This window comes from Spermophilus citellus (genome assembly GCF_964194105.1).
Source record: "Spermophilus citellus genome assembly, chromosome: X".
In the NCBI taxonomy this organism is placed as follows: domain Eukaryota; kingdom Metazoa; phylum Chordata; class Mammalia; order Rodentia; family Sciuridae; genus Spermophilus; species Spermophilus citellus.
The window spans coordinates 69052781-69115461 of NC_138190.1; the positions used below are offsets into that span (position 1 = coordinate 69052781).

At 47.4% G+C, this 62681-nt stretch overlaps 2 protein-coding genes across 2 annotated transcripts; one reads left to right on the forward strand and one right to left on the reverse strand.

The window, feature by feature from the left end:
• Window positions 1-12897: 12897 nt before the first annotated feature.
• On the forward strand, window positions 12898-16989 carry LOC308639437 (uncharacterized protein CXorf49-like; the record flags this gene model as incomplete). Its single annotated transcript, XM_081277686.1, has 6 exons — window positions 12898-14187; window positions 14759-14900; window positions 15441-15517; window positions 15792-15837; window positions 16399-16440; window positions 16546-16989. 6 exons carry the CDS (start codon window positions 12898-12900, stop codon window positions 16548-16550), a joined length of 1602 nt encoding a protein of 533 aa, XP_081133812.1. The 3' UTR covers window positions 16551-16989.
• Window positions 16990-55922: 38933 nt separating this feature from the next.
• LOC308639438 (uncharacterized protein CXorf49-like) lies at window positions 55923-59494 on the reverse strand (the record flags this gene model as incomplete). Its single annotated transcript, XM_081277687.1, has 4 exons — window positions 55923-55964; window positions 57032-57108; window positions 57477-57633; window positions 58214-59494. 4 exons carry the CDS (start codon window positions 59492-59494, stop codon window positions 55923-55925), a joined length of 1557 nt encoding a protein of 518 aa, XP_081133813.1.
• Between the last annotated feature and the right edge of the window lie 3187 nt (window positions 59495-62681).

Sequence of the window (62681 nt, forward strand, 5' to 3'; positions counted from 1 at the left end):
GGACTTGAGCCTGGGAGGCCTCAGTTGCAGAGGCCCAGCCCCCCTCTGGTGAGTCTTGTGGGTTTGGTAGCAGTGGAGAAGTGCAGAATTTGGAAACCTCTGGCTCTGTCGGTTCTGTGGACCCAGGCTTGGTCCCAGGGTTTCCTGCTTTGCCCAGACAGTTCTCATATAAGAAACTGGGCATGATCCTAGCAGCTTGGGAGGCTGAGGCAGAAGGATCCTGAGTTCAAAGCCAGCTTCAGCAACCCAGTAAGACCCTAACCAAAGCATGTCTCTAAATAAAACACAAAAAGGGGCTGGGGATGTGGCTCAGTGGTTAAGTGCCCCTGAGTTTAATCCCTGGTACCAACAACAACAACAACAACAACAACAACAAAGCAGAAAGAAAGAAAAAGAGAGAAGAAAAAAAAAAGAAACTGGGTGTGGTCAAGCAAGAGTGGCTTTACGCAATTTGGGACCCTGTGTGGGTTTCATGTGGTGTGGGTGATTTGCAGCAGTGCCCCAAACACCAGCTCCACAAGTCGACTTTTGGCAGAATTGAGCCTTTCAATTGGATCCTGTTCAGCCACATGGCTCCTCCACAGCCTGGTTGTGGGTGGAGCCCTGCTGGTGTCCAACCCAGAGCCACAGTGCTAGGGGGCCACAGTGACAGCTGGGGCCAAAATTGGGCAGCAGGGAAGACAGGCCCAGAGAGGGGGTGGAGCTGCAGGTCAGAGCAGGTGCAATCTGCTGCCCACAGAGGGAGATGCTGCCTCACTTGAGACCCAGCCAGGCCCTTTCCATTTCCCAGGGAGGGCAAGGGAGCTGGATTTGGTGTTCTCTTTCAGGAGACCAGGAACCTCCTGTGCATCCCCTGGTTCCCAAAAGGCGGCAGCAGCCACCTGGAGCACAGGGTTGTTTCCTGGTACTTCTTTCTCTAGCCCCTAGAAATGCCCACCAAGCTAGAGGGTGTGCTCCCTGCCCGGGATGAGCTGACTTAAGTGCCCCCTCCCATCCCACACCATAGGGATGAGAGGGTGGAGGGAGGCCTCCTCCTTTCCTCTATGGATTCCAGGTTGTGCTGCAGCTGGGCTTTTGGATATGGGGAATGTGAGAGGTGGGGGTGAGCAGGAGGATGAGGAGAGAGGAGACCAGAATCCCATTCTCATTTCTCTTTGGTGTCTGCTGGCTTAGTGTGTGGCGCCACAGAAAGAAAGAAGAGACCTCAAAGAGCAGCTAGGCATGAGGACTCCCAGGTGGGGCAGGGGCGTGACAGAGGGAGACCTTGGTGTCTCTGAGTGGATGAGCCTGTGGTGGGCTGGGCCTGCAGATACAGGCAGCACCACAAACATGGACTTTCTTGCAGCTGGCCTGGGAGTCCTCTGGGTGTTGACTGCTGAGGCTGTGTACAAAGAGCCGTGCATCAGGTGAACTCCATGTACTCTGCCATTGAGTCCCAGATGACTCCTTTACTCAAGACCTTTGCTTTTCCTTTAAGGGTCGGTTTCTGTGTTTTCTTTGAGTTTTTACTTACTTGTTGGATTGAACTCGTTTCTGTGTGTTTCCACCGTGCCCCAGTGTTTGAGCACTATTGGTACAGGTTTTTCCTCTTACAGAAACCATGTGGATGCGAGAGTCATTCCCAGGGCTGCTTGGGTGGGGCCTGGAGGGAAGTCAGGTTCCCAGGCTGGTGGATCCCTACCTGGAAGTGTGAAAGTGAGGTCGGGGGACAGTGCCCTGTGGTCCATATTTTAAAAGTACTCAAGCCTGCAAGGGTGGGGGCCATGAAAATTGCCAAAAGCAAGGGCTGTCAGTACTTGTACAGACAAGAGTTTGCTGGGTCTCCCTCTTTCACCTTTACTCCTGCCATGGGACACTCCGCCTACCCCAGCTGTGGAACCAGCAGGCAGGTGGTGGGATGTTTCATTTCTCCTGCTATACTGCTGTCCCATTTTACAAGTTTTTAATTTCTCTACTGTTGAATTCCAGTGTCCTCCCATGGTCACTTACCTCAACATGCCCCTGTTCACCTGTTGCCTTGGTTCTTTGTGGAGGAGCAGGTGAGTGCTAGGTACCTCTATTCAGACATCTTGCCTGCCTCGGTAGCATTTTCTTTTCTTTTCTTTTTTAGTGCCAGGGATTGAACCCAGGGCTGCTTTATCACTGAGCTACACCCCAAGCCCTTTTAACTTTTTATTTTGAGACAGGGTCTCCCTAAGTTGCTTAGGGCCTTGCTGAATTGCTGAGGCTGGCTTTGAACTTGTGATTATCCTGCCTCAGCCTCCCAAGCCACTGGGATTACAGGTGCCTGACCTCAGAAGCATTATTCTATACTAATTACAGATTTGTTGAGAAAGAAATCATGGAAGCATTTGAATTGCATATTGAAGAACACACAAAAAAATTGGAAGACCTCCCATGTTCCTGGATTGGAAGAAATAATATTGTCAAAATGTTCATAGTAAGCCACAAACAGTGAGGCGCACCTGTAGGTATTCAGAAGGCTGAGGCAGGAGGAAAGTGAATTTGAGGCCAGCCTGGGCAACATAGAGAGGCTGTGTGGAAGGAAGGAAGGAAGGAAGGAAGGAAGGAAGGAAGGAAGGAAGGAAGAAAATTGTCCACAGAAGTGATTTGCAAATTCAGTGCAATCCTCATCAAAATACCAGTGACACCTTCAAAGAAACAGAGAAAACAATCCTAAACTTCACATGGAAGCACAAAAGACCCTGAATAGCCAATGCAATATCGAGCAACAAGAACAATCACAAGTGTGATGCCTCCTCATACTACTTGATCTCAAGACATATTACATGAGTGTATTTACAAGACAGCCAAAATCCATAATATGCAGCCAACTGACTCTCAACAAAAACACCCAAAACGTACATTCGAGAACGGGCAGCTTTTTCAATAAATGGTGTTAAGAAAACTGGATATCCATGTGCAGACGATTGATTCTTGACCTCTGTCTCTCATCCTGTACAAAAACCAACACAAAATGGATCAAAGATTTTAACATAAGACCTAAAACTCCAAAACTTCTAGCAGAAAACCCAGGGGAAATACTTCAAGACATCGGTACACTCGATGATTTTCTGGATAGGATCCCCAAAGCACTGAAAAGTAAATCAAAACTAGACAAAAGGAATTACATGAAGCTAAAACGTTCCTGCATGGCAAAGGAAGCAGTCCACAGAGTGGTGACACAACCAAAAGTGTGGGAGAGAATATTTTATTTTCAAACAGTACATCTGATGAGATGGTACTTTGGGGCTGATATCTGGAATGTACAAGGAATATAAGAAAACTCACAAGCAACAACAAAAATAACCAAACTGAAAAATAGCCGATAGACCTAAAAAGACATTTTACAAAAGAAGGCACACAAGCAGCCAGCAGGCATATGAAAAAATGCTCCACATCACTAATCATCAGGGAAATGCAAATCAGAACCACAGTGAGATACCACCTCAGCCCAGTAAGAATGGATATTATGAAAAAGACTGACTGACGCTCACAAGTGCCTGCGAGGATGTGGTGGAAAAGGAACTCTCATATGCTCTTGATGGGAATGTAAATCACCACAGCCATTATGGAGAACTGTACTGAAGTTCCTTTAAAAACTAAAAACTAGAATAAGTGTTGCGAAGATGGCCGCTGCGTACGGGGGTTGCTGAAGTGCTGAGCCTGGTGCTCAGAGCAGCGGCTTTAATCGAGACTTCGCGCAGCTTGTTAGAGCTCCTTTCACCATTAATCTGTAGTGGACCACCCGGCCAAGCAGCAGAAAAAACAAAGAGATTGAAAAAGAGACGCTTGGCTCCCGGACGCTTTCCTGCTCAGAGCCGCGGGCGCTTTGCGCCCATCTGCTTCCTCTTTCACTTCGCTCCCGGCAGAGAAGCTGAATGGGTAATCAGCAGTGGACTGTAAGTACCTGAGGCAAAGAAAGCTCAGTACACCCCGCCCTTTTTTTTTTTTTTGAATATTGTCTATACAGGGAGAGTTAGTGGATTGGAATTGTTGGCGGGGCTGTGGTTTCGGGGCCGAAAATCCACTCCGCGGGAGCCGCCATTTGCTTTCTGCATGCTGTCTTGATGGCCCTGTCTACACGGTCCAGCTGCCACATCTAGAGACTGGAACTGGGCTGCGTGCCGAGCCCTGTCCTCCGAAGGCTGGACCACGGCCTCAAGTGCCTCGGTCGCCTGTTCCCTGCTGCACTTTGGGGCAGAGCCTGCTCTGGGGTCGTTCGGCATCCCCCTGCGAGGGGACCCGTGCTCCGGAGGAGGGGGCTGGAGAGGCGCGGCGGCAGCCGCTTGGGCCCTGGGTGCTAGGCACCGGGCCAAGGAGCAGCGGAGGCCGCGGCGGCGCTGCTAAGGTCGCGGACAAGCGCGGCGCCCAAGAGCGCGGCCCAGAGGTGGAGGCGACGGCAGCAGGGGTTCAGTTCTAGAAAACTGGACTGGAAACAGAAGCAGCAGTTTGTATAACCCCAAGATCTTGCTTATGCCAGGAAACTGTAAGGGTAACATGAATATCATTGAGGAGGTCTAACATGGCGGCAGGTGCGGAGAGATCAAGTCTCTGACCTCTTCAACTGCACGGGCACAGGGAGCTGTAAATTATCTAAAGCCTATTTGCTCAGGATCACTAGGCAATGCTGAGCTGACGTGGAGCTAGGGCGTACACTTTGGGCCCCTCAGAAAACACACACTGAGCATGAATCTGCTGCATTTAAGCCCCGGATCGCCTGCTTCTCGTGACTCAGCACTAACGATCCCGCTGAAATAACTAGTCGGCCCACCTGATCTCACAGAGGCAAAAGCCAACTGAGCACCATAGCCAGACCCAGGGAATCAGGAGTGACGTGGGACTAGCGGCGCAGAACCCCCGGCTATCGCTCCCACCAGGGCTGACAACAGAGGTCCCTTGCACCAACTACCAGGGGAGTTGCAACCTGAGGGCAAACAAATTCGCTGGGGGTCCTCAGCCCCAAGCCCTACAAACTTAGGGTCCGAGGGAGGCAAACAGAAAGGGTGTGCCCAGGCATCCATGAAAACAGGGCTCCCAGGAGCAGCAGACCCGGTGTGTAGCCAGTAATGTGGTAAGCATCACAGGTGAGTGGGGCCTGGATTGAGGGACCACAAGAGAAGGACCTAGGCACTCAGGACTGGAGACCCGCACAGTCTGGGAAGAAGAGCTGAGGCACAGTGATTGGTTCCCACCTATCAAGAGTTGAGAAGCCTGGCCCAGTGGGCATAGCTCCACCTACTGGAAGAGAAGTTAATAGAGCTCTATGACTGCATTTATTATTATTATTATTGTTATTTTTTAAATGATTATTATTAGTTTTTTAATTTTTTTTTTATTCTCACTTTTTGTAGTTGATGTTGTTGTTGTTCTTTAACTTTCTTATTAATGGTTTCAATTTTTGAAATTCTTTTTATTCTATTATTATTACTATTATTTTTTAAACTTCAATTTCCATTTTTTTATTATCATTATAATTTTTTTGTTTGTTTTACATTTTTATTTTTTCGTTTTTTCTTTCTTTCTTTTCACTTTTTTTTTCTTTTGTCTTTTCATTTCTTTTCAATTTTCTTATTCCCCCTCTCTTGAATTCCACCTGCCTACACTCACTCTCTTTAGTAACTTCTTCCCTTCCCTTCTAATACCTCTCTTCCCAAGCATCAAATAAATTTATAAGAGTAAACAGTAACTCAGCAGTCAAACAGAACAAGAAGTATCATGAGCATAAAAAAGCAAGGAAGAAAAGGAGTACAAACAATGAAAGACAGCCTAAATATTCAGGAGGACCTGGAGTCATCAGAAAAATGGCCATATAAAGAACTCAAGGAACACCTTAGACAGATGGAAAGGAACCTTAAAGATCACATTGAAAATGAATTACATAAACAGATAAAAGAAGAAGTTAAGCATCTTTATCAGGAGATAGAGATTATAAAAAAAATCAAACAATAATTCTAGAAATGAAGGAAACGATAAACCAAATTAAAAACTCAATCGAGAGTATCACTAACAGAGTGGAGCAAGTAGAAGCCAGAACGTCAGATAATGAAGACAAAATATATCATCTTGAAAAGAGTCTAGCCAACTCAGATAGGCTGGTAAAAAATCACGAGAAAAACATCCAAGAGATTTGGGATAACTTAAAAAAACCAAACTTACGAGTCATCGGGATAGAGGAAGGCACAGAGATTCATGCCAAGGGAATGAGTAACTTGCTGAAGGAAATAATTACAGAAAACTTTCCAGAAATAAAAAAGGAAACAGATATACAAATTGTAGATGCATACAGGACACCGAGCACACAAAATCACAGTAGACCAACGCCAAGACACATTGTTATGAAGCTATCCAATATACAGAACAAAGAGAAAATATTAAAAGCTACAAGAGAAAAGAGGCAGATTACATTTAGGGGTAAACCAATAAGGTTGACAACAGATTTTTCATCACAGACGCTGAAAGCGAGAAGATCCTGGAACAACGTATTTCAAACACTGAAAGACAATGGATGCCAACCAAGAATTCTGTATCCAGCAAAATTAAGCTTCAGATACGACAACGAAATAAAAATCTTTCATGATAAACAAAAGCTAAAAGAATTTGTAGCCAGAAAACCAGCATTGCAAAGCGTCTTGAGCAAAACTCTACACGAGGAAGAAATGGAAAACAATAACCAAAACCATCAGCGGGAAGTGCCTCGGTAAAGACAGAGGACGGGGGGGAAGCTAATCATGGAGAAACAAACTAAATTAGGAAAAAAAAAAGAGATAAATAATCAAACATGGCAGGAAGTCCAAACCATATATCAATAGTAACTCTAAACGTTAATGGCTTAAACTCTCCAATAAAGCGACATAGGCTGGTAACATGGATTAAAAAAACAAATCCAACAATATGCTGCCTCCAGGAGACACATCTGATTGGAAAAGACATACACAGGCTCAAGGTAAAAGGTTGGGAAAAAATATACCACGCACACGGTCCTCGTAAGCAAGCAGGGGTGGCCATTCTCATATCGAATAAAATCGACTTCAAGACTAAGTTAATCAAAAGGGATAAGGAAGGACATTATATACTGTTAAAGGGAACCATTCACCAACAAGACATAACAATTATCAATATTTATACACCAAATAATGGCGCTGCGACGTTCATAAAACAAACTCTCCTCAAGTTCAAGAATCAAATAGACCACAACACAATAATCATGGGTGACTTCAACACACCTCTCTCACCATTGGACACATCCTCCAAACAAATGTTGAATAAAGAAACTATTGACCTCAATATCACAATCAATAACCTAGACTTAACTGACATATATAGAATATATCAACCATCATCAAGTGGATATACTTTTTTCTCAGCAGCACATGGAACCTTCTCAAAAATAGATCATATATTATGCCATAGGGCAACCCTCAGTAAATATAAAGGGGTGGAGATAATACCATGCATTTTATCAGATCATAATGGAATGAAACTGGAAATCAATGATAAAAGAAGGAAGGAAAAATCCTACATCACATGGACAATGAACAATACGTTACTGAATGATCAATGGGTTACAGAAGACATAAAGGAGGAAATAAAAAAATTCTTAGAGATAAATGAAAATACAGACACAACATATCGGAATCTATGGGACACAATGAAAGCAGTTTTAAGAGGGAAATTCATCGCCTGGAGGTCATTCCTCAAAAAAAGGAAAAACCAACAAATAAATGAGCTCACACTTCATCTCAAAGCCCTAGAAAAGGAAGAGCAAAACAATAGCAAATGTAGCAGAAGGCAAGAATTAATTAAAATCAGAGCAGAAATCAATGAAATTGAAACAAAAGAAACTATTGAAAAAATTAACAAAACAAAAAGTTGGTTCTTTGAAAAAATAAATAAGATCGACAGACCCCTAGCCATACTAACGAAAAGAAGAAGAGAGAGAACTCAAATTACTAACATACGGGATGAAAAAGGCAATATTACAACAGACGCTTCAGAAATACAGAAAACAATTAGAAATTATTTTGAAAACCTATATTCCAATAAAATAGAAGATAGTGAAGACATTGATAAATTCCTTAAGTCATATGATTTGCCCAGACTGAGTCAGGAGGAAACTCACAACTTAAACAGACCAATATCAATAGATGAAATAGAAGAAGCAATCAAAAGACTTCCAACCAAGAAAAGCCCAGGACCGGTTGGGTATACAGCGGAGTTCTACAAAACCTTTAAAGAAGAATTAATACCAATACTTTTCAAGTTATTTCAGGAAATAGAAAAAGAGGGAGCTCTTCCAAATTCATTCTATGAGGCCAACATCACCCTGATTCCAAAACCAGACAAAGACACCTCAAAGAAAGAAAACTACAGACCAATATCTCTAATGAACCTAGATGCAAAAATCCTCAATAAAATTCTGGCGAATCGGATACAAAGGCACATCAAAAAAATTGTGCACCATGATCAAGTAGGATTCATCCCTGGGATGCAAGGATGGTTCAATATACGGAAATCAATAAATGTTATTCACCACATCAATAGACTTAAAGATAAGAACCATATGATCATCTCGATAGACACAGAAAAAGCATTTGACAAAGTACAGCATCCCTTTATGTTCAAAACATTAGAAAAACTAGGGATAACAGGAACTTACCTGGACATTGTAAAAGCTATCTATGCTAAGCCTCAGGCTAGCATCACTATGAATGGAGAAAAATTGAAGGCATTCCCTCTAAAATCTGGAACAAGACAGGGATGCCCCCTATCACCACTTCTATTCAATATAGTTCTCGAAACACTGGCCTGAGCAATTAGACAGACGAAAGAAATTAAAGGCATAAAAATAGGAAAAGAAGAACTTAAATTATCACTATTTGCAGATGACATGATTCTATACCTAGAAGACCCAAAAGGGTCTACAAAAAAACTACTAGAACTAATAAATGAATTCAGCAAAGTGGCAGGATATAAAATCAACACACATAAATCAAAGGCATTTCTGTATATCAGCGACAAAACTTCTGAAACGGAAATGAGGAAAAACACTCCATTCACAATATTCTCAAAAAAAATAAAATACTTGGGAATCAACCTAACAAAAGAGGTGAAAGACCTATACAATGAAAACTACAGAACCCTAAAGAGAGAAATAGAAGAGGATCTTAGAAGATGGAAAAATATACCTTGTTCATGGATAGGCAGAACTAACATCATCAAAATGGCGATATTACCAAAAGTTCTCTATAGGTTTAATGCAATGCCAATCAAAATCCCAATGGCATTTCTTGTAGAAATAGATAAAGCAATCGTGAAATTCATATGGAAAAATAAAAGACCCAGAATAGCAAAAACAATTCTAAGCAGGAAGTGTGAATCAGGTGGTATAGCGATTCCAGATTTCAAACTATATTACAGAGCAATAGTAATAAAAACAGCATGGTACTGGTACCAGAACAGGCGGGTGGACCAATGGTACACAATAGAGGACACAGAGACTAATCCACAAAGCTACAACTATCTTATATTTGATAAAGGAGCTAAAAACATGCAATGGAGAAAGGATAGCATCTTCAACAAATGGTGTTGGGAAACCTGGAAATCCATATGCAACAAAATGAAACTGAATCCCCTCCTCTCGCCATGCACAAAAGTCAACTCAAAGTGGATAAAGGAGCTAGATATCAAATCAGAGACTCTCCTTCTGATAGAAGAAAAAGTTGGCTCCGATCTACAGATTGTGGGGACGGGCTCAAAATTCCTTAATAGGACACCCATAGGACAAGAGTTAATAACAAGTATCAACAAATGGGACTTTCTTAAACTGAAAAGTTTTTTCTCAGCAAGAGAAACAATAAGAGAGGTAAATAGGGAGCCTACATCCTGGGAACAAATTTTTATTCCTCACACTTCAGATAGAGCCCTAATATCCAGAGTATACAAAGAACTCAAAAAATTAGACAATAAGAAAACAAACAACCCAATCAACAAATGGGCAAGGACATGAACAAACCCTTCACAGAGGAGGATATACAATCAATCAACAAGTACATGAAAAAATGCTCACCATCTCTAGCAGTCAAGGAAATGCAAATCAAAACCACCCTAAGATACCATCTCACTCCAGTAAGATTGGCAGCCATGATGAAGTCAAACAAGAACGAGTGCTGGCGAGGATGTGGGGAAAGGGGTACTCTTGTACACTGCTGGTGGGACTGCAAACGGGTGCGGCCAATTTGGAAAGCATTATGGAGATTCCTGGGAAAGCTGGGAATGGAACCACCATTTGACCCAGCTATTGCCCTTCTCGGACTATTTCCTGAAAACCTTAAAAGAGCACACTACAGGGATACTGCCACATCGATGTTCATAGCAGCACAATTCACAATTGCTAGACTGTGGAATCAACCCAGATGCTCTTCAATAGATGAATGGATAAAAAAAAATGTGGCATTTATACACCATGGAGTATTACGCAGCACTAAAAAATGACAAAATCACGGAATTTGCAGGGAAATGGATGGCACTAGAGCAGATCATGCTTAGTGAAGCTAGCCAATCCCTAAAAAACAAATACCAAATGTCTTCTTTGATATAATGAGAGCAACTAAGAACAGAACAGGGAGGAAGAGCAGGAAGAAAAGATTGACATTAAACAGAGACATGAGGCGGGAGGGAAAGGGAGAAAACAAAGGAAATCACATGGAAATGGAGGGAGACCCTCATTGTTATACAAAATTACATATAAGAGGTTGTGAGGGGAATGGGATAACAAACATGGAGGGAAATGAATTACAGTAGATGGGGTAGAGAGAGAAGATGGGAGGGGAGGGGAGGGGGGATAGTAGAGGATAGGAAAGGTAGCAGAATACAACAGTCACTAATATGGCAGTATGTAAAAATGTGATGTGTAACCGATGTGATTCTGCAATCTGTATTTGGGGTAAAAATGGGAGTTCATAACCTACTTGATTCTAATGTATGAAATATGATTTGTCAAGAGCTTTGTAATGTTGTGAACATCCAATAAAAAAAAAAAACTAAAAACGAATCCATCATATTATCCGGGGATTCCTCTCCTAGGTATATACCCAAAAGGAAATACAATTAGCACATCAAAGGGACGTCTGCATTCTAGTGCTTATTACAGAACCATCCATAATAGCTGATATATGCACACATTCTAGATTTCCACTGACCAGTGAACAGATAATGAAAGTGTGATACATATATATATGCCGCACAATACTGTTAGTTCATAAAATGAATAAAATCCTCTCACTGATGGCAAAAAGGATGGAACTGGAAGGCAGTAGAAGAAATAACAAATACCACAAGTTCTCTGGATCTCAAGGTAGAAGAGAGCAAAATGATAATTCATACAGGCGAGGAAGGTTATTGGGAGAAGGGATAGAGGGATAAAGGATACCAAAGCACAAAAAGGAGGAAGATGTTCTAGAGTCATAAAGCATGGTAGGGTTCTATGCTTCAAAGTAAATTAGATTTTATGAAGAACTAGCAGAGAGGAGCTCAAAGCCTCAAAAAAAAAAAAAAAATCCCGAAAGAACACAGAGATAGAAATTGTAATCACCCTGACTTGATCAGTACACATTGTGTTCAGGTTTTTAAATTTCTTTTTATTAGTTATTTATGGACATTTATTTATTTATTTGTTTATATGTGGTGCTGAGAATCGAACCCAGTGCCTCACACATGCTAGGCAAGCACTCTACCACTGAGCCACAACCCCAGCCCCTTGTGTTTGCATATTGCAATATCACAGTACCACGTTACTATGTACAAATATTGTGCTAATTAAAAAGGAAAATGCAATTTAAAATAATAATTGACAAAGGACATTAGATGACTTGGCCACTAAATGTAATGCATGATCTGTGATTACAAAGAGGTTTTTGAGAAAGCAACTATGAAGGATATTATTTGGACAATCACAAAATGTTTCCTGGGGTCATATAGTAGTAAACCGTCTTGGCTCGATGTTAAACATTCTTAGTGTGACAACTGTGCTCAGGATCTATGGGAGACTGCTTATTTGGGAGATAAATGCTAAAGATGTTAGGGATGATGTATCACAATACCTTCAAGTAACTAATGATTCAAAATGATTAAAAAGTCACACACAGATTGCTGTGTCACATCAGTTATATTTAAAGATTAGAGAAGCTGAGACCCAGTAATCCAAAGAAATATGTGACTGAAAATTGGCTCTCACATGAAAGAGGCTCCCCGCCAGAAGTAGCAGGACAAGAAATCAGTGAAGTGCACACCCACAATTGGACTGGCTTGTCAAGAGCCAGTACAAGCTGGGCACAGTGGGGCAAGTCTGTAATCCCAGCCACTCAGGAGTTTGAAGCAGGAGGATTGGGTGTTTAAGAACAGCCTCAGCAGCTTAATGAGGCCCTATGCAGTTTAGCAAAACTTTGTCTCAACAAAAAAGAAAAAAAGAAATGCTGGGGATTCTGCTCAGTGGTAAAGTGTCCCTGGATATTCAATCCCCAGTTAAAAAAAAAAAAAAAAAAGAAAGAAAGAAAGAAAAAAGAAAAAGAAAGAAAGAAGGAAAGCAAGCAAGCAAGCAAGCAAGGAAGCCAGTAGCATCAGAGCCTTCCCCCAGCTCTAGCGCCCTCATCCGTATTGGCGAGTGCACGGAGGGAGGCCCCAACAAACTGCGCACTGGTTGGCAGGGAGGTGGACCAATGAGAAGGCCGCGAGGGGGGCATCGAAGACTCGCGAAGCTGCTAGAAGCCGAAGCCGGGTGGTGATTGAGGTGATCTGTGCCTGGCTTGTGGTGACTTTGTTCCCTGAGGCCTAACTGCTCCCTTAGTTAACCGGTCTATCATCTCCCCTCGAGCGAGCTTGGCTGCCGGGATTGGCAACATGAGCTCCGCTGACGAGACTTCCCTTCAGGGAGACGGTTTGAGCCAGAACGGTGGGAAACCGGGAGGCGTCCGTCCTGCAGGCCACAGAGCCCTACGAGGCCTGGGCCGGGGCCTCGAGTTGAGGCCGCCACGGAGCAGGGAGGGCGAGGGCGGCCTCCTAGACTCCGAGGCCTATGAGTTCAACTTGGAGGCCCCATGGGAGGAGATAGAGGAGGGAAAGGCAGTGCTTCTGGGCCGCGCAGGCAGGCCTGGCTCCCCAGCTGATGAGAAGGGGGACGCTCTAGACTTCGTGCCCCTGGCTGTGGAGTCTGCGGCCGTTGTGCAGCAGCCTATGGGCCCGGAGCCCCGGGGAGCCCACAGATACCCATCCCCGGAAAGCTTCGCCACCGAACTGTCCGGCTTTTGGGTGGACGCAGGGGCAGGCCCCGGTGGGAGAGCTGCGCTGGCCCCGAGCTGTGTGGAAGCGCCACAGGCCTCTGCCGCCCTACTGAGCCACCCCAGTGGGCCCGAGGGGAGCCGGGCCTGGGGGAAGCCCAAGAGAGGCACCAAAAGTCGGATGGTGGGCAGCGGGGAAGCCCAGCATCCCTCTTCCGACCCTGAGTCTTCAGATGAGCTCAGTGAGATACAGCTGATGAGGGTGAGCATCTGCCCCAAAGGAGGAGGCCAGGCCAGGTCCTGCAGCCCCAGGGAACCCGGAGACCCAGCCAGACGCTCGAGTGTTCGTAGCAGGGAGAATTTCCTTCACATGCCGGGCCCTCTGCCGACCTCCGCTCCTCGAGGACTCCCCTCAGGCATGGACAAGCAGGCTTCAGCAGAGCTGGAAGCTGGCTCCTCCAAGAAAATGCAAAGCATGCTCTGGGGCAAGGGAGGGAGTAGGTCCAGCAACCCAGGAGCTGCCACCACCGCCGCTGCTGCTGCTGCTGCTGTCACTGCCACCTCTGCCTCCGCTGCTGCTGCTACAGGGGACCTGCCCAGGGCCACTCCTAGGAAGAAGGCCATCCAGGAGAAGAAGTCCCTAGGAGGTGGTTCAAGAGTGACCCTGGGCAGGGCCTTCCCTTCATGGGGGCAAAGACTTAAGGTAACGCCCCTGGAACCAGCCACCTTCCCCCCAATCTCGGGGGTTCCACTGCTTGGAAGGTCCAAGAGGCATTCCTTGCTGCCCTTGGGACCCAAACAGTCCAAGCATGGAGCCACTGGGAAGAGATCTGTGGCCAAGAAGACACGGGAGTCCCAGCCTGTGACCAGTGAAGATAATGACCCAAGTAGAGATATAGTCCCACAGGTCCAAGTGAGTAAGCCTGCCTCCTTCTCCTTCTCCTCCTGTCACTCTGCTCTGCTCCTTTACCAGGACACACTTCTTTGCCCTTGCTCAGGGGTTGTCTTTGGGAACCCACTGTCATTGGGATGCCAAATCGGGGGTCTTGGTAGTCAGGGCAGACATTGAGAAAGTACCTGGTAGGTACCAGTCAGTGTTGGCCACATTTTGTGCACTTCCTGCCTCCTTCCCAGACAGGGGCTGGGATGGGATGGAAAGTAGGACTGGCCACTGACTGGTCTGGTGACCCCTTACAGTTTGAGCTGCACATCGTGGGTGTTTAGTCCCATCTGTCTACTGATTCCTCCCTCCCAGCTCTTACTCAAGCCTGCCTTGCTGGGGGCGTGGGATTTCTCTGCCGCAGCACTCCCCACCCCCGCCACTGTCCCCCTTGCTTCTCCCTGACTGAGCTCTACTTCTGAGCCTGGGGCTGATTGAGATAGACATTGCTAATGAGATGAGCCTTGGAGGTCTTCCTTTGTACCCTGCCTCACTCCAGCCCCTGTGCACACAGGATCATACTCAACAGAAATTTCTGTGTTAGCTTCCAGTACACAGGCCACGGACACCTTGCTTGTGCATGCATCGTGGAGAATTTAGCAGTGGTGACCCCAACCCCAGAGTCCTCCAACCTCCAGGAAGCTCCCAGCCCTTGGACTTGAGCCAGGGAGGCCTTGCACCCTCTGGTGAGTCCTGTGGGTTTGACAGCAGTGGAGGGGAGAGGGTCAGGGGAGGGAAACTTCTGGCTCTGCCGCTTCTGGGGGTGCAGTCTTGCTCCCAGGCTTCCATGCCTATACAGGCAATGCCCCCAAGGAAAGCTGGATGTGGGCAGGACTGGACTCAGGCTACTTGGTCCCCTGCATTGGTTTTATGTGCTAGGGGTGATCTGTAGCACTGCCCCAAACACAGACTCCAGAAGGAGACTTCCAGAGGAACACAGCCTTTTCTTTTGTGTCCTGTTCAGCTACATGGCTCCTCCCAGAGTCTGGCTGCGACTACAGCTGTGCCAGTGTCCAACCCAGAGCCACAGTGCTAGGGTGTCACAGTGGCAGCTGGGGCTGACACTGGGCAGCAGGGAAAGCAGGCCCAGAGAGAGAGGTGGAGCTGCTGGACAGAACAGGTGCAACTTGCTGCCTTCAGAGGGGGCTGCTGCCTCACTTTAGATCTAGCCAGGCCATTTCCACTTCACACTCAGGCTGGGGAGCTAGAGTTTGTGCTCTTTTCAGATGAGCAGGATCCACCTGTGCAGACCCCAGTTCTGGAAAGGCAGCAGCAACCACCTGGGGTACAGGGCTGTCCCCGGGTAAGTCTTTCCCTTGGCTCCAAAAATGCCGGCCCCAACTAGCTGGTGGGCTCCATGTCCAGGTTAAGTTGACTTGGGTGTCCCCTCTAATTCCACACCCTAGGGAGAGAGGGTTCCTCCTTTCCACTGAGGATGCCCTACCTCTCTCTGTTGCCACTGGGCTGTGGGATATGTGGGACATGAGGAGTGGGGAGCAGGAGAGTGGGAGGGTGAGGAGACAGGAGGCCAGGATATTACTCCTCATTTCTCTTTTCTCTGGTGTTGGCTGGGTCAGTGTGTGCTGCTACAGAAAGAAATCGATGATCTCAAGGAGCAACTAGGTATGACAAAGCCCAGGCTGGTACAGGGACTGGGGCAGAGGCAGACCTCAGTGTCTCCATGCAGGTTCCTGGGGCTGGGCTGGGCTGCAGGTACAGGCATCACAGTGGGGCGGGATGTTCCTGTGGGGTGGGGAAACCAAGCTGGCCTGGCCCTGGTGCCTTCTGTGCCTTGACTGCTAGGGCTGTGCACGAAAAGCAGTATGTTGTCTGACCTTGCCATTGAGTCCCAGAGACCCCTCCTTTATTTTTCCCTTAAGCACTGATTGTTGTGGCTTGTTTGGTGTTTCTTGCCCTATGTTTGCTTGATTGCTTGTTCTTAACAAGTTTCTGGGTGGTTCTCCCATGCCCCAGTGTTTGAGCACTACTGGTACATGTTGTTTCCTTATAGAAGACATTTATGTGTCGAGTTCCAGTGGTGGTAGGGGAGTCAGTCCTAGGGCTGTTTGGACAGGGGCTGGAGGTTCCCCACGGAGCATGGGGGAGGGGGGCCAGGGGGCCATATAGGGCCAAGACCCTCTATGGACCTATGTCCAAGTGTTCAGTTATGCCTCTCTCTTTCAGCGGTCATGCATTCCCTCGCTGACAAGTTCCAGGACCTTGGAAGTGAGTGTTATGCTTACCATACCCCTTCCCACAATCCCAGCTGTCTGGGAGGGCTGCATGCCAGCTCTGGCCAAGGGGAAGCCATGACTCTGCTCTGCTTAACAGATTGAACCCAGCATCATTGTACAAGGCGAGCAGCTGGTGCCGGTGGAGCCCACGAGCAGCGGCCAAGCTGTTTCCCTTTGGTTCTTCTACAGCCAGCTCCCCCTTCCTGCCCACTCCAGTTCACAGCATTTTCGAATTAAAGTACCTCTCCTGTTCTGTGGTCTGCCCACTCTATGAGGGGGTGAGGGCCTGCAGGGGCCAGGAGAAGGGTGGGGAGCTGGTTAAGAACAGTACCCCTGGCATTTTGTGGTAGGCCTCTCCCTGAGGGGAGTCTGGGCAGGCCTTTGAGCAAGAGCCAGGTGCTCAAGCTTACCATGGTGCCCTGGGACTGGATTCTGTGTGGACTGGACCCAGACACACTAGAATTTTCTCCTTTTCCCCTCTGGCCCTCTCTGGTGGTGCTCTCTGCTAACAGGCTTCTCTCTGGAGTTCTCATAGGACAAATTGTTGCCTAATATCCCCCCCCACACACACACACACACCTTTCAGGAGGAACTAATAAGCCCCTTCCAGAGCTCCAGTCCCTCCTGTCTTTATTCCTTTGTTTTGCTTCCAGGTTTTATTCCTTTGTTTCTCACCCTTCTTTTCTGTTCTGACCATCCTTGATGTCTCCCATGGCTCACCCCTGGAGACCTCTTTCTAGAGAGTTATTTCAACAGGCTTTGGGAGAGCACAGTGGAGCTCATTTTTTCCCCCTCTCAGGGCCAGTCCTCTTTCTGGACTCAGTATCTTCTGGTGGCTCACCACAGAGGGAAGGCTCAGCTAGAAATCCCCCATCATCCTTAGTTCCTGCTTAGTTAGCCTTCACCTTTGAAGCTCAATTGCCAGATCCTATCGCTTCTCCCTTCTTCCTTTCAGTAGGGGGATGGAGGCAGAGGTCACATCTCATCAGGTGGCAGAGCAAAGTAAAAGTACGGGGAATGCAGGAGGAAAGAGGGGTATAGAGAATGTGAGAAAATGTGGGTTGTCTCTGGGTTAGAGGTGGGCAGGTGAGTCTGCTCTGGCTCCTCTCTGCTTTCTTGAGCAAAACTGCCGACCAGCAGCTGGAATTGGATGGTCAGGAATCAGAATGTCAAGTCCTAGCTGCCATCCAGCCAGCCCTTCTCCAGGTTGTCAGCTCCATAGCTCTCATTTGAAAGGGGCAGATGTGGGTGGTAGGTCTGCATGTGCACAGATGGTCCCCAGCAAGATACTGTTTGATCACCCCCATGGCACAGATTTTCCTGGATGTGATATTTGCATGTCCCAGCTCCATCTCCCAGACTGCCTCCTGCGGTCGCATGCGATTTTTGTCTGAGCTCCATGTTCTTATGTTGCCCTCATTGATGAACTGTTCCTTGCTTTACCCGGGGTCCAGGCTGGGTGTGCCTGAGACTCGGGGACAGATCCATGTTTGAGTAGGGTGAGACAGTTCCCATTCCCAAGAGGCTGGGTATTTAATGGACAGCACTGACAAATGAAGATACAGCATTCAAGGGGTGTGTGTGTGCGTGCGTGCGCGCACGCATGCTTCCACATGTGAGTGTGCCTGTCAGAGTGTCTGTGTGGGCTTGTGAATCAAGTGAACCAGAGATGATCTCCCTGGACAGAGGATGATCTGACTCTGAATAGAGGCAGTAGGGGCAGAGCCTGTAATCCATAGGGAACCGAATACACCAGAGCAAGGTTGGCATCTACCTTTTAGGAGGGGTGTTGTTCAAGACCTAAAATGTAGGAGGGCATGGGATGGGATGAAGCGTAAGTCACCAAACCCAGCAGCGGGGTCAGTGTTGTCACAATGTTGGGAGTCTCTGGCACAGGCTCTTGATCCTCATCTGGGACGGATAACGTGTCTCAAATGTCTTGTGTTGCCAGCAGAATGATGTGCAGGCTGGCTACCTATGAGGTGGCTGGTTCCCACCTCATCTTTGAAACAGGATGCTCCCATGGGAGACAGCCACACCCTGAGCTAACCAACACCTGGGTGTGATTGGCACAGCAAGGATGGCAAGTAGGAGAGAGGAATTGCCTGTGGAGAGCAGGTCAGGCTTGGGACCACCCTTCCTGTATTCTCATTCTGTGTCCCTTCTGGGCTCCTTGGGATGGGCTCAGGGAGACGGATTGTCACACAAGTGGTCGGGCAGTCAGTCCTGAGAGCCAGAAAGGATGGGCAGTGGGGACTTAACATCATCCACTTCAAACCTCCACCTGAGCAAGGGGGCTGGGTTCCTCAGGCTGTGGCTAAGATTACCCTGACCTAAGTTGCTTGTTTCATGGAGAGGTTACACAGAAAGCTGATGTCTGCCTTAAGAAGCTGGGCAGAGACTGCAACTGGGGGTTTCTGCCACCTGAGACATCTAGGCCGATTCCGACCAGGGTGAATTCCACCTCCGGGCACTGTCCTTGGAGGCGAAGGACCATCTTCACGAGGGGAGCTGCATATTGACCAAGCCTTGCCAGGGCACTAGCTTGACCCTTGGTGACCAGCTTCACCAGTCCCACTTCTTCCTTCCGAGCTCAGGTTCTCTCTTGTTCTGTATTCACACCAGCTGCAATACCTTAATGTTGCTGGACTGAGTACACCACCACACTGGCAGTTGTCAGGGCTAAACCTTCTATAATAAGTGGCAGATTCTGAGGTTTGTATTAGAAAATTCCATCGGGCCCGAATGGAAAGGAAGTCACATCCCTTCCCTCATTCAGCATACTGTCCCCACCCTGCCCTTTCCCTCAAGCCTCCCCTTTCCCTCAAGCCTCCCCTTCCAGCCAGGAAGACTGGGTGCTGGCCTGGAGAGCCGTTGTCCCAGTCCTGCCTCTTTGTGCTGCTCCTCTCAGTGTGGGCTCAGGAGGTTGGCTGAGTCATGTGCCTGTGCTTGATGCAGCTGCACCTTGGAGCCCTGAGACAAACTGCATGTGGATCAGGTGCCCAGGCTCCTGCTTGTTCATTTCCAAACAAGAGCTTTCACCCTGAGGGCAGAAAGATGGTCTCCCTGTCAGACTCTAGTTCTTGTGGAAGGGGTGTCAGCCAGCCAATGAGGGGAAAACATGGTGGACGTTCCCAGGTGTGTGGAGGCCTGGCAGGCTGCATCCTGTGGAGCGAGGTGACATCCACAGCATCAAGAGTTGTCATGGTGAGTCACAGCCACAGATTCCAGTCGTGGATGAACTTGGGCAACTTCGTGCCTGTCTGTCCTCAATCTCTGAGAACTCCTTTCCTCATCCACAGTTCCTCACCATCCGCTTGCTATTAGGATGACGGCTGCACCAGTGTCTGCCACATTTGGCTGTGCATGTTGTGGCCTCCAGGGTGGTCATGCGGACCATTCCCGAGGGAATCCAGGGCACGCTGTTTGCTTGACAACAGTATGAACCGCACCCCAGCAGTTGTGCAGTGGGGAAATGCCTGGTAACCACCACTCAGAGTAAGAATCACAGCTTTGGCTGCCTTGGGACCCTCCTGGGTGCCCCACCTCCAGTACATACCCCTCCCTAGACCTCCAGGATCACCTAACCTTTACAGCTCCCCTGGTGATTCCAAGAATCACTTATTTTTGCTGAAAGGATGAAACATTGCTCTTCAAGAAGAACCCTCACCGAGATACAAAAATTAAATTAGATCAAGTTACGTGTAAGTTCAGGAAACACAAGCCTGCGATTTGCCCAGTAATTGTAAAGAGATGAAGCCAGGTAACCGCTACTGTGCTGTAGAGACTGTACATTGTACCTTCAGAAGTCCCATTTGAGTCCCTTTCTGGGAAGGGAGCCAAATGCAGAAGGCTCCATCCTGTATGATCCCATTTATGAGACTCGGAAAAGGCAGGAAAAAATGGATCAGCAGTAGTCTGAGCATGGGGATTGAGTGAGGCTGTGTACTACCACATGGCATGAAGGAACGTGGGGGTGATGCAAATGCTGTTGAGATTGCCATGGTGCTTCCATAATGGTATGCATTCAAAGAAAGCATAGACCTGTAGTCAATTATATCTCATACTCCTGACTTTGTAGAAACACTGTAAATGTTGCTTCTCAAATTTTTGATATTGAAATTTAGTAACTCCTTAAAATATGAGGATCATGTTCTCTCCTTTAATGTGATAATGTGCTGAATTATATCACTTTATATTCTGAAGTAAATAAAAATTTTCTTGGATGGATACAATTTAATCATGCCATATTCTTCTCTATTTTCCTGTTTATGTCCTGTAGTTTTAGGATTCCATTTGCTAACATTCTTTTTCTGTTTTTTTTTTTTCCTTTCTGTGTAATGACTGTGTATGCCATTGACTGGAGTTTTCCTGCCTCTGACCCTTTGTGTCAGGATTCATTATGGATGTTTTATTCTTACCTCATCTGATGAGGTGGGGGATGTCCCTCCTTTTCAACTTCCTAGAGGAATTTGTGTCAAAGTTTAGATATTTATTCCTGGGATATTTTTAGAATTGAGTGGGTAGGTGTGGCTTTTTTGTTGTTAAAAGCATTCTGGGGTTTGGGTGTACCTATGGATAGGCCACTTGCCTAGCACACATGAGGCCCTGGGATCAAACCCCAGCACTGACAAAGGCAACACACCAACCACAACCCCAAACGTTTTGACTCCTGATATATTTATTTCACTGGGTATGGAATGATTTGGATTTGTTCTTTCTTCTTACATCAGTTTTGGCAAGTCACATTTTCTAGAAATTTGCAACCTTCTACATTATTGCATTAATAGGAATAAAACGGTCCATATCATCCCTCTTCACACCAGAGTTTTCATTTTAAAATTTCTGTCTGACAGAGGAGTTGCAAGGAAAGGGCAAGGAGCATCCATGTATCCTTCAACTGGATTCACCAGTTAACTTTTTATTCCCATTGCTCAGCCCTCCCATCATCACAATCTTTGTGTGTGCGTGTTTTTTGTGTGTGACTTTTTAATCATTTTGAATCATTAGTTACTTAAAGGTATTGTGATACATCATCCCTAACATCTTTAGCATTTATCTCCCAAATAAGCAGTCTCCCATAGATCCTGAGCACAGTTGTCACACTAAGAATGTTTAACATCGAGCCAAGACGGTTTACTACTATATGACCCCAGGAAACATTTTGTGATTGTCCAAATATCCTTCATAGTTGCTTTCTCAAAAACCTCTTTGTAATCACAGATCATGCATTACATTTAGTGGCCAAGTCATCTAATGTCCTTTGTCAATTATTATTTTAAATTGCATTTTCCTTTTTAATTAGCACAATATTTGTACATAGTAACGTGGTACTGTGATATTGCAATATGCAAACACAAGGGGCTGGGGTTGTGGCTCAGTGGTAGAGTGCTTGCCTAGCATGTGTGAGGCACTGGGTTCGATTCTCAGCACCACATATAAACAAATAAATAAAAAAATGTCCATAAATAACTAATAAAAAGAAATTAAAAAACCTGAACACAATGTGTACTGATCAAGTCAGGGTGATTACAATTTCTATCTCTGTGTTCTTTCGGGATTTTTTTTTTTTTTTTGAGGCTTTGAGCTCCTCTCTGCTAGTTCTTCATAAAATCTAATTTACTTTGAAGCATAGACACCCTACCATGCTTTATGACTCTAGAACATCTTCCTCCTTTTTGTGCTTTGGTATCCTTTATCCCTCTATCCCTTCTCCCAATAACCTTCCTCGCCTCTATGAATTATCATTTTGCTCTCTTCTGCCTTGAGATCCAGAGAACTTGTGGTATTTGTTATTTATTCTACTGCCTTCCAGTTCCATCCTTTTTGCCATCAGTGAGAGGATTTTATTCATTTTATGAACGAACAGTATTGTGCGGCATATATATATGTATCACACTTTCATTATCTGTTCACTGGTCAGTGGAAATCTAGAATGTGTGCATATATCAGCTATTATGGATGGTTCTGTAATAAGCACTAGAATGCAGACGTCCCTTTGATGTGCTAATTGTATTTCCTTTTGGGTATATACCTAGGAGAGGAATCCCCGGATAATATGATGGATTCGTTTTTAGTTTTTTTTTTTTTATTGGATGTTCACAACATTACAAAGCTCTTGGCAAATCATATTTCATACATTAGAATCAAGTGGGTTATGAACTCCCATTTTTACCCCAAATACAGATTGCAGAATCACATCGGTTACACATCACATTTTTACATACTGCCATATTAGTGACTGTTGTATTCTGCTACCTTTCCTATCCTCTACTATCCCCCCTCCCCTCCCCTCCCATCTTCTCTCTCTACCCCATCTACTGTAATTCATTTCCCTCCATGTTTGTTATCCCATTCCCCTCACAACCTCTTATATGTAATTTTGTATAACAATGAGGGTCTCCCTCCATTTCCATGTGATTTCCTTTGTTTTCTCCCTTTCCCTCCCGCCTCATGTCTCTGTTTAATGTCAATCTTTTCTTCCTGCTCTTCCTCCCTGTTCTGTTCTTAGTTGCTCTCATTATATCAAAGAAGACATTTGGTATTTGTTTTTTAGGGATTGGCTAGCTTCACTAAGCATAATCTGCTCTAGTGCCATCCATTTCCCTGCAAATTCTGTGATTTTTGTCATTTTTTAGTGCTGCGTAATACTCCATGGTGTATAAATGCCACATTTATACACCATTATCCATTCATCTATTGAAGGGCATCTGGGTTGATTCCACAGTCTAGCAATTGTGAATTGTGCTGCTATGAACATCGATGTGGCAGTATCCCTGTAGTGTGCTCTTTTAAGGTTTTCAGGAAATAGTCCGAGAAGGGCAATAGCTGGGTCAAATGGTGGTTCCATTCCCAGCTTTCCCAGGAATCTCCATACTGCTTTCCAAATTGGCCGCACCCGTTTGCAGTCCCACCAGCAGTGTACAAGAGTACCCTTTTCCCCACATCCTCGCCAGCACTCGTTGTTGTTTGACTTCATCATGGCTGCCAATCTTACTGGAGTGAGATGGTATCTTAGGGTGGTTTTGATTTGCATTTCCTTGACTGCTAGAGATGGTGAGCATTTTTTCATGTACTTGTTGATTGATTGTATATCCTCCTCTGTGAAGTGTTTGTTCATGTCCTTGGCCCATTTGTTGATTGGGTTGTTTGTTTTCTTATTGTCTAATTTTTTGAGTTCTTTGTATACTCTGGATATTAGGGCTCTATCTGAAGTGTGAGGAATAAAAATTTGTTCCCAGGATGTAGGCTCCCTATTTACCTCTCTTATTGTTTCTCTTGCTGAGAAAAAACTTTTCAGTTTAAGAAAGTCCCATTTGTTGATTCTTGTTATTAACTCTTGTCCTATGGGTGTCCTATTAAGGAATTTTGAGCCCGTCCCCACAATCTGTAGATCGGAGCCAACTTTTTCTTCTATCAGAAGGAGAGTCTCTGATTTGATATCTAGCTCCTTTATCCACTTTGAGTTGACTTTAGTGCATGGCGAGAGGAGGGGATTCAGTTTCATTTTGTTGCATATGGATTTCCAGGTTTCCCAACACCATTTGTTGAAGATGCTATCCTTTCTCCATTGCATGTTTTTAGCTCCTTTATCAAATATAAGATAGTTGTAGCTTTGTGGATTAGTCTCTGTGTCCTCTATTCTGTACCATTGGTCCACCCGCCTGTTCTGGTACCAGTACCATGCTGTTTTTATTACTATTGCTCTGTAATATAGTTTGAAATCTGGTATCGCTATACCACCTGATTCACACTTCCTGCTTAGAATTGTTTTTGCTATTCTGGGTCTTTTATTTTTCCATATGAATTTCACGATTGCTTTATCTATTTCTACAAGAAATGCCATTGGGATTTTGATTGGCATTGCATTAAACCTATAGAGAACTTTTGGTAATATCGCCATTTTGATGATGTTAGTTCTGCCTATCCATGAACAAGGTATATTTTTCCATCTTCTAAGATCCTCTTCTATTTCTTTCTTTAGGGTTCTGTAGTTTTCATTGTATAGGTCTTTCACCTCTTTTGTTAGGTTGATTCCCAAGTATTTTATTTTTTTTGAGAATATTGTGAATGGAGTGTTTTTCCTCATTTCCGTTTCAGAAGTTTTGTCGCTGATATACAGAAATGCCTTTGATTTATGTGTGTTGATTTTATATCCTGCCACTTTGCTGAATTCATTTATTAGTTCTAGTAGTTTTTTTGTAGACCCTTTTGGGTCTTCTAGGTATAGAATCATGTCATCTGCAAATAGTGATAATTTAAGTTCTTCTTTTCCTATTTTTATGCCTTTAATTTCTTTCGTCTGTCTAATTGCTCAGGCCAGTGTTTCGAGAACTATATTGAATAGAAGTGGTGATAGGGGGCATCCCTGTCTTGTTCCAGATTTTAGAGGGAATGCCTTCAATTTTTCTCCATTCATAGTGATGCTAGCCTGAGGCTTAGCATAGATAGCTTTTACAATGTCGAGGTAAGTTCCTGTTATCCCTAGTTTTTCTAATGTTTTGAACATAAAGGGATGCTGTACTTTGTCAAATGCTTTTTCTGCGTCTATCGAGATGATCATATGGTTCTCATCTTTAAGTCTATTGATGTGGTGAATAACATTTATTGATTTCCGTATATTGAACCATCCTTGCATCCCAGGGATGAATCCTACTTGATCATGGTGCACAATTTTTTTGATGTGCCTTTGTATCCGATTCGCCAGAATTTTATTGAGGATTTTTGCATCTAGGTTCATTAGAGATATTGGTCTGTAGTTTTCTTTCTTTGAGGTGTCTTTGTCTGGTTTTGGAATCAGGGTGATGTTGGCCTCATAGAATGAATTTGGAAGAGCTCCCTCTTTTTCTATTTCCTGAAATAACTTGAAAAGTATTGGTATTAATTCTTCTTTAAAGGTTTTGTAGAACTCCGCTGTATACCCAACCGGTCCTGGGCTTTTCTTGGTTGGAAGTCTTTTGATTGCTTCTTCTATTTCATCTATTGATATTGGTCTGTTTAAGTTGTGAGTTTCCTCCTGACTCAGTCTGGGCAAATCATATGACTTAAGGAATTTATCAATGTCTTCACTATCTTCTATTTTATTGGAATATAGGTTTTCAAAATAATTTCTAATTGTTTTCTGTATTTCTGAAGCGTCTGTTGTAATATTGCCTTTTTCATCCCGTATGTTAGTAATTTGAGTTCTCTCTCTTCTTCTTTTCGTTAGTATGGCTAGGGGTCTGTCGATCTTATTTATTTTTTCAAAGAACCAACTTTTTGTTTTGTTAATTTTTTCAATAGTTTCTTTTGTTTCAATTTCATTGATTTCTGCTCTGATTTTAATTAATTCTTGCCTTCTGCTACATTTGCTATTGTTTTGCTCTTCCTTTTCTAGGGCTTTGAGATGAAGTGTGAGCTCATTTATTTGTTGGTTTTTCCTTTTTTTGAGGAATGACCTCCAGGCGATGAATTTCCCTCTTAAAACTGCTTTCATTGTGTCCCATAGATTCCGATATGTTGTGTCTGTATTTTCATTTATCTCTAAGAATTTTTTTATTTCCTCCTTTATGTCTTCTGTAACCCATTGATCATTCAGTAACGTATTGTTCATTGTCCATGTGATGTAGGATTTTTCCTTCCTTCTTTTATCATTGATTTCCAGTTTCATTCCATTATGATCTGATAAAATGCATGGTATTATCTCCACCCCTTTATATTTACTGAGGGTTGCCCTATGGCATAATATATGATCTATTTTTGAGAAGGTTCCATGTGCTGCTGAGAAAAAAGTATATCCACTTGATGATGGTTGATATATTCTATATATGTCAGTTAAGTCTAGGTTATTGATTGTGATATTGAGGTCAATAGTTTCTTTATTCAACATTTGTTTGGAGGATCTGTCCAATGGTGAGAGAGGTGTGTTGAAGTCACCCATGATTATTGTGTTGTGGTCTATTTGATTCTTGAACTTGAGGAGAGTTTGTTTTATGAACGTCGCAGCGCCATTATTTGGTGCATAAATATTGATAATTGTTATGTCTTGTTGGTGAATGGTTCCCTTTAACAGTATATAATGTCCTTCCTTATCCCTTTTGATTAACTTAGTCTTGAAGTCGATTTTATTCGATATGAGAATGGCCACCCCTGCTTGCTTAAGAGGACCGTGTGCGTGGTATATTTTTTCCCAACCTTTTACCTTGAGCCTGTGTATGTCTTTTCCAATCAGATGTGTCTCCTGGAGGCAGCATATTGTTGGATTTGTTTTTTTAATCCATGTTACCAGCCTATGTCGCTTTATTGGAGAGTTTAAGCCATTAACGTTTAGAGTTACTATTGATATATGGTTTGGACTTCCTGCCATGTTTGATTATTTATCTCTTTTTTTTCCCTAATTTAGTTTGTTTCTCCATGATTAGCTTCCCCCCCCGTCCTCTGTCTTTACCGAGGCACTTCCCACTGATGGTTTTGGTTATTGTTTTCCATTTCTTCCTCGTGTAGAGTTTTGCTCAAGACGCTTTGCAATGCTGGTTTTCTGGCTACAAATTCTTTTAGCTTTTGTTTATCATGAAAGATTTTTATTTCGTTGTCGTATCTGAAGCTTAATTTTGCTGGATACAGAATTCTTGGTTGGCATCCATTGTCTTTCAGTGTTTGAAATACGTTGTTCCAGGATCTTCTCGCTTTCAGCGTCTGTGATGAAAAATCCGTTGTCAACCTTATTGGTTTACCCCTAAATGTAATCTGCCTCTTTTCTCTTGTAGCTTTTAATATATTCTCTTTGTTCTGTATATTGGATAGCTTCATAACAATGTGTCTTGGCGTTGGTCTACTGTGATTTTGTGTGCTCGGTGTCCTGTATGCATCTACAATTTGTATATCTGTTTCCTTTTTTATTTCTGGAAAGTTTTCTGTAATTATTTCCTTCAGCAAGTTACTCATTCCCTTGGCATGAATCTCTGTGCCTTCCTCTATCCCGATGACTCGTAAGTTTGGTTTTTTTAAGTTATCCCAAATCTCTTGGATGTTTTTCTCGTGATTTTTTACCAGCCTATCTGAGTTGGCTAGACTCTTTTCAAGATGATATATTTTGTCTTCATTATCTGACGTTCTGGCTTCTACTTGTCCACTCTGTTAGTGATACTCTCGATTGAGTTTTTAATTTGGTTTATCGTTTCCTTCATTTCTAGAATTATTGTTTGATTTTTTTTATAATCTCTATCTCCTGATAAAGATGCTTAACTTCTTCTTTTATCTGTTTATGTAATTCATTTTCAATGTGATCTTTAAGGTTCCTTTCCATCTGTCTAAGGTGTTCCTTGAGTTCTTTATATGGCCATTTTTCTGATGACTCCAGGTCCTCCTGAATATTTAGGCTGTCTTTCATTGTTTGTACTCCTTTTCTTCCTTGCTTTTTTATGCTCATGATACTTCTTGTTCTGTTTGACTGCTGAGTTACTGTTTACTCGTATAAATTTATTTGATGACTGGGAAGAGAGGTATTAGAAGGGAAGGGAAGAAGTTACTAAAGAGAGTGAGTGTAGGCAGGTGGAATTCAAGAGAGGGGGAATAAGAAAATTGAAAAGAAATGAAAAGATAAAAGAAAAAAAAAGTGAAAAGAATGAAAGAAAAAACGAAAAAATAAAAATTTAAAACAAACAAAAAAATTATAATGATAATAAAAAAATGGAAATTGAAGTTTAAAAAATAATAGTAATAATAATAGAATAAAAAGAATTTAAAAAATTGAAACCATTAATAAGAAAGTTAAAGAACAACAACAACATCAACTACAAAAAGTGAGAATAAAAAAAAATTAAAAAACTAATAATAATCATTTAAAAAAAAATAATAATAATAATAAATGCAGTCATAGAGCTCGATTAACTTCTCTTCCAGTAGGTAGAACTATGCCCACTGGTCCAGGCTTCTCAACTCTTGATAGGTGGGAACCAATCACTGTGCCTCAGCTCTTCTTCCCAGACTGTGCGGGTCTCCAGTCCTGAGTGCCTAGGTCCTTCTCTTGTGGTCCCTCAATCCAGGCCCCACTCACCTGTGACGCTTACCACATTACTGGCTACACACCGGGTCTGCTGCTCCTGGGAGCCCTGTTTTCATGGATGCCTGGGCACACCCTTTCTGTTTGCCTCCCTCGGACCCTAAGTTTGTAGGGCTTGGGGCTGAGGACCCCCAGCGAATTTGTTTGCCCTCAGGTTGCAACTCCCCTGGTAGTTGGTGCAAGGGACCTCTGTTGTCAGCCCTGGTGGGAGCGATATCCGGGGGTTCTGCGCCGCTAGTCCCACGTCACTCCTGATTCCCTGGGTCTGGCTATGGTGCTCAGTTGGCTTTTGCCTCTGTGAGATCAGGTGGGCCGACTAGTTATTTCAGCGGGATCGTTAGTGCTGAGTCACGAGAAGCAGGCGATCCGGGGCTTAAATGCAGCAGATTCGTGCTCAGTGTGTGTTTTCTGAGGGGCCCAAAGTGTACGCCCTAGCTCCACGTCAGCTCAGCATTGCCTAGTGATCCTGAGCAAATAGGCTTTAGATAATTTACAGCTCCCTGTGCCCGCACAGTTGAAGAGGTCAGAGACTTGATCTCTCCGCACCTGCCGCCATGTTAGACCTCCTCAATGATATTCATGTTACCCTTACAGTTTCCTGGCATAAGCAAGATCTTGGGGTTATACAAACTGCTGCTTCTGTTTCCAGTCCAGTTTTCTAGAACTGAAACCCTGCTGCCATCGCCTCCACCTCTGGGCCGCGCTCTTGGGCGCCGCGCTTGTCCGCGACCTTAGCAGCGCCGCCGCGGCCTCCGCTGCTCCTTGGCCCGGTGCCTAGCACCCAGGGCCCAAGCGGCTGCCGCCGCGCCTCTCCAGCCCCCTCCTCCGGAGCACGGGTCCCCTCGCAGGGGGATGCCGAACGACCCCAGAGCAGGCTCTGCCCCAAAGTGCAGCAGGGAACAGGCGACCGAGGCACTTGAGGCCGTGGTCCAGCCTTCGGAGGACAGGGCTCGGCACGCAGCCCAGTTCCAGTCTCTAGATGTGGCAGCTGGACCGTGTAGACAGGGCCATCAAGACAGCATGCAGAAAGCAAATGGCGGCTCCCGCGGAGTGGATTTTCGGCCCCGAAACCACAGCCCCGCCAACAATTCCAATCCACTAACTCTCCCTGTATAGACAATATTCAAAAAAAAAAAAAAAGGCGGGGTGTACTGAGCTTTCTTTGCCTCAGGTACTTACAGTCCACTGCTGATTACCCATTCAGCTTCTCTGCCGGGAGCGAAGTGAAAGAGGAAGCAGATGGGCGCAAAGCGCCCGCGGCTCTGAGCAGGAAAGTGTCCGGGAGCCAAGCGTCTCTTTATCAATCTCTTTGTTTTTTCTGCTGCTTGGCCGGGTGGTCCACTACAGATTAATGGTGAAAGGAGCTCTAACAAGCTGCGCGAAGTCTCGATTAAAGCCGCTGCTCTGAGCACCAGGCTCAGCACTTCAGCAACCCCCGTACGCAGCGGCCATCTTCGCAACACTTATTCTAGTTTTTAGTTTTTAAAGGAACTTCAGTACAGTTCTCCATAATGGCTGTGGTGATTTACATTCCCATCAAGAGCATATGAGAGTTCCTTTTCCACCACATCCTCGCAGGCACTTGTGAGCATCAGTCTTTTTCATAATATCCATTCTTACTGGGCTGAGGTGGTATCTCACTGTGGTTCTGATTTGCATTTCCCTGATGATTAGTGATGTGGAGCATTTTTTCATATGCCTGCTGGCTGCTTGTGTGCCTTCTTTTGTAAAATGTCTTTTTAGGTCTATCGGCTATTTTTCAGTTTGGTTATTTTTGTTGTTGCTTGTGAGTTTTCTTATATTCCTTGTATATTCCAGATATCAGCCCCAAAGTACCATCTCATCAGATGTACTGTTTGAAAATAAAATATTCTCTCCCACACTTTTGGTTGTGTCACCACTCTGTGGACTGCTTCCTTTGCCATGCAGGAACGTTTTAGCTTCATGTAATTCCTTTTGTCTAGTTTTGATTTACTTTTCAGTGCTTTGGGGATCCTATCCAGAAAATCATCGAGTGTACCGATGTCTTGAAGTATTTCCCCTGGGTTTTCTGCTAGAAGTTTTGGAGTTTTAGGTCTTATGTTAAAATCTTTGATCCATTTTGTGTTGGTTTTTGTACAGGATGAGAGACAGAGGTCAAGAATCAATCGTCTGCACATGGATATCCAGTTTTCTTAACACCATTTATTGAAAAAGCTGCCCGTTCTCGAATGTACGTTTTGGGTGTTTTTGTTGAGAGTCAGTTGGCTGCATATTATGGATTTTGGCTGTCTTGTAAATACACTCATGTAATATGTCTTGAGATCAAGTAGTATGAGGAGGCATCACACTTGTGATTGTTCTTGTTGCTCGATATTGCATTGGCTATTCAGGGTCTTTTGTGCTTCCATGTGAAGTTTAGGATTGTTTTCTCTGTTTCTTTGAGGGTGTCACTGGTATTTTGATGAGGATTGCACTGAATTTGCAAATCACTTCTGTGGACAATTTTCTTCTTCCTTCCTTCCTTCCTTCCTTCCTTCCTTCCTTCCTTCCACACAGCCTCTCTATGTTGCCCAGGCTGGCCTCAAATTCACTTTCCTCCTGCCTCAGCCTTCTGAATACCTACAGGTGCGCCTCACTGTTTGTGGCTTACTATGAACATTTTGACAATATTATTTCTTCCAATCCAGGAACATGGGAGGTCTTCCAATTTTTTTGTGTGTTCTTCAATATGCAATTCAAATGCTTCCATGATTTCTTTCTCAACAAATCTGTAATTAGTATAGAATAATGCTTCTGAGGTCAGGCACCTGTAATCCCAGTGGCTTGGGAGGCTGAGGCAGGATAATCACAAGTTCAAAGCCAGCCTCAGCAATTCAGCAAGGCCCTAAGCAACTTAGGGAGACCTTGTCTCAAAATAAAAAGTTAAAAGGGCTTGGGGTGTAGCTCAGTGATAAAGCAGCCCTGGGTTCAATCCCTGGCACTAAAAAAGAAAAGAAAAGAAAATGCTACCGAGGCAGGCAAGATGGCTGAATAGAGGTACCTAGCACTCACCTGCTCCTCCACAAAGAACCAAGGCAACAGGTGAACAGGGGCATGTTGAGGTAAGTGACCATGGGAGGACACTGGAATTCAACAGTAGAGAAATTAAAAACTTGTAAAATGGGACAGCAGTATAGCAGGAGAAATGAAACATCCCACCACCTGCCTGCTGGTTCCACAGCTGGGGTAGGCGGAGTGTCCCATGGCAGGAGTAAAGGTGAAAGAGGGAGACCCAGCAAACTCTTGTCTGTACAAGTACTGACAGCCCTTGCTTTTGGCAATTTTCATGGCCCCCACCCTTGCAGGCTTGAGTACTTTTAAAATATGGACCACAGGGCACTGTCCCCCGACCTCACTTTCACACTTCCAGGTAGGGATCCACCAGCCTGGGAACCTGACTTCCCTCCAGGCCCCACCCAAGCAGCCCTGGGAATGACTGTCGCATCCACGTGGTTTCTGTAAGAGGAAAAACCTGTACCGATAGTGCTCAAACACTGGGGCACGGTGGAAACACACAGAAACGAGTTCAATCCAACAAGTAAGTAAAAACTCAAAGAAAACACAGAAACCGACCCTTAAAGGAAAAGCAAAGGTCTTGAGTAAAGGAGTCATCTGGGACTCAATGGCAGAGTACATGGAGTTCACCTGATGCACGGCTCTTTGTACACAGCCTCAGCAGTCAACACCCAGAGGACTCCCAGGCCAGCTGCAAGAAAGTCCATGTTTGTGGTGCTGCCTGTATCTGCAGGCCCAGCCCACCACAGGCTCATCCACTCAGAGACACCAAGGTCTCCCTCTGTCACGCCCCTGCCCCACCTGGGAGTCCTCATGCCTAGCTGCTCTTTGAGGTCTCTTCTTTCTTTCTGTGGCGCCACACACTAAGCCAGCAGACACCAAAAAGAAATGAGAATGGGATTCTGGTCTCCTCTCTCCTCATCCTCCTGCTCACCCCCACCTCTCACATTCCCCATATCCAAAAGCCCAGCTGCAGCACAACCTGGAATCCATAGAGGAAAGGAGGAGGCCTCCCTCCACCCTCTCATCCCTATGGTGTGGGATGGGAGGGGGCACTTAAGTCAGCTCATCCCGGGCAGGGAGCACACCCTCTAGCTTGGTGGGCATTTCTAGGGGCTAGAGAAAGAAGTACCAGGAAACAACCCTGTGCTCCAGGTGGCTGCTGCCGCCTTTTGGGAACCAGGGGATGAACAGCAGGTTCCTGGTCTCCTGAAAGAGAACACCAAATCCAGCTCCCTTGCCCTCCCTGGGAAATGGAAAGGGCCTGGCTGGGTCTCAAGTGAGGCAGCATCTCCCTCTGTGGGCAGCAGATTGCACCTGCTCTGACCTGCAGCTCCACCCCCTCTCTGGGCCTGTCTTCCCTGCTGCCCAATTTTGGCCCCAGCTGTCACTGTGGCCCCCTAGCACTGTGGCTCTGGGTTGGACACCAGCAGGGCTCCACCCACAACCAGGCTGTGGAGGAGCCATGTGGCTGAACAGGATCCAATTGAAAGGCTCAATTCTGCCAAAAGTCGACTTGTGGAGCTGGTGTTTGGGGCACTGCTGCAAATCACCCACACCACATGAAACCCACACAGGGGACCAAATTGCGTAAAGCCACTCTTGCTTGACCACACCCAGTTTCTTTTTTTTTTTCTTCTCTCTTTTTCTTTCTTTCTGCTTTGTTGTTGTTGTTGTTGTTGTTGGTACCAGGGATTAAACTCAGGGGCACTTAACCACTAAGCCACATCCCCAGCCCCTTTTTGTGTTTTATTTAGAGACATGTTTTGGTTAGGGTCTTATTGGGTTGCTGAAGCTGGCTTTGAACTCAGGATCCTTCTGCCTCAGCCTCCCAAGCTGCTAGGATCATGCCCAGTTTCTTATATGAGAACTGTCTGGGCAAAGCAGGAAACCCTGGGACCAAGCCTAGGTCCACAGAACCGACAGAGCCAGAGGTTTCCAAATTCTGCACTTCTCCACTGCTACCAAACCCACAAGACTCACCAGAGGGGGGCTGGGCCTCTGCAACTGAGGCCTCCCAGGCTCAAGTCCTTGGGCTGATAGCTTTCTGGAGGTTGAGAGACTCTGGTGTTGGGGTCACCGATGCTGAATTCTCCATGATGCGTGCCCAGACAAGGAGTCCTGGCTTGTGTGCTGGAAGCTCATGCAGAAATTTCTGACTCGGCCAAGTGGATGTGCCTATTGAGTATGATCCTGTGTGCACAGGAGCTAGATGAGGTGGGGAACAATGGAGGGATTCCAACGTTCATCTCGTTGGCAAGGTCTCTCTCAATCAGCTCCAAGCAAGGAGGTAGAGCTGAGTGAGGCAGAAGCATGGTAGGTGGGAGTGTGGGGGGCACACTGAGAATGGTCAGACCCCCCCCCCGGGGAAGAGCTGGAGGGAGGAATGAGGATGCAGATGAGACTAACACCCAAGATGTGAAGCCCAAACTGTAACTGGTCATCATCTGACCAAGTTAGCCTCCACACCCTCTTTCCTTCCCAGTCCCTCAAGGCAGCAGGCAGGAAATGCACAAAATGTGATTAGCAGGGACCAGCACGTACCAGGTACATTCTTGATGTCTTCCCTGTCTACAGAGACCCCTAGTTGACATTCCAATGGCAGTGGACTCCCAAAGACATCCCCTGAGCAAGGGGCAGAGGGAACAAGGGCAAGCAAGTGTAGGCCAGGGGAGGAAGAGGGAGCAATGAGAGGAGGAAGACGATGAAGGCCTACTCACTTGGGCCTGTGGGACTGCATCTCTATTTGGTCCATTATCATCATGGGCCACTGGCTGGATTCCCATGTATCCTTAGGTCCAGATCTGTCCCCAGTGCCACCGTGCTTGGAATGTTTGGGTCCCAATGGTTCCAAGGGATATCTTTTGGAACTCCCAAGCAGTGGACCCCATGAGATTGGGGGGAAAGTGGTTGGTTCCAGGAGAGCTGCCTTGTGTTTCTTACTCCCTTGGAGGGAAGGTCCATCCCAGAGTAACTTCTGAGTCACCCCCTAGTGATTTCTTCTCCTGGATGTCCTTCCAAGGAGTGGTGGTAGCAGGCCTTTGAGCAAGGCTCTGGGTATGCCCCCTGCAGTATCTGGTGGACCTCCTGCATTGCTGGGCCTGCTCCCTCCCTTGACCCAGAATATGCTTTCCATTTTCTTGGAGGAACAGGCTCCCAGGTCTCCGAAGGCCTGCCTTTCCATGGTGAGGTGAGTCCACGGGGAGCAGAGGTGTTCAGAGGGCCCGACATGTGAATGAAATTCCCCCTGGCATAGACACCTGAGTGTGTCCTTGTCTCCTGATTCCCTGGGGCTGCTGGACCAGGCCTGGCCTCCTCCTTGGGGGCAGATGCTCACCCTCATCAACTGTATCTCACTGAACTCATTTGAAGACTCAGGACAGAAGAGGGCCGCTGGGCTTCCCCACTGCCCTTCATCCTACTTTTGGTGCTCCTCTTGGGTTTCCCAACCCATTCCCCCTCAGGCCCACTGGGGTGGTTCAGAGGCCAACAGAGGTCTGCTGCACTTCCAATTTCCTCGAGGTCAGTGTGTATCTATCTCCCCGCTGGGATCTGCCTCTCCTTCCACCCAATGGGCATAGAATTTGGAGGCAAAGAATTCAGGGCATGGGTGTCTGTGGGCATGCCGGGGCTCCAAGCAGGTGAGCGGGTGCAGGATATCCACAGGCTCCACAGGGAGGGGCACAAAGTCCATATCATTCCCTTTCTCATGAACCTGGAATCCAGGCTTGCCTTCCCAGCCTAGAAGCAGCACCCCTCCTCCCTCTATCTCCTCCCACTGGGCCTCCAAGTCGAACTCATAGCCCTCGGTGTCTGAAAGGAGGCTCTTGCCCTCCCCACTTCACAATGGTCCCAATTTGAGGCAAACTGGGCCCAGGGCCTTCCCCATATGTCTCTAGCATCTACAAGACAGACACCTACGGACACCTAGGAGCTTCTCACTGCCTGTTCCAAAACTGTCTCCGTGAACTGAAGCCTCATCAGTGGAGCTCATGTCACTGGTCCCAGCACCAAGGTTTGAGGGGAGAGAGTCACCAGAGTCACAGCAAGAGCAGCTAGTGCTTTCAGAACTCCATCACCACAGACAAGGCAGGAGATCCTCTCAAACACAGCCTGGCTTCCCGTGCCTTGGGTGCCCACATGGCTGCCTTCTCATTGGTCCTCCCCCAGCCAATCAGCACACCCCTTTCTGGGGCATCCCTCCAGGCCCTCAACAACAGCACTGCCGTGGATCTCTGGTTATATTGGCTCTTGGCAAGCCAGTTCAGACTGTGGGGTGGCGTCGTAGGTGCAGTACCAACGCCCACCTGCCATTTCCTGTCCCAGCTTTTCTTTTTTTAAAGCTTCTGACCTACAGAGGAATTGCAAGCAAAGAGCGAGGAGGCCCCATATATATCCTTCATCTGGACTCGCCAGTTGTTAACACTACATCCCATTAGTTTCATCGTGTCACGGGTTTTGGGTTTTTGAGTATTTTGAATTTTATCCCATTAAATTTCATTTATTCATTGTTTCTGGCAGGGATTGAACCCAGAAGTGTTTTGCTAGTGAGCACATCCCCAGCCCTTTTTTATTTTTGACACAGGGATTTGCTAGGTTGCTTAGGACCTTGCTAAATAGCTGAGGCCGGCTTGGAACAAGTGATCTTGTCTCAGCCTCCCAAGCCGCTGGGATTACAGGCATGGGCCATGGAGCCTGACCTCATTTTACATTTTCAAGGGGTGGAGTCTTGCTGCATTTCCCATCCTGGTCCTGAACTCCTGGGCTCCAGCTGGCCTCCTGCCTCAGCCTCCTAAGTAGCTGAGACTATTGGCGAATACCACTGAGCCTATGCGAGTGTGTGCTTTTTAACCAATATACCAAATCGTTTGTGTTACTTGAAGACATTATGATACACCATCTCTGAATATGTCACCATATTTCTCAGAATTGTCTCATACAAAACCTTAGTGGAATTAACACACTGAGAAAGTTTAACCTTGAGGTGATATTGACTTCTAGTATAGGTCTCCATGAAATATTTTCTGATTGCCCCAATATCAGTGTTGCTTCTAAAACCCCTCTTTCCAATCACAGGCTCATGCAATTCATTTGTCTTTCAAATTCTTTAGTCTCTTTAAACTAGAACATGACCCCAGATCCTTTGACTTTCATGTCAGTGAGATTTTGGAAGACTGAGTGCAGTTGTTTTGCAGCAAGCACTCATGTCTGATGGCTCCCTCCTGTTTAAATTCAGGTTAGGCATTATGGGCATTTGGCCCAGTTGCTTCTGGGTCTGTGGTAAAGAAGCACATCATGGTGGGGACATATGACAGTGGAAGCCAATCCACCTCATAGTGATCATTGCATGTGAGTAACATGCTCAATTTGTGAAAACTTCTTCGCTTCTACGAAGAGCCGCTGTCAAGCTCAAACTCCACCAGGTGCAGAGGGAGCTCATGGTTAGAGCTTCTGGGACCCAGGCCTCATGGAGCACCATTGCATACTCCCTCCTGTGCCCACAGGATCCCTGGGCCGATACCCAGCCCCTGGGAGAATGACTACTTCTCATGTGACCATGGGTCCCGGGGCCCAGTGCCCACCAGTTCTGGCCACTCCTGGCCTAGAGTCCTACCCCAGACCAGCTGAGCCCACCCCTCTACCAAACCCCACCTGATCATGAGATTCTGGGTTTCACCTTGTCCCTTGGCTGGTGACCACATGCTGAACATGTGGTCAGCATGATGTTCCAGCTCATTCCATTGTGAAGGAACCAATTTCCTGCTGTGGTGCTGCACGGAGAGAAAACATATCAATCACATCCAGGTTTGGTGGGTTGTGAGAATTATTTAAATACAAAGGTGTATTATTGTTCTAAACAACACCCTCTATCTTTGCAAAATATGCAGGTGGAGAACTGTGACACATATGTACACGTTTAGTGAATAAATTTCAAGGACACCGATACAGAATCACACAGTCCCTGGTCATAGAAGCGAGCACTCCCAGGATCCCTGTATACTCCTGGGGTGTCCTTGTGTGATCTCATCTCTCTTACCCCTCCAGGAAAAGACACACATCCTTTCTTGTGTGATCATTCTTTGTTCACTGTTCTTCATGGCATTCATATCTCATGTGTACACCATAATGACATAGTTTGGTGTTGCCTGTTATTTACTTTGTAGAAGTGGCATTACAGATCATGTCCACATTGTTTGCTTCTTGCATTCCACATGAAGACTTCACCTCTGAACATGTGAATTTGGGTTGTCTATCTGAATTCCATGTGGCGGTGTTGAGTTGGTAGAGATCTGACTCTGGACGTGAGAAAAAATATGGATATGGGAGTCATCGTGGTATCAATGGCTTCCTTTTCAGGGTCCACTCTGGAGACAGAAATCACACCAGTTTTTATTTAATTGTGGTAAGAGTAACATAACTTAAAATTTGTCATCTTAATCATTTTTCTTGATCAGTTCAGTATTTTAATTTATTCATGTGACTGTGTGACCAGTCTCCTGAACTTCTTATTTACAAAACTAAAACATAAGTCCATTAAACAACAACTCTCACTTTCTTGTGCCTCCAACCTCTGAATATCAATATAGCACTTTCTGTGTTTCTATTTCACTCTTTCAGACACTTCATATAAGTGCAATCACATACTATCTGTCGTTTTTTGACCGACACATTTCAAACACAATGTCTTCCTCTCTGAGGATCCACTATAGGTTTTTTTTTTTTTTCAGTTGTAGTTGTGCCATTTCACGTTGCCACCAATAGCTGATATGAGTTTCAATTTATATATGTCCTCACCAACATCACCCAAGTTTTTTATGGAATTCATTTTACTTTTTTGTTTATTCTTTTTCTACTTCATTGTTACATAATTCAATTTAAATTTGAAATTGTACATATTTATACTGGACAGTGTGATGTTTTCAAATATTATAGTTTGTGAATACCTAAACTGAGCTGATAACATAACATATAACATATCCTCCTCTGGCTCCTCCGCCACCCCCTCTGTTACTCCTACTCCTCCTCCTCCTCCTCCTCCTCCTCCTCCTCCTCCTCCTCCTCCTCCTCCTCCTCCTCCCCCCTTCTCTTCATAGTCCAAGGATTTCATGGAAAATATTCTTATAAAGTGTTCCCATAGAGATTTTGAAATTTACAATACATTTTAATTAACTGTCATCAATATGATACACAACAGAGCTCTCCAACTTATTACACCTAAGTGCAATTTTGTATTATTTGTGCAACCGCTCCCAGTATTCTCACTGGTCCTAGTCCCTGGTACCACTCTTCTGCTCTCTTTTTTTTCATTAGATTGGATATTCAAATTCCACATATAACTGAGAATGTGAGTATCTGCCTTCCTGTGCCTGGTGTCTTTGACTTAACTGGATATCCTCCAGGTTCAAACAGGCTGTCACAAGTTACAGGGATTCCCTTCTAAAGGCTGAGTAGTATTCTATCCTGCACAAGTATACGTGTTTTTCTTTGTCCATTTATCCATTGATGGGCACATAACTTGATTCCATGTCTTGACTGTTATGAGTGGTACTGCGATGAACAAGGATATGCAGGTGTCCCTTTGAAAGTGATTTCATTTACTTTTGGTTCATGGAAAAGATTATTAAAAAGTACACCTAGTAGTGGCTTTGCTAAATCATGTGGTTTTTTTAGTTATGAGTTCTTGAAGTACATATGCAATGTATTCCATGATGGCTGTATTGATTACATTCCCACCAACAGTATGCAGGGTCCCTTTCCTCCATGTCTTTAAAAAAACTTATAATCTTTTGTTGGTTTTTGTCCTGCCCCTTCTCCTCCTCCTCCTCCTCCTCCTCCTCCTCCTTCTCATTTTTTTTTTGGACGTGTAAATGAACCCAAGACCTCATGGTAGGCAAGCACTGTACCACATAGCGACATCCCCAGCTCTTTTATAAAATTGTATTTGGAGACCTGATCTCATTAAGTTGCCTGGGCTGGCCTTGAAATTGTCATCCTCCTCCCTCAGCCCCCAAAAGCAGCTGGGATTAAAAGCATGTGCCAGGGTATCCAGCTCTTTCATCTCTTTCATAAGAGCCTTCTACTAGGTAGTAGGGGGATATTCTATTGTGATTTCAATTTGCATGTTCCTGATGAGGGATGTCACTGAGCATTTTTTCATATACTTCCTGGTCATCAAAGTGGTCTTTCATGAATCTCTATTCAAGTCCTTTGTCCATTCTTTTTAGTCAGGTCATTTTCTTTATCTTGATATGTTTGAATTTTATATATATATATGATATTAGCCCCTTAGCAGATATAATTAAATAGTATTCATTGTTTCCATTGGTTTGTCTCTTAACTTTGCTTATTGTTTCCTTGGGTGTGAAAAAGATTTTGAGGTACTCTCAGTCCATTTCTGTTTTTGTTGCCCATGCTTTTGGGGTCTTAGAAAATCTTGCTTTCATGAACTAATGCCATGGAGATCCCCCCACCCCCCATCTCTACTTTAGTTTTATAGCTTAAACTTTTTCTTGAATTTAAGTCCTTCATCCATTTTGGGTTGATTTTCCATACAGTGTGACATAAAGGTTGAATTTAATTCTCCCACACATGAAGAGCCAGTTTCCCAGCACCATTGACTGAGGACACTACCCTTCCCCTTTCGTGTGTTCTCGGAATCTTTGTCAAAAATGCCTGTCTGCATGTGGTCTTCTCTGTGTGTATACCTGTGTCCAAATTTCCTTATATGGATAGCAGTCATACTGGCATAGGCCCACTCTAATGACCTCATTTTAACTCCATTACTCCTTTAAAGTCCCTATCTCCATATTGTCATAATCTATGATGCTGGGGTTAGGGCTTCACCATACAATTATTGCCAGAGGGGGGGTTATAGGGAGCAGACTGAGGAATGTGTAAAAGGATTCTTATTGATATAATTGGAAAGCTAATAAGGCAGTGAAAGTTATACGCTCAAGATGCAGAGAAGGAGGGTTCTCAGAATTCTGAATCCCATGTTTGGATATGGCTTTATTCTGGGGGTGTCTGATAACTGCAAAAGTGGCAGCTGAAAGTTTGTGAACATGGGCAGAGCTTCCATACACTAGAACAATGGTTGGACAAAACGTAGAATACAAGACCTGCCAAGAAGGTTGGCAGGATCTTCTCCCCCATATTTTGGTTTGCAGTCCGAAGAGCTACACCCTAGCATTTAGGGATATGCAAAGTATACCAGATCTAAAAGAAAGGAAAGCCCACCTTCAAATCATCTGAAGCTTGCAAATGGACAGGGAGGCAGAGAGGGAAGAGGAAGAGGAGAAGGAAGAAGAAATAACAAAAGAAATTAAAGCCTCTTCCACTCTCTGCACATGGCGACTGTGCTGTGGCACTCCTTCAATGCTTAACTTGTTCATTTTCACCTCTACCTGGGCCTTATGCTTTCCACATGCATTGAGGCCAGATATCAGTCAGAGGTGAAACCTTAGGGTCTTTTCAGGACTTTGCTATGCACACGACTTGCCCTGCACATGCAAGTGGTTTTCTGAGATCCCCAGTAATCATGGGAGTTTTGAGTGCCCTAAGATCCCTCGGTCCCCCAGTTTCCACCCTAAATTTTCAGCAGTCTCGAATGCCTCAAACATAATATTTTACTGGAAGTTGCAGCAGTTAGCCTACATTTTATTGTATTCAAGAATTATTTGCCTGCTCTCCTGCCCTGGGTGAGTTCTGAGTAAGATGCACTGGTCCTTCAGCTGGCCCTCAGACAGACCAGAAAGGACAAACACAATTCTCGAGATGTGTCTAGACGGCTCTCTTGGAAGACAGAGACCAGAGTCTCACACCAAGGATGTGGATGGCAGTATACAGGGTTGCCACTGAGCTAGGTAGGGGCACAGAGCAAGGATAAGGGAGAAAACCGCTATTGTTTGCAACCTTTTTAAACCTGCCTCTGTCTTGGTTCCACATTGGCTTAGTTATTGTAGATATTGACCATTTTCCAGATTTCTGACAATGATGATTGTGATAATTTTTTTCTTGATTTCTGATGTTTCTTTGGAGTCCCTCAGAGCTACCTGCTTCACCAATGATGCTGATTTACTCATGCCAGCTTAAATTTTTTGTTCTTGTTTTGGTTTTGGTTTTGGTTTTGGCATGGGTGATTGAACCAAGAGGATCACTAAGCCACATCTCCAGCCCTTCTTATTTTTTTTTTTTCTTATTTTGAGACACGATGCCAGTAAGCTGCATAGGGCCTCGGTAAGTCTAGTTTTAAACTTGCAATCCTCCTGCCTCAACCTCCCAAACCGTTGGGATTACAGGTATGACCCACTGCAACCAGCTTCTCTGCTGAGATTTTGAAATGTTGACAAATAAACTCAATGCAGAAAGCAAAGTCTTTCCTAAATGGCAGCATAATATTTGGGTATCCATATACAAACAACAACAACAACAACAAAAAAAAAAACAGCAAAAGAATAAAGCCTGGATCTCAACATTGCACCTTATATAAAACTACACAACTTTAAGTTGTATGAATCATGGGTCAAAATGTAAATGATAGACATTTTGAGAAGAAAATGCAGGAGAAAGATCATCGTGGCCTGAGTTTGGGTGAAGAATCCTTAGAAATAGCAACCAAAACCCTGTTCTATAGAAAGTCTAAGAAAAATTATTAAACTGAATTTCCTCTAAATTAAAGACTGTTTTTCTCAGAAAGACCCTGCCAAGACAATGGAAAGACAAACACAGAACAGGGGAAGATATTTGTAAGTAAAAAGTATACCGAGAATATACAAAGAACACTTATGTTCCACGATATGAGAAAAGAAAAAAAGCTACTCAATTAAAAATTGAGAAAGGGTCATATATAGACACTTCAACAGAGAGGATATACTAAAGGTAAATAAGTACATTAAAGGATAGTCAAGAACATTATCCACTAGAAAAAGACAAATTAAGACTAGAATGCAATATCACTGTACTCCTATTAGAATGACAAACATAGAAATGGTACTCCAGTACCAAGTGATGAGTAGATTGCAAAAAAGAAAAAAAAACGAACAAACAAACAAAAAAACGGGAACTCACATTATTCGGTGGAGGGAATGCAGAATGGTACATCCACTCTGCAAAAAACCTGCCACTCCTTATAAAGTTGAAACACATTTTTGTCATAAAACAGCAACCTCCCTCCTCAAGGCTTGACCTGTTCACACAAAATTTTGTGCATGCCTGTTGGTAGCAACTTTATTCATAGTCACCTAAAACCAAAAGCAATCAACAGATGAATAAATAAAAGCCATGTATCCCTATAGCAGGACAATATTCAACAACATAAAGGAAGGAACTGTTGATACGTGCAATAACAGGAGTGAATTGCAAGTGCATTATTGCTAAGGGAGAGAAGGCTGTACGAATTGGCTACATAATGTATACATTTGTTTGTAGAGCATTCTACCAAAAATAAATAAATAAATAAAAGTACAGGGACGGTAAACAGATCCCTGGTTGTCAGAGGATCAGGATACATGAGATGGTTTGGAGACGCAGGTTCAGAATGAGGGAGATTTTTGTGGTGGTGGAAACGCTGTGAGTCTTCATCATGGTGGTCGCTACAAGAACCAATCCATGTGTTAAAAATCTCACTACTGACAATAGAAGGAAGAGAGTTTTGCTGCATAATAATTTGCAATATATAACATTGAAAATTAAAAAGATGGAGCACACAGAAGTGACTGAGAATCAAAATGACAGGAAAAAATGGCACCAGCCTACTCAAAAGTCATATTGGAAGGTAGAAAGCAGTGGAGCTACGATATTCACTTCACAATGCTTGGCCAAAGTTGTTCTCCAGCTAAAATTCTGTGCCAAGCTACAACTAACTGTGAGATTAAAGGTACCTTGTGTTCAGGCAGTGTCCCAAAAGAAATTGTATCCCACATATCTTGTCTCAGGAAGTTCCTGGAGGAGAGGTCCCATCAAAAACCTGCTGTAAACCAAGAGCACATGAGTTCCAACAAAACAGGAGATACCTCCAAGGGGTCTCGCAAAGGAATTTTCTCAGTCAGGGCAAGACCTTCAGACATCAATCAAGGTTGAAGCAGGGTCTAGAAGGTTGATCTCCAAGGACAGAAAAATGCAATCGTAGAAGATTTGGAAAAGACTGTTGATAGGCTCATGAAACAAATGTGAGCTCTTGGGGGGCAGGGTGCTCATATTTCTTTCTCCCGTGGGAGGCTCCCGTAAAGATTGATTCAATGAAAGGGAAAAGGGAGAGAGGGGAGAGAGGAATTTGAGACACAGAGTGTGCAGAACCCAGTTAAGGAGGTTTCTTTTTCTGAAAAGGGGAGCAGAGAAAAATGGGATAGCTTCAAGGGAACATGGGATCACAAGAAGTATACTCCAATTAGTTCAATGATATCATGCTCCCATGGTTGCAGGAAGCTCTAACCCAAGAAAACTCATTTACAGTGAGGGGTAGAAGTCGTCAGGGTGATTAACAGGCATTTGGAAAACAGGAAAATCAGACTCACCCAAAGGCCAAAGGCCAAGTGTGTTCCTAGCTGGGGTCAAGAGGGGAGAGCTCTTCCTTCCTAAGGTATAAGCAAGTGTCTTTTTCTGAGTCCTTTTACACCAAGCTGAGACTTCTTCTGACCAGTTCCCAGGCAGTGACAGAGCGTGGCTGGTGTCCACTGCTGAAGGGCGTAGCCAACTCTATCGCACAGTTCCAGGTTGGGGCTTCACAGCAGCCTAACTGATTCTCTGTTGGGATTAAACTGCACCTGAGATTCCTATCCCACCCTGCTTTCTCCCTCCTGTCTCTTACCGGCACCAGGCCCTGCATGCAGCCCTGAAGATTCTCACTGCCTCACTGCTCCTTCCCCTCGATTCCTCTTGCCCCACAACCACCTTTCAAGTCCAGTCACGCACAGACCTCTCTGTACGTCTGGAAGGTCTGAACTAAAGACAAGTGTTCCCAGGAGAGGTCCAAGGAAAGGCAATAATCTCAGGTGTGTGGATGGCCTCTCTCACTTCAGGAATGACAAAGGGCAGGCCATCCTCGGGGCTACTTGGGCCATGCATAATCTCTAGCATGAGGTCCCCTCTGATTGCTCCATGTTTCTAACACTTGGTTACCTGGCAAGCATCCCGGGGGAGACTCTCTCTCTCGTGGGTGAGAAGATGAAGAACTGCATGGTATGGAGGGACAGACTCCTCAGGCACGGCAGTGCCAGCTGTCGACTTGTAGCCCTGTAGAGACATGAAGAGGAATGAAGGGACATTAACCAACCAGTTTAGGTCTGAGAGGAAGATCCAGAAATCTGCTCGTGTGGCTCACAAGAGGCCCTTCAATCCTACAGAAGATGAGTGGACACAACTGAGAAGCCTCGGGCCACGATGATTTCTCAGCAAGAGATGCAGGACTACAGGGGCATTTATGCTCTCAACATACACAGGTGTGTGAGTTACACAGGTCGGAGCCCTGCTTGGGAAAACCTGGGAGGCTGGAATAAGGAGAGGGGGTTTGGGGATGGATGTCCCTGAGGGAAGCCTATGAGCTTGCAACCTGCCACCTCCCCTGTGCTGAGACATGCTAGCATCCTCTTCCCACAAAGCCACAGATGCCTCCTTCAGGGGCTGCCCCCTCTTCATTTCCAGCATCCACTGCTACAGCGCAGGCTGATGAGTAACTTACACTCAGCAAGTTGCAAGGAAGACTGAGCCTGAACCAGCTGGAGACAAGGGATAGAAAGCCCTGGGGTTGGATTTTGACTGTGCTGGATCAAGGGAGCTGAAATACAAGGATGGACGAGCAAGGTTTCCTGAACGGGGACACATCCTCACATCATGGGACTCCCGGAGCTTGGAGGAGATTCACTGTCAGGGTGACCCCGAGAAGCTTTGAGAAGGTGGTGGCCCACAGGCAGCAAAGGGGAAGTGCCTGCTTTGGCAGAGGGAGGAATAAAACGCCGAGTGACGCACCCATGCCGCAGCAATATAGAAGATGTGAGGCCAGTCAGCTGACCTGGGGGCTCTGTTCCACAGTAGGGCCCAGAGCGCACACCATTTGCCATGGCCATCAGGAGTGTTCCGGTGAGGGGGCCCCAGGTCTGGTGGTTGCTCTTCTCCACATGCCCGCCAGGATGGGGGGGAGGACCATGACCCCAGGCCTAGGCTCATTACCTCCACCTGTGCAATGATGGAACCTGGCACGAGAGAGGGTGCGGGGAGGCTCTCAGACCAGCCTTATCGACCCAAGAAGTGGATGACACTGAACGAGGAAGCACCCAGAACCTGGTGGTAAGGGTGTACTGTTCCCACGCCTCGGTCCTACCCTAAAGACACTGACTGCCATGGGTGACAGTATCCTGAGGAGAAGGAGACAGCTAACATTTTAACGATGATGAAAGTAGGGCCTGAGATGACCTCGATCCTGGTGGTACTATGGGACCCCCTGTTGGGATGGGGCTTGAAAGGCCCTGGGGATCCATCCAGTCAGGATCGCAGTGAGGTGACTGGGTGCCTGGATCAACCCTAGTCCTTTCTCCTGTCCTCGAGTGGATGGTCGTGAAAGATAACACTTGACCATCAGACCCAAAACTGCCCCCCTGGGTGACTAATCTGAACAGTTAGAGCTACCCTGCTGGGGAAGACCTTATGGAAACCGTGAAACCGGCCCCCACCTCAGCTCAAGAAATTAAGTCCAATCCAACATAGGTTCCTGGAGGGGGGTGGGGCTGTGTTCAGCAGAGATTTGCGCTACCAGTAAAGAACTAAGGGACGCAGGGGAAGGGGACATAGGAGAGCCACAGGGATAAAGAGAGTGGAGTAGGTTGTCAAAGTTCTAGAACTATCTGTGTGGGACAGGGAAGGAAGAAGGCAGTGGAAATGAGGAGAGGGACATGGCAGGCATCAACTGGATGGGTGATGTAGAAAGAACATTTTGTGATACTTTTTGTTATCCCTGTTGGCATGCCTGAAAGAGTCCAGCATGTCTTCACAAGTCATTTTTTTTCTAGTTCTTTGCTTTTCCTTTTTGTTGTTTTTTTTTTTTGTTGTTGTTGTCGCTGTTATACCCAACATTAGGATTCATTTTGACATAATTATAAAACCATGGAATATAATTTGCTCTAGTTCAGTCCCCAGTACTCCCCGTTCCCTCCTCCTCCCTCCCCCCACTACATTTATGTTTCTGCTATATACTTTTAGTTTGTGTTATTGTTGCTGTTGTTGTTAGTGTCTTGTGGATATACATGATGGTGAGATGAGATTCACTGTGGTATATTCATAACTGCATAGGTACGTTAGGTCAGATTCCTCCTACTGTTCTTCCCTTATACCGTCTCTCCCCGCTCCCCATCAATACCCTTCATCTAGTCCACAGATCTTTCTGCTATTTTGATGGAATCCTTCTGCCTCCTTTTCCCATTCTCCTCCCTGCCTCATTACGGACTAGCTGCCATGTATCAGAGAAAACATATGACCTTTGACCTTTTGGTCCTGGCTTCTTTCACTTAGCATGATAGCCCCAGTTCCATCCTTTAAGCAGCAAATGCCATAGTTTCATCCTTCTTCATGGATGAGTAATACTCCACTGTGTGTGTGTGTGTGTGTGTTTATACACACACACACACACACACACACACCACGTTTCCTCCATTCATTCACATGTTGAAGAGCACTAGTTTGGTTCCGTAGCTTGGCTATTGTGAATTGTGCCACAAAGTCAGTGATTGTGTGGGTATGGCTGGACGTGGGTGACTGCAGATGTGTGGTGGACCCAATCTGCCCTGCTGTGGAACCTTCTCCGGGAGGGAAGGCATCACGGGTGCAGATTCAGAAAAGTTGGGCCTTTGACATCCTCTAGCCAAGAGGCATTCACACACTCCAGGCCTCTATTGGAGAGCAGTCAGAATAGGACATGAGGGCGAGGCAAGGAAAGACAGGTGAACCGAGACTGGCAGGTGTGAAACTAATCGGGGGTCAATGGAGTAGGAATGGCATGGCAAGCAAGGGAAATTCTAGCACTCCAGGACCTTATGGAAAATAAGGAAGGGATTGCTCCCCAGATACCAGACTGCACGGATTGGGGAAGCTGGGAACCAGTAGTCTGACTGAAATTTGGCTCCCCACCACCACTGGTAGGGCTTCCTTGTGTGTCCGTTCGGGCCCCTTTAGTACATATTTTCACATACGCTTATGTGTGTTCTCACAGGAAAGCGAGGACTGGTTTGGGCTTTCAAATTTACAAATGTGTACCCAAATCCACGTGTTGTTCTACAACTTGGCATGTGCAGCCACGAGACTATTTTTGGAATGTATTAACAGAGCCTGGTGCATCTCTTTGGACTTCCTCATTTTCGTCTACTGGATGCATGTGTCACACGGCATTCCTGCATCCCCTGACCAATGGGAGTACAGAGCATTCCCAGATTGTTCCCTGCACCAGCTTCCTTGTGTGTGTGTCTTTGTGCACTACACATACCAGCTTTTCTCCAGATGATGTGCCCAGCCCTTGCTGAAATTACTCTAAGTTTGTTTCCTTGCGTTAGAAAGGCAGCATTAGTCGTTACCTAAACCTAGGACTGTCGCGAGGATGAGTTAATATTTTATCTACGGTGCTTAGAAAAGTGCTGGCACACAATGAAATTTCTAGAATTGGCACTCTGCTCATTCTATCAAAGCACTCTTCCCAATGGCTCTGCCCCACCTGCACCCCAGGGGAAGTCAAAAGCACCGTTTTGTTCATAACCTCTTCCACCCATGGAACAGTAAAGTCCTTTCATTGTTGTAAACCTGGTATGTGAAAAATGGTTTGTGATTTAATTTGTATCTTCAGGATCAGTGATGGTTAGGACCTCTTGGGGTCATTGGCCACAGGGATTCCCGCATTAACTGGTGGTGGGAGTAGAATAGGGTCTGAGAGAGGTGGGCAAACAACAGACTGCCAATAAAGTGCCCTGGGCACACATCCACGTGCTGCTTTGATTACCTATGGTAATCGAGCAGTAGAGAGAGATCCCCCTCAGATGGCCAATCACAGAACAATTGCTGTCTGGCCCTTCATGAGGGGGGGGGGGAGCAGGAGGACCACTGATCACTGACTGTGGACTTCCTCGCCTACTTTCCTATCTGGCCTGCTGTTTTCCTGGGCAACAGGGGCTTGCAAATCCTTTCTGGGCTGGGTGCTCCACATACATCATTAACTGAATCCTCACCGGCTGCCGAGCCAGGTGGTATTATGTCCCTCATTTTACAGATGGAAAACCAAGGCTCAGAGATGAGATTCTCAATAGGAAAAGAGGCTCGAGACCACAGACAGCAGGACAGGAAACGGAGGGAGGGTGCCCACACAAGCGGACCCCACGGCCCAAAGTGGCTTGTCAAGAACCTGTACAACTTGGGCTCTGCAGCAGTCCAAGCGCCCTCGCCCCTATTGGCGAGGGCCCAGAGGGACGACCCAACAAACAACGCTCTGGTTGGCCGGGGCTGGACCAATGGGAAGGCTGCGACCTGGGCATCAAAGGCGCGGGAAGCCACTCGGTGTTTGAGGCGATCGCGTGCCTTGCCAGTGGTGACGGAGTTCTAGAAAGCCTAGCTGTTCCCGCGGTGGCTCTGGCTACGGTCTCTCCTCAAACCTGGCTGAGTAGACTGGTGACATGAGTTCTGCCGATGAGGCTTCTGTTCATGGGGACGGTTTTAGCCAGGAGGGTGGGAAGCCCGCAGGTGTCCGTCCTGCAGGCCGTGGAGCCCCACGGAGCCGGGCCCAGGGCCTTGATTTGGGGCCGCCACGGAGCGGGGAGGGTGAGGGCAGCCTTCCAGACCCCGAGGCTTATGAGTTGGAGTTGGAGGCCCCGTGGGAGGAGATCCAGGCAGGAAGGGCAATGATTCGCGGCCACGAAGGCAGGCCTGGCTCCTTGGCTGACGAGAAGGGGGACGCTCTGGACTTTGTGCCCCACCTCGCTGTGGAATCTGTGGCCGTTGTGCAGCAGCTGACAGGCCGGGAACACCGGGGCACTCGCAGATACCCGTCCCCGGAAAGCTTTGCCACCGAACTGTCCGCCATTTGGACGGATGCAGAGGCAGGCTTCAGCGCCAGAGGCTCGCTGTCCAGGAGCTGTGTGGAAGCGCCACAGGCCTCTGCCGCCCCGCTGAGCCACCCCAGTGGGCCCGAGGGGAGCCGGGCCTGGGGGAAGCCCAAGAGAGGCACCAAAAGTCGGATGGTGGGCAGCGGGGAAGCCCAGCATCCCTCTTGTGACCCTGAGTCTTCAGATGAGCTCAGTGAGATACAGCTGATGAGGGTGAGCATCTGCCCCAAAGGAGGAGGCCAGGCCAGGTCCTGCAGCCCCAGGGAACCCGGAGACCCAGCCAGACGCTCGAGTGTTCGTAGCAGGGAGAATTTCCTTCACATGCCGGGCCCTCTGCCGACCTCCGCTCCTCGAGGACTCCCCTCAGGCATGGACAGGCAGGCCTTGGGAGAGCTGGAAGCTGGCTCCTCCAAGAAAATGCAAAGCATGCTCTGGGGCAAGGGAGGGAGCAGGTCCAGCAACCCGGGAGCTCCTCCTCCTCCTCCTCCTCCTCCTGCTGCTGCTGCCACTCCTGCTGCTGCAGGGGCCCTACCCAGGGCCACTCCTTCTAAGAAGAAGGCCATCCAGGAGAAGAAATCCCTGGGGGGTGGCGCAAAAGTTAGCCTGGGCAGGGCCTTCCCTTCATGGGGGCAGAGACTCAAGGCAGCTCCCCTGGAACCAGCCACATTCCCCCCAATCTCAGGAGTTCCACTGCTTGGGAGGTCCAAGAGGTATTCCTTGCTGCCTCTGGGGCCCAAACAGTCCAAGCACAGTGGCATTGGGAAGAGATCTGTGGCTAAGAAGACACGGGAGTCCCAGCCTGTTGCCAGGGAAGATAATGACCCAAATAGAGATGCAGTCCCACAGGCCCAAGTGAGTAGACCCTCCTCCCCCTGCCCCTCTCCCTCCTCCTCCCTCTGCTCTTCTGCTCTACCAGGCTGCGTTTCTTTGCCCTTGCTCCCTGGGCCCTTTGCTCAGGGGTTGTCCATGGGAGCCCACTGTCATTGGGATGCCATATTTGGGGGGAGGGTCTCTGTAGTTGTGGCAGACATCAAGAAAGTACATGGTAAGCGTGACTCCATCTTGGTCACACTTTGTGCATTTCCTGCCTCCTTCCCAGACAGGGGCTGGGATGGGAAGTGGGTCTGGCCGCTAACTTGGTCAGCGCCCCCCCGACCCTTACAGTTTGGGCTGCACGGATTGGTGTTTAGTCCCATCTGCCTCCTGATTCCTCCCTCCCAGCTCTTCCCTCAGAGGTGCCTGACCTTTCTCAATGCTCCCATGCTTCTCCCTGACTCAGCTCTACCTCCAGGCTTGGGGCTGACTGAGGGAGACAGTGCTGACGATGGGACCATTTGACTCCCCCCCACACACACCCGAGCCCCTATATGCGCATCATCACCCTCAACAAGCACACCCGTTAACCTGACTCAGTGAGATATTTCTGTGTCAGCTTCCAACACAGAGGCCAGGGTCGCCTGGTCTGGGCATGCATCGTGGAGAATTTGGTAGTGGTGACCCCAGCACCAACAACCCCCAATCTTCAGGAAGCTCCCAGCTTTTGGACCTGAGCCCGGGGGACCTCACTCCAAGAGGCCCTGCCACCTCTGGTGAGTCTTATGGGTTTGATAGCAGGGGAGATGGGTGTGGGAGGAAAAACTGGCTCTGTCACTTGCTGCCAGGCTTCCCTGCCTTTCAGCAGAACAAGGCCTTCCCTGTTGGGTCCTGTTCAGCCACATGGCTCCTACCAGGGGCTGGCTGTGACTGCAGCTCTGCTAGTGTCCAACCCAGAGCCACAGTGCTTAGGGGTCCACAGTGGCATTTGGGGCTGACACTGGGCAGCAGGGAAGTCAGGCCCAAAGAGAGGGGTGGAGCTGTGGGGCAGAGCAGGCGCAACTTGCTGCCTCACTTTAGACCCAGCCGGGCCCTTTCCACTTCACACCTTGGCTGGGGAGCTGGATTTTGTGTTCTCTTTCAGGTGACCAGGAACCAGCCATTCGTCACCCATTTCCAGAAAGGCAGCAGCAACCACCTGGAGCACAGGGCTGTCCCCGGGTACTGCTTTCTCTGGCTCCTAGAAATGCTGGCCCCAGCCAGGTCAATCACACACAGGAACAAAAGGCAGAAACAGAATGTTACAAACAGATTTCTCTGGGATACGAAAAGATGAAAACATGCATACTACTATAGAACCATCACTACAATATCTACAGCATTTATATCACCTCCCCAAATTCCTTCATGCCATATGGTAGTTAACCCTTCACTCAACACCCATGGCCCTTCCACTGATGCCTATTTTCTGTCCCTGTACTCTTCCTTTTCCATGTCATGTAAATGGGATCATAAAGGATTCAGCCTTTTGCGTTTGACTTCCTTCACAGGAAGACACTCAAATGTGGACTTTCCTAAGGTACCATTTGCAGTCTCTACAGCACAGTAGTGGTTACCTAGCTTCATGTCTATAATTACTTGCCAAATTGTAGGCTTGTGCTTCCTGCATGTGTCATGTTACATGTAACCTAATCTAATTTAATTTTTTGTATCGTTGTGAAGGGTTTCATTTAAGAGCAATCATTCATCCTTTAAGCAGAAGTTGAGTGATTCTTGGAAAAGTCAGGAGAGCTGTAAAAGTCAGCTGACCCCAGAGGTCTAGGGAGGGGATTGTGATTGGGGTGGAGCACACAGGAAGGTCCCGAGGCTCCCAAAGCTGTGATTCTTACTCTGAGTGGTCGTTACAGTGGACTTCCACCCTGTGCAACCACTGGACCCCATTCACACTAGTGTCACACGAAAGGTGCACCCTGGTTTCCCACATGACCACCCTAGTGGCCACAACATGCACAGTTGAACCTGGCAAACATCTGGGCTGCCTTCATCCTAGCAGGAGATGGATGATGAGGAACTATGGATGGGGAAAGAAGATCTTGGAGATTGAGGACAGATGGGCATGAAGTTGTCCAAGTTCACCCAGGAGTTTATGACAGCCAGGACTGGAATCCATGGTTGTGATTCTCCAAGACAACTCTGATGCTGTGCATGTCACCTCACACCCCAAAATGTAGCCTGCTGGACCTCCACACAGCCAGAGATGGCTGCTCTGGCTGCCTATCGCTGGCTGATACCCCTTCCACCCAGGCTGGAGTCTGGCAGGGGGTGGTGGGGTGGGAGGGGTGAGTGGTGGTGACCATCCATTGTGCCCACAGATTAAAGCTCTTTGTTGGAAATGAACGAGTAGGAGTCCACACACCTGGTCAGGTGGGATTTCACTCCAAGGTTCATCTGCAATTAGGCACATGCACAAGGTTCAGGCCAACCTTCAGAACTCACTGAGTGGAGCAGCATGAAGAGGCAGGATGCAGCCTAGGGCTCTCCAAGCCAGCCTCACATCCACTCTGGCTGGGAGAAGAGGATACAGGGAAAGGGGGTGCACTGAATGAGAGAAGGGGCACAACAAACATTCCATATGGGCACGACAGAAATTTGTGATCCAAGCCTTATAACTTGCCACTTAATTCCCCAGGGCTGGAAGGTCCAGCCCGACAATGGCCAGTGGTGTGGGTGTACTCATTATAGCAATATTATCATGCTGTAGTTGCTATGAATACGGAACAGACAGAATGGAACCTGTGTTCAGAGGGAAGAAGCAGGGCAGATGAAGCTAGTTGCCAAGGATCAGGTTTCAGCCCTGGCAAGGCTCGGTTGATATGTTGCCCCCCTCATAAAGATGGCCCCTTGTTTTCCTGGACAGTGCCCAGTGCTGAATTTGTCCCAGTTAGAACCAGCCTAGATGTCTCAGGTGGCAGAAACCCCAGCTGCAGAATCTCTGACCAGCTTCCTCAGGCAGATGTCAACTTCCTATGTTATTCTTCCAAGAAGTAGCTACTTGGGTCAGTGTCTCAGCCACAGCCTGAGGAACCCAGCCCCAACCCTCTTAGGTGGAGGTTTGAGCTGGATGGTGTAAGTACCCTCTGCCAGTCCTTTCTGGCTCTGAGGACTGTGGTTGCTCTACCTTGTGTGTGACATTCTTTCTCTGAGCCCCCCCCCCACCCGCTACGGGGCCCAGAAAGGACACAGAGTGAGAATGTGGGAAGAAGGGTGGCCCCAAACCTGACCTGCTCTGCACGGGGAGTCCCTCTCTCCTACTTGCCATCCTTACTGTGTCCATCCCGCACAGGCCTCAGTTAGCTCAATCCAGGGCCATCTCCCATAGGAGCTTTGTACTTCCAAGATGAGGTGAGAACCAGCTACTCTGAGGTAGCCAGCTGGTATGCCACTCCATTGACAACACAGGACTTTTGAAAGACAATATTCACACCAAAGAAGGATCAAGAGCCTATGCCAGAGACTCCCCAGATTGTAACAGCACTGAGTCTCTGGCCTTCAGTTTGGTGACTTCCACTTCATTCCACCCATGCCCTCTGTTATCATTATGTTCTAGGAATGTCCCCAGGAAACTCATGTTAGGTAATGCAGCAATGTTCAGAGGCAAAAAGATTGGATTATGAGAGCTGTAACCTCAGCAGTGGATTAAGCCACTTGACAGATTAATAACTTGAAAAGACTACCTGAGCAGGTGGGCGTGGCTGGAATACATAGGCCACTGGGGGTGTGTCCTTGGCTCTTGGCTGGCTCTGCCTCCTGGCCGCCAGGAATTGAGCAGCTTTTCTCCACCACACCCTTCTGCCATGTTTCTCACCTGGAGCCCGGGGAACATGAATTGAACCTGAGCCAAAATATCTTGTGTCCTCTGTGTTGTTCATGTTGGGTATTTTAGTTGTAGCAACAAAAAGCGGATAAACACACCCACCTGTGAAAAACACCTCTCCTAAAAGGGAGATGCCAAACTTACTCTTGTGCCTTTGATCCCCTATGCTTTCTAGGCCCTGCCTCCACTGCCTCTATTCCACAGGCAATATTGTCTCTCAAGGGCCATCATTCCCAATTCATTTGATACACACACACACAAACACAGCTTAAATGCTGTATCTTCATGTGTTAGAGTTGCCCATTAATCACACAGCCTCTCAGGAATGGGAGCTGCAGAACCCACACTTGCCTCACCTCACTCAAACATGAATCTATCCCTGAGTCTTAGGCACACCTAGCCCAACTATCTGTCGGTGAGGGTGACATCAGAACATGGAGCTCAGACAAAATCTCATGTGACCTCAGGAGGCTGGGACCAGGAATTTGTCATGTCCAGAAAAATGGTGCCATGGGGGTGGTCAACCTGCATCTGGATGGGAACCACCCATGCACACGCAGACCTATCATCCACATATGCCCTAGAAACTAACTGTCCCTTTTCAAATGAGCACCATGGAGCTGACAGGCTGGGAAGGGGCTGTTTTGCTGGCTAGGATCTGGAGGATGTGGACATTGCGATTCTTGACCATCCATTCCAGATGTCAGTGGGCAGTTTTCCTGGCTTTCAGTTTTGCTGGCCCGGAGACTAACTGCCCTCACTTCCAACCCAGAGACAGACCCACACTTTTCTCCAAGTGCCCTGTGCATTTGCACTTGTCTGCCACCCACTGGGATGTGACCTCTGCCACTACCACCACCACCACCACCCCCTATGGTAAGGAGGAAGGAAAACTGACAGGATTTGGCAACTGAGCTTCAAAGGTGAGGGCTAAGCAGGAACTAAGGACGATGGGCAATTTCTAGCTGAGCTGTCCCCCTGCGGGGTGTCACCAGAGGAAGTGTTGAGTCCAGAGAGAGGACTGGGCCCTCTCTCTACGGAAGATGAGCTCAACTGTGACCTCTGATGCCTGCTGAAATAACTCGTTTGGTAGGTGCCACCAGGAAAGAGCCATGGGAGGGATCAGGATGCCCAGAACAGAAAAGAAGGGTGAGAGAGGGGAGAAGAGGGGCAGGGAAATGAAGCAGGAAAGGCAGAAAAGACAAGGGCTCTGGAAGAGGCTCATTAGTTCCTGCCAAAGCGGGGGACAGAAGGCAAGAATGGGTCCTACATGATGCCCCAAGAGGGCCGGTGTGGCTGGGCCCAGCCCACACATAACCCAGACCCAGAGCACCATGATAAGCTTGAGCACAGGGTTCCTGCTCAGAGGCCGGCCTTGACTCTCCTCAGGAAGTGGCCCACCACCAAATGCCAGGGGCACTATTCTTACCCGGCTCTGAAATAGGGCAGCTCCCCATTTTTCTGTCCCTACCCTCGAGTGCCCACCCTCAGACAGAGGGCAGACCACAGAATATGAGAAGCAATTTAATTTGAAACTGCTGTGAACTAGAGTGGGTGAGGGCAGAGAAGAAGCCCTGGCTGGAGAAAAAACAGAGGGAACCAGGTTGGCTGCTGCTCCTGGGCTCCACAGTCTTGTAGAGGAGTCACAGGCTCTGCTCGCCTTGTCCGAAGATGCTGGGTTCAACCTGTCAAGCAGAGCAGAGTCAGGAAATGGCCCTGACCAGGGCCAGCCCAAAGCCCTCCCAGACAGCTGGGGCTGTGGGAAAGGGGTATAATAAGCCTTACACTTACTTCAAAGGGCTTGGAACTTATCAGCAAGGGACTGCATGACCGCTGAAAGAGAGGCATAAATGGGCACTCCAGAAACAAGGGTACCGGACACAGTCCTACTGCCCAACTTCCCCACTGCCCTGTGAGGAAGCATCACCCATGCATCCTGATACACCTACAGCCCCTGTCCAAACAGCCCTGAAACTGACTTGCCCGCCTACCACTGGAACTCAACATGGAAATGTCTTCTACAAGGGAACAACATGTACTCATAGTGCGCGAACACTGGGCCATGGCAAGAACCATCGAGAAATGTGTTAAAAACAAAACAGGCAAGCAAACACATAGGACAACAAACACCAAACAAGTCACAGCAGTCAGCCCTTAAAGGGAAAATAAAGGAGGTTTCTGTAAAAGTCCTGAGAGAGGGAGACTTCTGGGACTCAATGGCAGAGCACATGGAGTTCAGACAACGCACTGCTCTTTGTTCACAGCCCCAGCAGTCAAGGCACAGAAGGCTCCCGGGCTGGCCACAGGAAAGTCCCTCCATGTGGTACTGCCTGTATCTGCAGTCCCACCCCACCCCAAACCCCTAGGTCTGCCTCTGCTCTGCTTTTTCCTGCCCCCCCTGTACCCACCCCTGCCCCCACCCAGGGCTCCTCATACCTAGTTGCTCTTTGAGGTCATCTCTTTCTTTCTGTAGCACCACACACTAAGCCAACAGACACCGGAGAACAAAAAATGAGGAGTGATGTTCTGGCCGCCTCCTTCCTCATCCTCCCACTTTCCCCCCACTCCCCATATCCCCCATATCCCAGAGCCAGGTGGCAACACAGGCAGAGGGAACCTCAGTGGAAAGGAGGAGCTCCCCTCCCCCTTCTGAGTTGTGAGATGTGAGGCTGCACCTAAGCCAGCTTAACCTGGACAGAGAGCCCACCATCTAGCTGGGGCCAGCATTTCTAGGAGCCAGAGAAAGCAGTACCCGGGGACAGCCCTGTGCTCCAGGTGGTTGCTGCTGCCTTTCTGGAAATGGGTGACGAATGGCTGGTTCCTGGTCACCTGAAAGAGAACACAAAATCCAGCTCCCCAGCCAAGGTGTGAAGTGGAAAGGGCCCGGCTGGGTCTAAAGTGAGGCAGCAAGTTGCGCCTGCTCTGCCCCACAGCTCCACCCCTCTCTTTGGGCCTGACTTCCCTGCTGCCCAGTGTCAGCCCCAAATGCCACTGTGGACCCCTAAGCACTGTGGCTCTGGGTTGGACACTAGCAGAGCTGCAGTCACAGCCAGCCCCTGGTAGGAGCCATGTGGCTGAACAGGACCCAACAGGGAAGGCCTTGTTCTGCTGAAAGGCAGGGAAGCCTGGCAGCAAGTGACAGAGCCAGTTTTTCCTCCCACACCCATCTCCCCTGCTATCAAACCCATAAGACTCACCAGAGGTGGCAGGGCCTCTTGGAGTGAGGTCCCCCGGGCTCAGGTCCAAAAGCTGGGAGCTTCCTGAAGATTGGGGGTTGTTGGTGCTGGGGTCACCACTACCAAATTCTCCACGATGCATGCCCAGACCAGGCGACCCTGGCCTCTGTGTTGGAAGCTGACACAGAAATATCTCACTGAGTCAGGTTAACGGGTGTGCTTGTTGAGGGTGATGATGCGCATATAGGGGCTCGGGTGTGTGTGGGGGGGAGTCAAATGGTCCCATCGTCAGCACTGTCTCCCTCAGTCAGCCCCAAGCCTGGAGGTAGAGCTGAGTCAGGGAGAAGCATGGGAGCATTGAGAAAGGTCAGGCACCTCTGAGGGAAGAGCTGGGAGGGAGGAATCAGGAGGCAGATGGGACTAAACACCAATCCGTGCAGCCCAAACTGTAAGGGTCGGGGGGGCGCTGACCAAGTTAGCGGCCAGACCCACTTCCCATCCCAGCCCCTGTCTGGGAAGGAGGCAGGAAATGCACAAAGTGTGACCAAGATGGAGTCACGCTTACCATGTACTTTCTTGATGTCTGCCACAACTACAGAGACCCTCCCCCCAAATATGGCATCCCAATGACAGTGGGCTCCCATGGACAACCCCTGAGCAAAGGGCCCAGGGAGCAAGGGCAAAGAAACGCAGCCTGGTAGAGCAGAAGAGCAGAGGGAGGAGGAGGGAGAGGGGCAGGGGGAGGAGGGTCTACTCACTTGGGCCTGTGGGACTGCATCTCTATTTGGGTCATTATCTTCCCTGGCAACAGGCTGGGACTCCCGTGTCTTCTTAGCCACAGATCTCTTCCCAATGCCACTGTGCTTGGACTGTTTGGGCCCCAGAGGCAGCAAGGAATACCTCTTGGACCTCCCAAGCAGTGGAACTCCTGAGATTGGGGGGAATGTGGCTGGTTCCAGGGGAGCTGCCTTGAGTCTCTGCCCCCATGAAGGGAAGGCCCTGCCCAGGCTAACTTTTGCGCCACCCCCCAGGGATTTCTTCTCCTGGATGGCCTTCTTCTTAGAAGGAGTGGCCCTGGGTAGGGCCCCTGCAGCAGCAGGAGTGGCAGCAGCAGCAGGAGGAGGAGGAGGAGGAGGAGGAGCTCCCGGGTTGCTGGACCTGCTCCCTCCCTTGCCCCAGAGCATGCTTTGCATTTTCTTGGAGGAGCCAGCTTCCAGCTCTCCCAAGGCCTGCCTGTCCATGCCTGAGGGGAGTCCTCGAGGAGCGGAGGTCGGCAGAGGGCCCGGCATGTGAAGGAAATTCTCCCTGCTACGAACACTCGAGCGTCTGGCTGGGTCTCCGGGTTCCCTGGGGCTGCAGGACCTGGCCTGGCCTCCTCCTTTGGGGCAGATGCTCACCCTCATCAGCTGTATCTCACTGAGCTCATCTGAAGACTCAGGGTCACAAGAGGGATGCTGGGCTTCCCCGCTGCCCACCATCCGACTTTTGGTGCCTCTCTTGGGCTTCCCCCAGGCCCGGCTCCCCTCGGGCCCACTGGGGTGGCTCAGCGGGGCGGCAGAGGCCTGTGGCGCTTCCACACAGCTCCTGGACAGCGAGCCTCTGGCGCTGAAGCCTGCCTCTGCATCCGTCCAAATGGCGGACAGTTCGGTGGCAAAGCTTTCCGGGGACGGGTATCTGCGAGTGCCCCGGTGTTCCCGGCCTGTCAGCTGCTGCACAACGGCCACAGATTCCACAGCGAGGTGGGGCACAAAGTCCAGAGCGTCCCCCTTCTCGTCAGCCAAGGAGCCAGGCCTGCCTTCGTGGCCGCGAATCATTGCCCTTCCTGCCTGGATCTCCTCCCACGGGGCCTCCAACTCCAACTCATAAGCCTCGGGGTCTGGAAGGCTGCCCTCACCCTCCCCGCTCCGTGGCGGCCCCAAATCAAGGCCCTGGGCCCGGCTCCGTGGGGCTCCACGGCCTGCAGGACGGACACCTGCGGGCTTCCCACCCTCCTGGCTAAAACCGTCCCCATGAACAGAAGCCTCATCGGCAGAACTCATGTCACCAGTCTACTCAGCCAGGTTTGAGGAGAGACCGTAGCCAGAGCCACCGCGGGAACAGCTAGGCTTTCTAGAACTCCGTCACCACTGGCAAGGCACGCGATCGCCTCAAACACCGAGTGGCTTCCCGCGCCTTTGATGCCCAGGTCGCAGCCTTCCCATTGGTCCAGCCCCGGCCAACCAGAGCGTTGTTTGTTGGGTCGTCCCTCTGGGCCCTCGCCAATAGGGGCGAGGGCGCTTGGACTGCTGCAGAGCCCAAGTTGTACAGGTTCTTGACAAGCCACTTTGGGCCGTGGGGTCCGCTTGTGTGGGCACCCTCCCTCCGTTTCCTGTCCTGCTGTCTGTGGTCTCGAGCCTCTTTTCCTATTGAGAATCTCATCTCTGAGCCTTGGTTTTCCATCTGTAAAATGAGGGACATAATACCACCTGGCTCGGCAGCCGGTGAGGATTCAGTTAATGATGTATGTGGAGCACCCAGCCCAGAAAGGATTTGCAAGCCCCTGTTGCCCAGGAAAACAGCAGGCCAGATAGGAAAGTAGGCGAGGAAGTCCACAGTCAGTGATCAGTGGTCCTCCTGCTCCCCCCCCCCCTCATGAAGGGCCAGACAGCAATTGTTCTGTGATTGGCCATCTGAGGGGGATCTCTCTCTACTGCTCGATTACCATAGGTAATCAAAGCAGCACGTGGATGTGTGCCCAGGGCACTTTATTGGCAGTCTGTTGTTTGCCCACCTCTCTCAGACCCTATTCTACTCCCACCACCAGTTAATGCGGGAATCCCTGTGGCCAATGACCCCAAGAGGTCCTAACCATCACTGATCCTGAAGATACAAATTAAATCACAAACCATTTTTCACATACCAGGTTTACAACAATGAAAGGACTTTACTGTTCCATGGGTGGAAGAGGTTATGAACAAAACGGTGCTTTTGACTTCCCCTGGGGTGCAGGTGGGGCAGAGCCATTGGGAAGAGTGCTTTGATAGAATGAGCAGAGTGCCAATTCTAGAAATTTCATTGTGTGCCAGCACTTTTCTAAGCACCGTAGATAAAATATTAACTCATCCTCGCGACAGTCCTAGGTTTAGGTAACGACTAATGCTGCCTTTCTAACGCAAGGAAACAAACTTAGAGTAATTTCAGCAAGGGCTGGGCACATCATCTGGAGAAAAGCTGGTATGTGTAGTGCACAAAGACACACACACAAGGAAGCTGGTGCAGGGAACAATCTGGGAATGCTCTGTACTCCCATTGGTCAGGGGATGCAGGAATGCCGTGTGACACATGCATCCAGTAGACGAAAATGAGGAAGTCCAAAGAGATGCACCAGGCTCTGTTAATACATTCCAAAAATAGTCTCGTGGCTGCACATGCCAAGTTGTAGAACAACACGTGGATTTGGGTACACATTTGTAAATTTGAAAGCCCAAACCAGTCCTCGCTTTCCTGTGAGAACACACATAAGCGTATGTGAAAATATGTACTAAAGGGGCCCGAACGGACACACAAGGAAGCCCTACCAGTGGTGGTGGGGAGCCAAATTTCAGTCAGACTACTGGTTCCCAGCTTCCCCAATCCGTGCAGTCTGGTATCTGGGGAGCAATCCCTTCCTTATTTTCCATAAGGTCCTGGAGTGCTAGAATTTCCCTTGCTTGCCATGCCATTCCTACTCCATTGACCCCCGATTAGTTTCACACCTGCCAGTCTCGGTTCACCTGTCTTTCCTTGCCTCGCCCTCATGTCCTATTCTGACTGCTCTCCAATAGAGGCCTGGAGTGTGTGAATGCCTCTTGGCTAGAGGATGTCAAAGGCCCAACTTTTCTGAATCTGCACCCGTGATGCCTTCCCTCCCGGAGAAGGTTCCACAGCAGGGCAGATTGGGTCCACCACACATCTGCAGTCACCCACGTCCAGCCATACCCACACAATCACTGACTTTGTGGCACAATTCACAATAGCCAAGCTACGGAACCAAACTAGTGCTCTTCAACATGTGAATGAATGGAGGAAACGTGGTGTGTGTGTGTGTGTGTGTGTGTGTATAAACACACACACACACACACACAGTGGAGTATTACTCATCCATGAAGAAGGATGAAACTATGGCATTTGCTGCTTAAAGGATGGAACTGGGGCTATCATGCTAAGTGAAAGAAGCCAGGACCAAAAGGTCAAAGGTCATATGTTTTCTCTGATACATGGCAGCTAGTCCGTAATGAGGCAGGGAGGAGAATGGGAAAAGGAGGCAGAAGGATTCCATCAAAATAGCAGAAAGATCTGTGGACTAGATGAAGGGTATTGATGGGGAGCGGGGAGAGACGGTATAAGGGAAGAACAGTAGGAGGAATCTGACCTAACGTACCTATGCAGTTATGAATATACCACAGTGAATCTCATCTCACCATCATGTATATCCACAAGACACTAACAACAACAGCAACAATAACACAAACTAAAAGTATATAGCAGAAACATAAATGTAGTGGGGGGAGGGAGGAGGAGGGAACGGGGAGTACTGGGGACTGAACTAGAGCAAATTATATTCCATGGTTTTATAATTATGTCAAAATGAATCCTAATGTTGGGTATAACAGCGACAACAACAACAAAAAAAAAAAACAACAAAAAGGAAAAGCAAAGAACTAGAAAAAAAATGACTTGTGAAGACATGCTGGACTCTTTCAGGCATGCCAACAGGGATAACAAAAAGTATCACAAAATGTTCTTTCTACATCACCCATCCAGTTGATGCCTGCCATGTCCCTCTCCTCATTTCCACTGCCTTCTTCCTTCCCTGTCCCACACAGATAGTTCTAGAACTTTGACAACCTACTCCACTCTCTTTATCCCTGTGGCTCTCCTATGTCCCCTTCCCCTGCGTCCCTTAGTTCTTTACTGGTAGCGCAAATCTCTGCTGAACACAGCCCCACCCCCCTCCAGGAACCTATGTTGGATTGGACTTAATTTCTTGAGCTGAGGTGGGGGCCGGTTTCACGGTTTCCATAAGGTCTTCCCCAGCAGGGTAGCTCTAACTGTTCAGATTAGTCACCCAGGGGGGCAGTTTTGGGTCTGATGGTCAAGTGTTATCTTTCACGACCATCCACTCGAGGACAGGAGAAAGGACTAGGGTTGATCCAGGCACCCAGTCACCTCACTGCGATCCTGACTGGATGGATCCCCAGGGCCTTT